The 69,112-nt window shown below is 41.7% G+C and overlaps 1 protein-coding gene across 1 annotated transcript; it reads right to left on the bottom strand.

Moving 5' to 3' along the window:
- Positions 1-8,460: 8,460 nt before the first annotated feature.
- Positions 8,461-56,817, bottom strand: LOC121149977 (zinc finger protein 2 homolog). Its single transcript, XM_040970608.1, is given in 8 exon segments — positions 8,461-8,862; positions 8,865-9,065; positions 9,067-10,615; positions 12,310-12,370; positions 12,927-13,019; positions 13,262-13,388; positions 16,730-16,787; positions 56,490-56,817. Coding segments are annotated over 7 exon segments (2,412 nt in total). The 5' UTR covers positions 16,766-16,787; positions 56,490-56,817; the 3' UTR covers positions 8,461-8,517.
- Between the last annotated feature and the right edge of the window lie 12,295 nt (positions 56,818-69,112).

The following is a 69,112-nucleotide window of genomic DNA, read 5'->3' as shown; positions in this document are numbered from 1 at the left end:
AAAATCCATGAGATACAGTTTCTGCTGATCTTTATTTGGTGCATAAACATTAATGATGGTGATTGCTTCTTGATGGATCATTCCTTTCACCAGTATAAAATGGCCTTCCCTGTCTCTTTTGATGTTAGTTAGATTGAAATCTATCTAGTCTGAAATTAGGACAGCTACCCCAGCTTTTTTTTTCCTCGTCCATTGGCATGAAATATCTTTTTCCATCCCTTCACTTTCAGTTTCTTTGCATCCTTTCTGGTTAGATGTGTTTCTTGTAGGCAACAGATGGTTGGGTCTTGTTTGATGATCCATTCTATTAAACTTTGTCTTTTGTTTGGTGAATTTAGACCATTTGTGTTGAGAGTTAAAATTGAGAGGTTGCGATTTTGCCCTGCCATGCGATTGTGTTTTGTGTGTGTTGCTATCTGTGTAATTGCCTTCTTTGTGTGGGCTTTTAGTTTGGAGACCTTCTTATTTGCTAACTTTGTTTGTGGTTTGCCTCCTTTTTTTCTGGGATTAGCGCATTTCTAAGGAGACTTTGCAGGGCTGGTTTTGTGTAAACATATTCTTCTAGTTTTTCTTTGCTGTGGAAGCATCTGATTTCGTTCTCATATACAAATGAGATCTTTGCTGGGTAGATTATTTTTGGTTGACAGTTGTTTTGTTTCAGGACTTGGAAGATCTTTGTCCATTCTCTCCTTGCTTGTAGGGTCTCTTCGGAGAAGTCAGCAGTGATTCTGATGGGTTTTCCCCTGTATGTGATCTTTTCTCTACTTCGTACTTGTCTCAGGATTCCTTCTTTGTCTTCATTGGAGTAGAACTTGAGCACCGTGTGTCTGGGTGAAGATCTCTTTGGATCATGTCTGTTGGGAGTTCTCTGTCCATCCTGTATGCGGGGTGGATTCGTGTTCCAAGTGTTTTGGAAGTTTTCCTGTATAATTTCATCAAGCACTACTTGCATCCCAGATTCTCTTTCTACTCCCTCGGGGAGGCCGATGATCCAAATATTCAATTTTCTAAGGTAATCCTTCATCTCTTGCATCATTTTATTAGTTTTGCTGAGGTTTGTCTCCAGCTGTTTAATTCGATGACTATGCGGGTCCTGAAGTCTTTCTGCTTCTTCTCCTCGTCTCTGACAAATTTTAGCATTATTTTTTTAAATTCCTTTTCTGGTAACTCTTCCATGTCTTCATCTCACATCTCTGATATTGATAATGGCTTTTGGCCCTTATTTGGTGGGGTGTTGGCTCTTTCATCTGGAGCACAATTTTTTCTTTTGGTTTTTCCAATTGCGTTGATGTATTTTTGGAGAGGCCAATGAACCCATGTGCTGAGGGGTCGTTAGGCGCTTTCCTGTAGAGATTGGAGCCTGCAGGTGTGGTGTTGCCGGGCGTGGGAATTTTCAAGGCACCTTTGGTGCTTCCTCAGTGCCCGGGACTGTAGGGCACCACCTTGGGGGCCCTGTGGATTCCAGGCACACTCTGGGCACCTCTTCTACAGGTGTGGCACCCCAGGGCGTGGAGGGATGAAGGCGCTCTCTGGGTGTGCCCCTGCATGGGAATCCACAGGACGTGGAAGGTTTTATGTGCTTTCTCCCTGCTTTCTCCGTGTCAGGGACTGCAGGGTTTTTCAGAGCCCACCTGGTGCGTCTCCCACACACGGGACTGTGGGTGAGGCACTTTCTGGGCGTGGCTCTTGTGCAATGATTCCACCACGTGTGGTGTGTGGGTGTTCAGAGCCCTCCTGGTGTGTCTCCCTCACACAGGACTGCAGTGGAGGAGTGACCCAGGCGCCCTGTTAAAGTGACTTCTCGGCGGGTTCGCACAGTGCCAGTGTGGCGCAAGAGTTTTCAGAGCTCTCCTGGTGGGTCGCCCACGCTCAGAACTGCGGGGTGAGAGGCGAGGAGTGGGCAAGTCACTCTATGGGAGTGGCTCCTGTGTGCCAGGGTCACACAGCACTGCATGTCCCAGTGCTCAGAGCCCTCCTGGTGTAGCCCCTGCGCTGTGGAGGCAGCTTCTACAGGCGGGACCGCCCAGCCTTGCGTGGTGTTCAGAGCCCTCCTGGTGTGTCACCCACCCACAGGGTATCAGGGTGTGGAGGATTCTAGACCCTCTCTGGTAGTTTCTGTGCACTGAGATGCAATGGCCCACACAGCGCGGGAATATTTGGGGTGCTTTCTTTGTGTCTTCTGAGCACCCAGGACTACTGTGTGCCACTTCCAAGGCACAGATTCGGCAGTTTCTCAGCACTTGCCCTGTGTTCTCAGAAGCTGGAACCTCTGCAGGAAGGAAGGGTAAAAGGAGCACCCCAGAGGCTTGGGCTTTGTCCCTGTCCCTGGAAGGCGGGCTCGAGAAGCTGTTAACCCTTCCCTGGCTCACCCGAACCTCAGGCTGTTGCAGTCTGCCTCTGGTACTGTTGAAGACCTCCGCTGGTGACGATCCCTCCAGGTTTCCTTGTCTCTGGGTTGGCTGTGTCTCCTGCCGGCTGCCCCCAAAGGCGACTCAGCAGGTCTGGAGCGGGATGCCGTCCTCCCTGCCTCTTGTTTTGTTCTCGTTGTTCTTCCGAGTTGTGTGGATCTTTTTGGCTCCACACTGTCCAGGGAAATTCACGCACTTCTCTGCTGTTCCTCTTTGCTGCTTCTGTAGCGTTCTATCCCTCTCTCACTGGGCTCTCCCTCATAGCCTTCCTCCTATGTTGGCCATCTTCCCGCCCCTCTCAATATCCCACTTTAGACATGAAGGAAACAATATGGAAATAATAGTATTACTCACTTTCCTATAGCCCTTGAACCTTTTTACCCTAATTAACTATGTAAAGGTTGTCAAAAATATAATTAAAAAAAGATTCAGGATGAGTAGAGTGGGAAAATCAAGATTGAATGAAAATGAACTTAACAACCCAAGAAAAGGCTGCACTTCCCAGACCGTTCTTTAACGTTTGTTAATTTTTTCTATTTTCCACAATAATAATAATTCCAGATAGTGGTTGTTCCAATTAGTTGTTCTAAACAAAGGACTCAGTCTCAAGCAAAACTCCTAGTGATGGGAGATCTAACTGGGGCCTGCAACTCCTCCCACTCCAGCAAAGGTTTTATTTCTAGAGGTGTTGGCTTGGCTGAAAAGACAATTAAAAGATATTTTTAGTTTGCAGAACTTTGGAAAACATAACAAGAACCTTCGTTTATATCTCAGACTTTATTAAGTAGCCAGAGTACATCTATGGTCAGCTTATTTCACACTAGAAATGAGGTTTAGAGATATTTTTTGAAGGATCCACATAACTAGTAACAAAAACTAAATGATTCATAATAATTATTAATAATTTAAGGTCTCACGTTCTATTCTGAAATATTGTCCCTTAAGTAAAACTTTATGAACATAAACTGAGAACAAGAAAGCATAATAGGACCCAATTCCTCCATTGGAGCTCAATTAACACATCTCTCTCTTTCATGAACTCTTCACTAATTTTAAATTGCCAATATAGAAATTTAATCATCTATATAGAGTTCCTATTCTTCAATATTGAAGTATCAGTTAGAAGCTACACAAAAAATGATGCACAGAGATCTTGGAAAACAAATCTTCCTTAAAAAGAAGGCACAACTTTGCTGAAGTCCAAAGAAATAATCAAACCATTTGTAACAACTCATGCATTAATTTCGAAACAGCAAACCCATAATTACTGTATATTTAGACTCAAACTCTGCTTTGGGAAAAGGCCATGCTTTCTAAAACATTACCTGAAATTTTCAGCTTAATTTAGTCAACAAATAAATACCGATTAAATAAAATTCAATAAGTGGTAGAATTTGTTTTTGTTTTATTTATGAGTGGTCTTTATCTCACTGTGACAGTTGATACTTACTGTTAGTATGTGTAATAGGGTTCTTACCCTTTAGTAAGATTGACAGCATTGTTTAAAGTAAGCAAAATAACTAAAATAATCTTATTTGTTAATATTAATTATACTTTAGAAGAATATTTAAGCATGATTTATCCTGCCACTTTAAAGAAAATTTATTTTCTGTTTGCAATGTAGTTTTTCTGCTTATGTGTGCAACTTTAACAGTTATAATTATCATCAAACCACAATAGATGGTCATATTCAAGAACCACACAGTTTCAGTGAGTGTGGGGCTCAGGGGCAAAGAGGTCACTAAGTCAATAAGATGGTGATTAACTGTTCAGTTCACAGGTGGGCAAGATGGTGGCCAAGAAGAGAGCCCTACGCGTGAACCAGGGCAGGAGTCACATAGCTCCAAGGAAATACTGATAAACCAGGGACATCTCGCTCACATACCCCTGGTCTATGGGAGGTGGCTTCTGCAGACATTCTCCTAGTAATTGGCTCCTAGCTTCTCCCCTCCTGGAATTCCCCAAATTCCCAGCCTGAGGCTATCCCTTACACTATGTAAGAAATTGAATTTCCCCAATAAATGGGAACTACTTAGACAGAACCCCTATCTGTCTGTTTATTTCTCGCAGGCTGGGAGGCTGGGTGGCAGGCAGCAGGTTCTTCCCCACCGGCAATGAGGTACTAAAGGAATCTGTGGGGGAGACCCTGCAAATGAGGCTCATGAGAATTTTCATTAAATATAGGGATACCACATTGGTTAAATTTGAGTTAAAATTATTTTTGTCCATATTCTTAAAATAGACATGTAGAGAATTACCGATGAAAGGTATGTCTTTAATGTACTTTTTTTGATACTCCAAAGCTAATATACAGCAATATAGCTGTTCACCTCTAAATAATGTTATGATTCTTTTATTGTTTCAGGACAGAATATACATACATAAAGACAGGACACAAAAGCAGTTTACAAGCTTAAAGAAAATACCATGTTGTCCAAAAAAAAAAAAAAATTAAAAGAATAACACAGAAGGATATGTCTGAATATCACATATTATCAATATATAACATGCTGCTCTTAATGGCATATTACAGGAAGCATTCATTTTACAACCAACATGCTGGGGGATTTTATTCATAACAGCAGTAGTATTTAAGGCTCCTTTTTACTATTTATTTATTTATCTATTTTTAATGAATATTGCAAGATAAATTGCCAACACTCCACATGGCATGCGGTGCTGAAGTACATACCCTCTCTTCTTGTAGCAAAGTCACCTATGGTTTCTGAATTAGTTCACTCTAAACCATGGGTTTAGGGTCTTCAAATTTTAGGGGTTTGACCTAATTGGTAAAAAGACTCTCTTAATATGATGTTGTTTTTAAATTGGAAAATGAATTATGTAAAAAATGTTAACAAAGCCCCATACAGAAAAGTTACATCTCAGAAGCATAAATATCAGTTTGTGAAACATAAAAGAAAAACAATATATATCTACCACATGATATCTTCTCTATACTTGGGAGACTTTAAATGTATTAGGAGATACCAGAGGTAAGGAACTAGGTAAGAATTGATTACAAGTTGAACAGGTGTAATTAAATTCAACACAAAACAAAAATGCCTTAAAAATGGTTTGAAAATTTTAAAAACAAAATGATTCTGAAAGTAATCAAAACTTTTTATAAACTATTAACATAAAAACTTGTTTAACTTTATGGTATTAAATTCTAGCTTCATTGGAGTGTGCCTTTTTTATTTATGATCAATTATTAGATATTAAGAATGCTCTTTTTCTAACTTGAATAAATTTAATTCCATGTAATATTCATCTTCCATAAACCTTAAAAAGCACTCTAATATTCCTTCAGCTGTTTGTTCTATACTTATCCTATTTTATTTGCCCTATAGTGTACCTCCTTTATCAAGTTACTACAAATTACAATTCAGATAGAACATATCACTCATTCCACAGTCTTCAATATTCATGACATTCCCATGCATGTGGTTTCAATTACCTTTCTCTCTCCACTATTTTTGGATTTTTCATTTTACATTTCAAAAAAATTAGGACTGTCAATGATGGTCTCGCACGCTAATCCTCCAGTGCTGTGCCAGCATTTTATGACAACTGGAATACAAGCTGCTACATTTTATGTTTAACTCCCTACTTATAACCTGGGGGAAAATGCAGATGGCTGCAATTTTTAGGCTTCTACACAACATGGGAAAACAGGTATGGCCACAGCAGCCATTTGGAGAGTGAACTGATGAAAGGAATGATCTTTCTGCCCCTACTGTCAATCAATCTTTCAAATAAAAACTTTAAAATAAGCCACTATATCTAAATCAAGAAGCAAACATTTAAAAGAGTCAGAGTTTTATCTGAAATTATTTTAAACAATTTTTGAAGTTTGGATGAATTAAGTGAGAAAATAAAAAAGAAAATATTTTACCCATATGGGATCACAGTATGAAATTATTTTCATGATGAAATAAAATACTTGGATCCCATATGGGTGCCAGTTTGTATCCCTGCTGCTCTTCAATACCAACTTCCTACTTGTGGCCTGGGAAAACAGTCAAGATGGCTCAGGACCTTGGGACCCTGCTCCTGGCTTTGGATCGGCTCCTGCCTCCTGGCTTTGGATCAGCTCAGCCATAGCCAGCTGTAGTGGCTACTTGGGGAGTGAAGCTGCAAATGGAAGATCTGTCTCTATGTATATCTCACTTTCCAGTAAAAGAAAATAAAATTAATTTTGCGTTACATAATACCTTCTTAAATGTTGTTACCCTCAAGTACAGAACAAACAGTTTTAAGACACAGATACACAACAGTTTGAAAAATTATTAGAAAACAATAGCAACTGCACATAAGAAAAGACACAATAGGGAGATTTAGAGTAAGCTCCTATTGCTCATATACAGGAGGCGGAAAGATACAGAAAGTGGTTCCAATACTCTTGAAACTTTCTCCAACCCATGGTTACTGAAGCAGGATCTATAACCTGAATACATAAATACTATTTTATCTCAACCCACACAAAACCCTTCATTTCCCATATTCTACCTTCCTGGGAGGCAATGAGAAGAATCAAAGCACATTAGAATGCTGTCAGAGGGACTGGGAATGTTTGTGAAGGAAAACTGGAAAACATTAAATAAATCTCACTGCAAAGAAGTCTCTCTGCAGTGTGTTCTCAAGGTGGACCTTGGCAAGGATCTCTTCACCACAAATATCAGAGAGATCACAGCTAGGGGTTCACATGAGAATGCTGGTGGAAATCAGTTAGACATGCACATACTTCATTCTGCAGTTTAAGGCATGGATTATATGATGCATGACACATTCTTCAGAAAAAAAGATGCCTCTCTTGTACTTCATGCTCAACATTTTGGAGCTCGAAAGGCTCATGCCTCAAAATAGTAAACAATAGAACTAATCAAGGTTGTCACAGATGGAAACCATGTCAATGTGCTTAATACTAAAGATTTGACTTGCCTCAACTTCAGTCGTGATGCCCTCAATTAAAATAACATTTTTAACTTACTTCAACATGGAATTGCAATAAAGAGCCAGAGGCAGAGAGGCATCTTCATTCCACTGATTCAAATCTCAAATGAATGCAACGGCAGTAGCTAAGCTGGTGTAAAGCCAGAAGCCAGGAGCTAGATCAGAAGTGAATCAGCTGTGACATGAACCAATGGTGCACTAGGATACCATAGCAGGGTAACCTGAGGCTTACCCTGTTATGCCATAGTGGTGTATTTGCTGCTCATCCTCATAGTTCAAAAACTTTAGGAACAGGTTGGTATCCATTGGCAAGAAACTTGCTGTGGAAAGCTATGATGCATTAAATCAGTGTGAATGTGAGCAGTAATTATGACAACTGATATTTAAACTCCAATGGCCATGGCCACATACCAATATGTTGACAGGAAATTCTAATACTCCTTGCATATACCTCTAAAATTACACAATGAGACAAGTGCCAAAAGTGACCCACAGTTTGCCAGATGTCACAAATGAATAACTCCCTGATCTAAACAAAAGATCCATCCTCCAAAGCTGGGTGATTGGCATTACAATTGCAACATGAATCAGCTGATATTTGTGAGTCCCACATTAATCCTGTGGTTTAAACTGTAAAAATAGCTTTGCTGGATAACTGTATAATCTAAAACATGTGTTTTACAAAGAATATTTATTTTTAGGATTAAAATTAGAAAGCAGAACATATTTACAACAAAATGAGATCAAGAGGATTCCATCAAATATTTTAGAAACACACACCCTTGTTCTAAAATGACACTCCTCATGTTTGACTTGACATTTGTTGACACTTTCAAAGATTTTCTACATTCTACTGCAACTTAAAATATCTCCTATCCGTGATCTTACTAATGCTTGTATTGGACTTTATACGATTTGACTATGACAGTAGGTTTATAGTAGCTAGTTTTTCTGTTTTGAGCTTCATAGGATATGCAGAAGATTGATGTCAGAAAACTGATTGTTTTTAGTTAATGCACCATTTTTGTTTCTTGCTGGATACACTACTGAATTGTAAAGGCATGTCAGTATTTGCTTTCTATTGCAATCAACGTTTTTCGTATAAATTTTCAACACGTTTTCAGGCATTAGGATTTGCTTATGCAATAACTTTCTGCTAGCAAAAAGATTTTGCATATTCATAATACTGAAAAAGTTTCTCTCTTGTGTGAACTCTATGATGATTGATTATGTCTGATTCATGGCAAAATGCTTTCCCACATTCAAGACATTCATAAGGTTTTTTCCCTGTGTGGATTTTCTGATGTATGTTTAAGGATGACTTCTGACAAAAAGCTTTTCCACAATCATTACATTTATAAGGTTTTTCTCCTGTGTGGATTCTCTGATGTGTGATTAGGTATGACTTTCGACAGAAAGCTTTTCCACACTCACTACATTTATACGGTTTTTCCCCAGTGTGGCTCCTCTGATGTCTAATGAGAACTGACTGTGCGCAATAAACTTTTCCACATTCATTACATTTATACGATTTTTCCCCTGAGTGAATTTTTTGATGTCTAATGAGACCTGACTGCTGGCTAAAGGCTTTTCCACACTCATTACATTCATAAGCTTTTTCCCCTGTGTGGGTTCTCTGATGTACATTTAGGGATGTCTTATAACAAAAAGCTTTTCCACACTCACTACACTTATAAGGTTTTTCTCCTGTGTGAATTCTCTGATGTACAATGAGACCAGGCTGCCGACAAAAGGCTTTGCCACACTCATGGCATTCATAAGTTTTTTCCCCGGTGTGGATTCTCTGATGTATGACTAAATGTGACCTCCAACAAAAACCTTTTCCACACTCACTGCATGTATAAGGTTTTTCTCCTGTGTGGGTTCTCTGATGTATGATTAGAGATGACTTGTGACAAAAAGCTTTCCCACATTCGCTACAATTATAAGGTTTTTCCCCTGTGTGAATTCTCTGATGTTTAATGAGTCCTGAATTCTGGTAAAACTCTTTTCCACACTCATTACATTCATAACCTTTTTCCCCTGTGTGGATTTTCTGGTGTATAATTAAGTGTGACTTTTGACAAAAGGCTTTCCCACACTCACGACATGTATAAGGTTTTTCCCCTGTGTGGATCCTGTGATGTGTGATTAGGTGTGACTTTGTGCAAAACGCTTTTCCACAGTCACTACATTTGTACGGTTTTTTCCCTGTGTGAATTCTCTGATGTACAATGAGACCTGACTGCTGGCAAAAGGCTTTTCCACACTCACTGCATTCATAAGCTTTTTCCCCTGTGTGGATACTTTGATGCGCATTTAGAGATGGTTTGTAACAAAAAGCTTTTCCACACTCACTACACTTATAAGGTTTTTCTCCTGTGTGAATTCTCTGGTGTACAATGAGACCTGATTGCTGGCTAAAAGCTTTCCCACACTCACTACACTTATAAGGTTTTTCTCCTGTGTGAATTCTCTGATGTATGATTAGGGATGACTTTTGACAAAAAGATTTCCCACATTCATTACAATCAAAAGGTTTTTCTCCTGTGTGGATTCTCTGATGTTTAATGAGAATTGATGTCTTGGAAAAGGTTTTTCCACATTCATTACATTTATAAGGTTTTCCCCCTGAGTAAATTCTCTGATGTCTAATGAGATCTGATTCAGTGCAAAAGGATTTCACAAGTTCATTACATTCATATGATTTATCCTCAGTGGGAAGTATCTTATCTTTAGCGAATTCCATCCTCTGGTTAATGTTTTTTTTACATTCATTGCATACACAGAAATTTTCTATCTCACTTCTCTGTTTGGTGGTAAAGCAAGAGGTACAGCTAAAAGACTCTTTGCAGTAGAGACATATATAGTGACTTTTCGCTGTTTGGATTATCTGATTTATTTTAAGATCTCTTTTAAAAATAGGACATTTCTCACTCTTGAAATGTTCATGGAGTTTCTTTCCTGAGTGTGTTTGTTGATGCTTGCCAAAATAAGGATTGCTAAGGAACATTTTCTTATTAACCTGAATTGTTTCTCCTACAATGATAGGGTCATTACATGGGTCTTTGATATAAATTTTCTCACACTTAAGGAACGTCTTCCTCTTGAAAGTTTTTTCTTTTCCATTGTGTTCAAAACACTGCTTGCAAGTGTATGCCTTGTCATGCTGACTGAGATTTTCCCCACATCGGAGTTTGTTCTCGGGTGCATTTGAGGCGTGATTTTTCCCAAGGGACATTTCATCAGGCTTCCTAGGAAAAATAACACATTTTGAAATAAAATATGGTGTGTTCCTCTCCTGTTTCAAGAGCCACCCCATCTTTGAGATCGTGCCTGGGACACGCTTTCGACCTCCTCTCTTCTTTCTAAGTTGACATGGTCACATAGGAAGCAAAACTTCTGTAAGCAACAGAGTCCGAGTTTCTGTTCCTATAGTAAGCTGAGGAAAGAGCTATGAGATTTCCTGGTAACATTTTCTCTGGTGCCCAACACAGAGCATCAAAAAAGCTTCTTACACCAGAGTCATGTGGCTTGACTCAGCACAGAGAAGAATTCACAGTGTTGCTATGCTTTCCCTCAAGTGGGACTGAACTGTGAAAATACCGCATGGCTTGGCATAAACATGGACCCCTCAACCCCATCTGCTGGCCACCATCTAGCTCTGGATGAAACTGTAGATGTTTTTTTTTTTTTTTTAAGGGGGGTGAAGATAGGAAACATGGCTGTTTAGTACTTAAGAGTCTCTAATTCCTTGAATCTGGCGTGATAGCGTAGTGGTTAAGCTCCTCGCCTTGCATACACCAGGATCCCATATGGGTGCCGGTTCTAATCCTGGCTGCCCCACTTCCCATTCAGCTCCCTACTTATGCCCTGGGAAAGCAGTCGAGGACAGCCCAAAGCCTTGGGATCCTGCACCCATATGGGAGACCCGGAAGAGCTCCTGGTTCCTGGCTTCGGATTGGCTCAGCTCCAACTGTAGCGGCCACTTGGAAAGTGAACCATTGAACTTAAGATTTTACTCTATGTCTCTCCTTTTCTCTGCATATCTGGCTTTCCAATAAAAATAAATAAATCTAAAAAAAAAAAGTCTCTAATACCCCAAATATCTATTTGCTCTTTTCCTGTCACCTCAAATTCCCCTCTGTGAGTAAGGCTCTGGATGTGCTTTGAAAAAAATCTGGTGCAGGACTGACAGCCCTTGTCAGAGGCTACTTTTCAGAATGATTTGAAACTCCCGAGGGGGATTCTGAATGCTGCCCAACTGGCATGGGACCCAAGTGCCAAACTCCTTTCTCTTGTTTCATGTTGGTTTATCCTTAGTGAAGGAGGGGTAAGACTCATGGCATCCCCACAGATATTCTGCTTGGGTTTGATCATTTGAAATGACTTATATTGATCTCTGATGACCACCTCTACACTCCTGAGATGAAGTTAGAGAAGACCAGTTCCTTTATTTTGTCTCCTGTCTCAATTCTATCACCCATGTGGCTTCCCACATCTGAGACCTGAACAACCATAGAACAGGAGGGGAACTAACTACACAGTAGGAGCTATTTTCTGATTGAGAGATATCCAATGGTAAATGTCTTCCTACAGGTTCCTGCTCAGAAAAGGAAGCAGCATGGAACACTTAAAAACCCAAGACCCTTCATTGGGCATCTCGGTCTCTCCATTCAACAGGTACCCCATCTTCTGCTCTTTCCCACATGGTCCTTTTCTATCCCCTCTGCTTTCTACATTCACTTGGTAACTCTGCAAAAAAAAAAAAAAACAAAAAAAAAACACTTCTCTGTCTGCAAATTAAACAATAAATTAGATTTCAAGTTTTTTTTTTTTTTAAAGAATTTCCATTTCATATCATGCTTCAATTATGGCCAGAGCTTAAAATAATCTTTGACAATGCAACTCTTTTTGAAGTTATACACCATTTGTGATTACAACTTGCCTGAAAGTGGTTTCCTGATTTTCCTGATTAGTTCCAAGCAGCTCATTCTTTCTGTAAGGATCTGAAATGAGGAAAAGGAGTAATCATATCTGTGAATCACATCTAAGTATTTATTTTCAAATGCTCAAGTGAGACAATGATGTTTCTTGCCATTCTAGATATAGCAGACTTTAACATTAGGCCAATGCACATATTTATGATCATTACACTTTTTAAATTAATATATTAATATAATAAATAGAGTTTCTTTTTCCATTTTCAATTACTTGGAATTTTGTATTTTAAGTTGATGGGGGTAGGAAAGAAAATATGGTACAGAAATTCAAACTAATATTTGGGATGTATTACATCACATAACAGTTCCAGTTTGTCTTGTCTGCTGGGATCATGTCAAAGATCAATATTAAGTTCTACATTTTTGGTTTTAGCTTGACAAATTTTAACATTTGAAGGCATTGTCAGAATAGATATGTACATGGAGACTGTAGAGTGCCTTTGTCTCATGTATGACATAAGCTTATTTTTGAAAATAAACATTAAAAAATAATAAGCACAAATTACAGTGAATATTTACTGAGCTATGTATCAACCTCTCTGCTCAGTATGTACTGACGTACCTGGAAGCTGCTGGTTTACAGATTTTGCCATTGTCCATGGTACTGATTCTTGTTCCAACTTGAAGATCACATCAGGTTTTGTTATGTAGTACCCTGTTAGTTGGAAATAATAGAGACTTTGTAAAATTACTATCTTGGAGCTTAAAGAAGAAAAGATTGGAACCAGAATCTATGTCACAAAATGGCTAATATGAATCATTATCTGAAGAGTAGATATTAAGATGTATTATAGTCTTAAATACTAATCCTATTTGGTACTAAACTTTATAAACTCTTCTTTAATTTGTCAAGCATACAGAAAGTATTCTGCATGGGTATGACAGAATTTCACTCACCCACGGACAGCAGATTGCTATAGGTCTCAAGCATGACATCCCTATACAGGGTCCTCTGAGATTTGTCCATGTTCTGCCATTCCTCCTGAGTAATGTCCACAGCCACATCTTCAAATGACACCAACACCTGCAACAGCACATGTCTCCTCAGTTCTGCACCACGAAATAGAAAGACCAACAGTACATTCTTCTACGTATGTTTGATTTGAAACATCTATGGATGCAGCTTAATTTATAATCTATATGGCATTATAGAGTAAAACCAAAATAAAAATATTCATTCTGCATTACTTTTGCAATTTCAAAACTACAATAGGGTATCCCTTATTATTCTGTAGCAGATTCTTTTCTCTAATGACTCTGATTCTGAAGAAATGTTGCAGGCATTGTTAGAATAAACTGGTAAGTAGAAGATACCACTCTGTTTATCCTTCTGCTATTGCCACTCTGCTTTTCAATTAAATTAAGATAAATAAGCCTTTTAACATTGAGCAAAATATTAACTCAGTGCCTGTAATAGTGAGTGTTTTCCAACTGGCATGTTCCCCCATATTCTCTTTCAGTAGAATTTCTTCTTATTAGAGTGCAACATTGGGGGCTTCTCTGCTGATTTCTCAGTTTTGAAAGGGAAAGTTGTCTGGATCACTCACGGTATAAGATTAGGAAGTGAGTCTGTTCTCTGTTGAAAATCATACGTTAAGAACATAATCTGATCCATGGATGTCTTATGTTCAGTCTTCTGAAGGATATGACTAAAACTTCAGCTCAAGATAACTAAATAGAAAGATGACAAGGCATTGTTCTTTGAATATTTAATTTACATATTCTAAGGACACAGATTAATTTATAATCTATTTAGCAACATAGGGTAAAAACAAAATAAAAACATCTTGTCCTACATTGTATTTGCAATTCTGAAGTTACAATGGAATTCCTTCATAATTCTGTTAGATTATTTTCTGTAATAATTATAAAATGAGTTCACTGTATAATCTGTAGATATAAATATGAACATTGAGCTAAATAACATGCTAGATTAGATAACAAAGACATGTTTAATACTAGATAGGACAGTGAGAAAAATTTTGAATAATTTATGATATGTTTCTCAAACAAGCTATTTAAAAAATCTTATAAAGTGACATTAATAAAATTAAATTTTATTATTTCAGCTTGAAAACTGAAGTATTGGAAAAAATTTTTTTTAATTAAACTTGCACAAATGAGTGAATAGTTCCTACACCTTACTCTGGATGTATATACATATGTGATTTTTTTTTTAACTTTGGAGAATGTATATATTAAAATCTTTTCTGCTTTCTATTTGTCTTACTTTTTATGAAAATACATTTCAATTAAGCTAAAATTTTAATTACAGTGAACTTCAAACTTAGTAGGGAAACAAATTACAACTTATAAGTCTCAGCCAGTGATAGGCTGTCAATTGTACAGAAAATATACATACAAGGCAAATGCCATGCTGTTACGAATCAACTTGCCTCTGTGCTTTGGAAGCCCCTTACAATTAACCAGCTATCTCTTTTGTTTTCTAGCTATTTATTTGTTTATTTTAATATCATGCTTCACCATTTGTTTGAGAAGATTGCATTTGCACCAATACTGATAAACACAGGTGTTTTGTTCCTTTTGTTTTTGTTGCTTTTGATTTTTCAAGTTAATCTACGTAATAGAATATTTGATATTTATATATCTGTGATTAGCATATTTTACTTAACCCTTTACCCTCTAGTTACACTAATTTTCACATAATCCACAAAATTTTGTCTTCATGGCTGAATAATAGTCTATTGTACATATGCACATTTCCTTTATTCCTTCCTCTAATGATGGACACCTCAGATCATTCCACATATATTCTGTATTATAGACACTGCTACAATAAACAAGATGGCTACAGATATCTCTTTTATACAATATGTTCATGCTTTTAGAGCATACAACTAATAGATGGCTCAATCATACAGCATAACCATTTCAGAAATTTTATACAGTGACTAATTTATAACCCCATCAACATTGTATAAAAGTTCTCATTCTCCAACATATTCACAAACATTTATTACCCTTTCTTCCAAATAATAATAATCATTTGGACAGGGTTGGGGTGATATTTCACTGTGATTTTGATTTACATTTTCCTAATGGCAACTTTTTAAGAATGACCCACTGAGATCTCTAGCTCACTCATTCTCTTTCATCTTTTCTCTGCAACTCTGCATTTTAAATAAAAACCAAAGCATATGTAGCAGGAGTCAGCCTTTTGCTCTAGCAGATAAAGAAACTGACATACCACATGGGCATTGGTTCATTTGCTGGGTGCTCCACTTCTGACCAACTCCCTGATAACAGGCTTAGAAAGGAAGTGGAGGATGGCTCAAACACTTGGTTCCTGTAAGCATGTTGGAGACCTGGACAAAACTCCTGGCCCATGATTTAAGACTTGCTCATCTCTGGATAATCTGGTTATTTGAGGAGTGAACCAGCAGATGGGAGATCTCTCTCCACCTCTCTCTCTTTCTTAGTAGCTCTGCTTTTCAAAGAAATAAATCTGAATGATAGAAAGACAGACAGAAACACAGAAAAAGAAAGAAAGAAAGAAAGAAAGAAAGGAAGGAAGGAAGGAAGGAAGGAAGGAAGAAAGGAAGGAAGGAAGGAAGGAAGGAAGGAAGGAAGGAAGGAAGGAAGAAAGAAAGAAAGAAAGAAAGAAAGAAAGAAAGAAAGAAAGAAAGAAAGAAAGAAAGAAAGAAAGACAGACAGACCTTGCAAAAGGAAATGGCATTATGGCATATCAGGTTAAACTACCACCTTCCCCATTTCCAATCTAGCTTTAAGCTAGATTTTGCAGAGGAACCAGTAGAAGAGGGCTCAAGCATTGGGGTGAAAGATTCATCTAGCAGACACAGTTGGACCTCCTGGTTCTTCTCTTTGACACAATCCAGCCCTGATTATTGTGATCATTTGGAAAATGAAACAGCAGATAGCAGACATGTTTTAAATCAGTTTTTAAAATAAATAAAAACCTATAAATTTTACTAGGCACCATACCATTTCAGAAATTCAAAAAAAGCAAAATTGAAAACTTGATAACTATTTTTATATTTGGAAACTCTTACTACTTCCAAAGGTTGAGTGGTTATTTTCAGGTTGGTACTGAATGATTTTCATTATATCATCTGTAAGATCAATAAACACCATTTCAAACTTGATATTTCACAAAAATTAACAAATTCTTAGTTTCAATTTGAATCATGTAATAAATTTGTCTTAGTTATATCACCAGAAAACTTAGAGGGAAAGTTTGAATCAGATTTAAGTGTTCCAATGTCAAGTTATGCCAATCTTACCTTCTTTCTTGCATATTTATTTCTTTGTTTCAGTTTCAGAAAACCATCATAAAGCTCCTACAACACAATGTAACACAAGCTGAGAAATAAACATATAACTTACTGAAAGTGTGGTTGTGTTCTCTAGACTTGGAAGCATGTAGTGGGTTTTAGAGATACACCTGGAAGAAAAGGTGGATAGAGGGAGTTATGAATTGGTTTTGCTTTCCCATGTTTCCTTATTATTTCCTATTGAGTCAGTAATGTGCAGACAGGAACCAGACACAAAGGCTACAGAAGCAAAGACAATCAACTTCCCTGGGCAAGAATAGTGCATTACAGATGACAAGTGTCACAAACGCTTCCTAGAAACAGCATAAACACGTTCAATAATTGGCAGTGATTAAACTCAAGTTATTATTAGGGTTAAAGCAAACATGCTATACTTAAAAATAAAAAATATTACTGCTAAGCACTAACTTATTTTTTTCAACAACTATTGTTCAAATTACAACATACCATAAAAAAATATTGCCACTAAAATTTATGCTACTCAAAAATAATTTGCGGTATTAAGTATTTATCTATTTCTACAGATGAGCTGCACAGGACTCCATATAAGGACTTCCATTAGAACATTTATTGCTGTTAGTACTAAAAACTCTGCTGAAGGCAGACATTTTTCAATTAGAGTAATTTTATCTGCACTTATATAGGAAAAATTGATATAATACATATTTATTCTATACAGCTTTCTAGTAACTGCTCCAACTGAAGCTTCCTAAGACTTCAATGATATTTCAAAGTTCTTAAATCTTCAGTGACACTTTGCCATTTTATTTGCCTTAGCCCACAGGACATCCATAAATATGACATCAACATAATTTGGAATGTATTTTTACTTTACCTCAGTCAATATTTATATTATAGCAACAGCCAGAGAAAACAATCAGACTTAGAGGATTGAATGTCATGATACAGGAGGTTGGGCTGCTGCTTGGGATGAATCACATCTGATACCCAACTGCCTTGTTTATGCCGACTAGCTATTCAACACTTTCAATACAGTGTCCTGCTTTGTGCCTGGAACACAGTGGGTGGGATACTAAATGTAGTATTGGCATATCTAAATGGATTTCTGTTGCTGGACTAAGCATTGCATAACCCTCAACCATCTGATGGACTATTTCTCTCCTCTCTGCAATCAACCTTTGAAATAAATATTGTATTAATAAATGTGTTTAAAAAGAAATATACTGCATCTAAAACTACACATTTTATGTTGATTTGCAGATATATCTTGTGAAGAATAAGGAATTAAATTTCAAGTTCAATTAAACAGAACTTCACAAAGACATTTGTATAACTTAAGGAGTTTATCATAAGTAGTAAAATGGTTTATATATTTTTAAACACTTGAAAATGAGACTGGTGTGGTAGTCTAGTGGCTAAAGTCCTCACCTTAACATGCTCTGGGATCCCATACTGCAGCTGGTTTGTCTATTGTCCAGTTAGTTCCTGTCCCATCCAGTTTCCTGCTTGTGGCCTCAGGATGGCCTAAAACCTCAGGACCCTGTACCTACATGGGGGAATCAGAAGAAACTCCTGTATCCTGCCTTTAAATGGGTTCAGCTCCTACCACTGAGGCCACTTGGGGAGTGAACTAATGGATGGAAGATCTTCCCTGTGTCTCTCCTTTTCTCTTTATATCTGACTTTTGAATAAAATTAAATTTTTAAATTCTTGAAACCTGATTCATGCTAAAATCTGAAGCACATTTGCCTTTCGGTAGTGGATAACATACTAAGAAAAACTGCATTCTAAATCTATTGTATTCACACAATCCAAAATATTGAGAAAAAGGATTTGCAGATCAGAGACCAAGAGAAAGGTCTGGATCCCTGCTCATTCACTCTTCAAGTGGCTGCAATGGCTGGAGCTGAGCCGATCTGAAGCCAGTAGCCAGGAGCTTCTTTCTGGTCTCTCACACAGTTGCATGTTCCCAAGGCTTTGGCCATTCACTACTCCTTTCCCAGTCCACAAACAGGGAGCTGGATGGGAAGAGGAGCATTTGGAACATTAATTGGTACCCACATGTGATTCAGGTGCATCCAAGGGTTTAGCCACTAGGCTATAGCACCAAGCCCACTAGAACTCCACTGGCAGATCTGAGAACCTGCATGCAGGAGGAGCTGGCGCTGTCCACAACCAACTGTAAAAGGGAGAGTTTTTCTTAGAAGGATTGTAGTAGGCTTCGCACATGATCTTAATCCGCCCTGTATGTGCTGGCAGGCTTCTTCTCCTTCAGGCACCTGGTGAGTGCCAGGAGAACAAAGTCTGGATGTTTTTAGAAATAGATAAGACACCCGGGTCCTTGGCCTGGACCCAGGAGAGGTCACACCAAACGCTGAGGTATGTAAACTTTGGGCATTAAGCCACCTATGTCCGAATTAGCCTAAAAACCCCTCAACTATGCAGTAGGAGAGGTCTCTCCTCTCTCCCAGGAGGCTAGAATGACTGAAACAACCCCGTGATGTCCAAGGGGATGATGTGCTGAGTTTCCCCCTTCATTCCAGTGATGTATAGAATGCCTAGGAATCTTTGCTCTTGATTCTTTACAATTTTCCTGTTATGCAGAAGGGATGATGTACTGAGTTCTCCCCTTCACTCCGGTGATGTATGGTATGCTTGACAATCTTTGCTCTGGCTTCTTTACATTTACTATTTGCCATTCTTTTGTGCTTAATGTTTAATAAACATTTAAGTTTATAAGTATTGGAATGGCTCGTTGACATTTCTCCTCTAACGAAGCTGACCCTCAAAATATTAAAGACCGTGCATGGCTCCAGCCTAAATTATATTGCTGGGACAACAACTCAGATCCAGCACCAACCAACAGAAGCTGGAAATGTGGGCAGGCTGGACTGACCCAGGCTGAAGCACCCACTGGTTGATGATGAGGTGAGGCAAACCATGCCAGTCTGGGGTGGAAAGGCAGTGACTGTGAGGCTTGGGAGTGGTGATCTGACAGGGTCCTTGGGCCCATCTGTGTTTGGATGCTGGGTTTGTGAGCCCCGGAAAATGGGGTTTCGGTGGGACCAGCATCACATGACCAGGGTCCTTGGGCTCACCTGTGTGGTGGGTACCTGGTCCAGTGATATTGAAGTAACCTGGTTGAGGTGCTTGAGCCTTACTACTCAGTGGGTCCTGGGTCCTTGAAAATCAGGGACAGGAGGTTAGTGGGTCCAGGCAGTCTACCCCAGCCCTTCCTTAAGCCCACATGCAGGTGGATGCTGCGTTCATGAGTCCTGGGGAGGGGAGGTCTGGTGAGATCTAGATCATCTTGGACCCACCTGCATGGTGAGTGCCAGGGTTGTGAGCTCTAGGGGGAGGGGGTCCAGTGGTGTCAGGGTTGAATAGCCCAGGTCCTTGGGCCTTCCAGCAAAATGGGTGTAGGGTCAGGCAGAGGCCAGGTCATGTGTTCTAGGTCCTTGAATTTACTTGTACACTGGGTACCAGGTTTTGGGCCTCAGGGGCAGGGGGTCCTTTGGAGCCTAGATCACATGGTTCAGCTCTTGGGCCCACCTTCATGGCGGATGCTGCTCATGTGAGCCTCCTGGGGTATGAGCCTACATGCCACATCTCCTAGCCTGGATCCTTGAAACTGACTCATACATTCTTTTTTTAGAAATAAGTAAACTTTATTGGCCTATTTCAGTAGCCTAGTGACTAAAATCCTCATCTTGCACATGCCGGGATCAAATATGGGTGCTAGTTTGTGTCCTGGCAGCCCTGATTCCCACCTGGCTCCTTGCTTGCAGCCTGGAAAAGCAGTAGAGAATGGCCCAGGACCTTGGGAACCTACACCTGTGTGGGAGACCCAAAGAAGCTCCTGGATCCTGGCTTCAGATCAGTTCAACTCTGGCCACTGCAGCCAGTTGGAGAGTAATCAGTGGATCATAGACCTTCCTCTCTGTCTTTCCTCCTCTCTGTATATCTGAATTTCCAATAAAAATAAATTAAATGATAAATAAATCTTATTTTTGATGATGTTTATATACTTGAGAGGGATGTATGCCCATGAGGACAACCAATTAGAGTGGGGAGGTTGAGGAAGGGAAGAAAGTAGATGAGACGGATCTTTGCATGACACTGGGTGGCCTTGCCCCATTCCTGGGTAGCTATTAATGGATTGCCACAATAGCTGATGTTCAGTATACTCAAACACTGGAGGCTATAAATGAACTCATTATAAATGAACACAGAACTCCATCTACTGTGCCAGTTTATCTGGCATGCTCTGCATTCTTTCTTGTGTTTCAGAAACCTATACTAATAAGTCTCGTCTGTCTCCTTCTGTATCCAGCCCTATGTGCCTCTGGCTATGCCTGCTTTTATGTATCTCAGATCTTGCTCATGGCACTGTACGTTATCTACAGTTTGAACACGTCACATGACTGGGACCCATGTCCATCCTTGCATTTACCCATTTTAAAAATCTCATTTAAACCAGATCATTAAAGTCAATAGTTCTTGTGCCTACAGCATAAGCCAGCTGCTTGTAAAGCAACATTATTCACTCTGTTCAATAAGCAATATTTTTAGATATTCTACAGCTTTGGAAAAATCTCTACCTGTTCATTACTTTACTGTAAGGACTGGCTGGAATAGTGGCCACTAAGACAGATGTGCCACCTTAAATACCTGCCTCTCCTAAGTCTTGAACACCTTAGGGCCTCACAAGTGTAAGCTCCATGCCCTTTAGGTTTAAACTGCATTCTCTGCCAATCCTCTGTATTTATGACATGGTACCCAACAGCTCTATTCACCAATGCCCTGTGGTGCTTATCCCCATTGTCCACTTACATCTCCATCTGCCAAGCCTGCGTCCCTGCACTCCCAATACTCACGTCTATACTATAAAGTTACCTTTCCTTTATTCTGCTCTCACTCACTGCTTTCTTGGTCTGTCCCTCATTACACTCCCATTCCCTATCTCTTATCTTTGTCTCTTTCCCACCTATCATGCACTCACTCGGGTAGGAGATAAGATAAAAATAATTAAAAAATTAATATTTACACATTCGTTCAGTAACTTGCTATAACAGAGACCTCCAAAAGCAATGAATATTCAACTAAAGATTTTTAGAGTTTAAATTTTATTTTTAGGTTTCTTTATTTATCGGAAAATCAGATATACAGAGAGGAGGAGAGACAGAGAGGAAGATCTTCCGTCTGAAGATTCACTCCCCAAATGAGCGCAACGGCCAATGCTATGCCGATCCAAAGCCAGGATCCTGGAACTGCTTCCGGGTATCACATGTGGGTGCAGGGTCCCAAAGCTTTGGCCCGACCTCAACTGCTTTCCCAGCCCATAAGCAGGGAGCTAGAAGGGAAGTGGAGCTTCCGGGATTAGAACAGGTGCCCATATGGAATCCCAGCGCATTCAAGGTGAGCACTTTAGCTGCTAGGCCACAGCGCCGGGCCCACAGAGTTTAAACTTTAAGATTTTTTTTTCAATTCATTTTTATTGGAAAGTAAGATATACAGAGAGAGACAGAGAGTGAGATCTTCTGTCCAATGATTCACTCCCCAAGTGACCGCGATGGCCAGAGCTGAGTTGATCTGAAGCCAGGAAACAAGAGCCTCCTTCTGGGTATCCCACACAGGTGCAGGGACCCAAGGCTTTTGCTGTCCTCCACTGCTTTCCAGTCCACAAGCAGGGAGCTGGATGGGAAGCAGGGATGCCAGGATTAGAACCTGTATGACATCCTGGCGCATTTCAAGTGAAAATTTTAGCTGCTAGCCCATCACACCAGACTCAGAGATAAATATTTTCTGAATATAAACTTAATACCTAGCCTCTTGTACACTATGAACAATATTTGTGCATAACTAAATATAACACTAAAAGCATTCTCTAAAAAGTACAACGTTTATATCAAGGATAAACTGGTATAGAATTAAAATCTAATCAACTCTTAAACTGTTTCAATGTATGAGATGAATTCATTCTGATAGTTAATATATTAAGATGCAAAATAGTTACAAACATGGAAATGTGTTCTTGATGAGGAAGATTATAAAGGAAAAATGTATGTGATATAATTGATTATAGTTTTTTACCATATGCAACATTTTCTAAACATTTGTCATTGATACATGTGACAGAAGTCTGATCCTCTATTAAAGCAAGTTTTAAAATACATATGTTATTGCAACATCTTTTAAATGGCTAAAAGGCTTTTACCACAATTAATAACAAAACTTTCCACCTAGCTCCAATAAAATCTAGCTCTGTTGAATTGTCTCAAAATATAAGACATGTGAATGTACCACCACTTATATCCAAGTGCTTTTTTTATATAAAAGTAATATTTGTGTTTCTGCCTTTCAATAGGTTTTCATTGCTTAAGATTAGCAAATGGCATGACATGGTAACCTAGTGGTTAAAGTCCTCACTTTGCCCACACTGGGATTTCCTATGGGCGCTGGTTCTAATCCCAGATGCTCTACTTCCCATTCAGTTCCCTGCTTGAGGCCTACTGTGGTCCAATGCATCTTGAAAAAAAGAATTTATTTCCTAAATTAATCATGTACACCCACTTAGCACACCATCATAAAAATCTACTCCTTGAGGGCCCAGCGGCATAAATTACGGGCTAAAGTCCTCACCTTGAGCGCCCGGGATCCCATATGGGCGCTGGTTCTAATCCCGGAAGCTCCACTTCCCATCCAGCTCCCTGCTTGTGGGCTGGGAAAGCAGTCTAGGACAGCCCAATGCTTTGGGACCCTGCACCCACGTGGGAGACCCGGAAGATGTTCCTGGATCCTGGCTTCGGATCGGCATAGCACTGACCGTTGTCCTCACTTGGGGAGTGAATCATCGGACGGAAGATTTTCCTCTATGTCTCTCCTCCTCTCTGTATAACTGACTTTCCGATAAATAAATAAATCTTTAAAAAACAAAAATCTACTCCTTGAAAGACTTTATTTCAGAAAAGTGATGTGAACATTGGCCCTGAAGAACCCAGCCATTTTGGAATCAACACAATTTTTAAATTTCAGCATCCTCTAAATGTCAACTTCCTTAAGATTCATATGCCCTGGGCCTGGTGGCATGGCCTAGCGCCTAAAGTCCTCACCTTGAATGCGCTGGGATCCCATATGGGCGCTGGTTCTAATCCCGGAAGCTCCACTTCCCTTCCAGCTCCCTGCTTGTGGGCTGGGAAAGCAGTTGAGGACGGCCCAAAGCTTTGGGACCCTGAACTCGTGTGGGATACCAGGAAGTAGTTCCTGGATCCTGGCTTCGGATCGGCATAGCATTGGCCGTTATGCTCACTTGGGGAGTGAATTCATATGCCCTTCAAGTTCAAATTTTGTTGTCTCCTAATGCACTATAATTTCATAACCTTATTCCCACCAATCCACTGCAACCTCACCATTCTGGAATGTCCTATCTGTCAAACCAATGCTGTTCCTCCCCTCAGTCCTTGCTCACCATTGTACCTACCAATTCCCTGTGGCCCCAACAGTTCTATCCACCAAGCCCTTGTGGCCTACTCACGGCCCTAGGTAGCAATCCTTCATGGCCCCCTGACATCTGCCCTCAGCCCTAATGGCACATTCCCACATGCTTGCCATGCTTCTTCTTGCTCTCCCCATCTAAGCTACTTCCCTTGGAGGTCTGCCACTATGGCAGATTTCTTAGTTCCCTCTTTCTGCCTCTGCACTTGTCCCAATGGTCATTTACCCTGTTTGAATAAAACCTGCCTGGCGTGCTACACCTGGTGTTTTGGCTTGTGGCAACAAACTGAAAGGAGCTTATACTGAATGAAATAATATTGGAAAGGGTTAATAATATTTCTTTTCATATTTGGAACTTGACACAGTAGATCCTCAAAGAGGTATTTGTTGAAGGATCACTGAACACAAAACAAAGCAAGGATCTGTGCCTCCAACAATTAGAACCCACTGTTCATCAGTTGAGCATCTTGCATTGTGTAGCAATGAGGTCCATCCCATAAATCATTCATTGACAGGACAATCTAACACATCACAAATGGTTTGGATACACTTCAATTAATGCATCTGAAGGCTCTTGTATCTATTTCTAACCTTGGGTTCTATGATGAAACTGACAAAAATTAGGAAGAGGAAAGACAGAAGGAAAAGAGAGTTACACAAATGAGTGAAATTCCAATACTCAATGATTTCAGGAAAAAAAAAAAGGCATTGCAAGTGTAAGTGCTTTGTTTTATTATTGGACAAGAGGTTCTTTTTTTCACAGATTTATTTTTATTAATTACACTGCATTATGTGACACAGTTTTATAGGTACTGGGATTTCCACCAACCCCTACCTGTCCCCAAACCCTCTCCCCATAGCGGATTCCTCCACCTTGCTGCATTGCCACAGTTCAAGTTCTGTTTTCCAGCATGTAGTAGACATGGGAGGCTCTGAATTACATATGTGGTGGATCAAAAGGGATGTCAGATCTGTAACGTTAACCAACTGTTTGATCTCTACTGTTTCTTGCTGAGCCTGGTCTTATTTCTAAGTTGAGATTCAGCTCAGAAGAGATTCAGACTGAAGAGGCAACCAGAAAATTGTGCTAGTCATTTTGACTGTTTTCTAAGCTGCTTCCTAAGAAAACAAATTTAACACTTTCTCAACCTCATTCCTGAATAATAAAAGCAATGTCACTTTCTCCCAAAGCAAGACAAAAGGTGAGTTTGGCACTTGTCAATGCAGAATGGAGTTTAGGATGATGGAAGGCTGACAGTTTCCTTTACAGTCTTTCCACATGGTCACATCAAGAAACTAAATGAGTTGCCCACGCCTGTACTTGGGGCACTCCAATAGAGGATCCCTCCAGGAAACCTCTCTCCAGATCTCTCAACACTTGTCTTTTCACTTTGCCAGACTTCTTGCCTTGAGTCATAAATAATTCATTTGTAGAATATAAGAATGACTGCGATGGAAATACAGATGAAGAGAGGAATTGTAAAATTAGAACTACATAGCACATGTTAACAGGGAACCACAAGACAGTTTGTATTTCTCTGACCATTTAAAATTCCAGCTTTATTTTGTATATTAGTAAACATGATGAGGTTATACATTACAGAGTATGCTATCACATACCATATTCTTTACACACATGGATTCCCTGGTTTTCACTCATCGTAGAAGTTATGCACTATCATCCCTACTTAACAGCTTAGGAATTCATTCTCAGATAAATTAAACATCTTACCCGAAGTATTATATTCCATAAGCATTAAAGCCAGGATTCAAACACAGATTTTTTTTTTCCTCTGACTCCACATCCAGATCTAATTATCACTCCAGCACAGTCTCAAAGAGTCAGGGACTTCCTACTAATAAAGACCTTGTAAGCTTAACTTAACCAGGCAATCTTGCTACAAGGAGACCATTTCAAAATATCCAGACATTTTAACATTTTAAGCTGTCACAAATGTGCAGGTGCACTGTTATCTATTGGGTGAAGGCCAGCCATGTCCCAAACATCGTGTAATCCACAGAAGAGACTGCACAAAGAAAGATTAGCAACTCTAAAGCATTAATAATGCCAAAGTTAGGAATCTTTGCATCAGAAGTTCCCATCATCATGTAAAACAGAATCTCTGGGGCCTGGCGCGGTGGTGCAAGTGGTTAAGGTCCTCACCTTGCATGCCCGGGATCCCATATGGGAGCCGGTTCTAATCTCGGAAGCCCCACTTCCCATCCAGCTCCGTGCCTGTAGCCTGGGAAAGCAGTCGAGGACAGCCCAAAGCTTTGGGACCCTGCACCCACGTGGGAGACCCAGAAGAGGCTCCTGGCTTCGGATTGGCATAACATTGGCCGTCGCGCTCACTTGGGGAGTGAATCATCAGATGGAAGATCTTCCTCTCTGTCTCTCCTCTCTGTATATCTGCCTTTCCAATAAAAAACAAACAAACAAAAAAACAAAAAACAGAGTCTCTGCTCTTGTAACCTTCTATACAGAAGAGAGAAATATCCTAACTTATTTGGGGGGGGGGGTGTCAAACTTTATTATAAAACCAAATGGAAAATCTCTACATAAGCATATGTCAATCTTTGTTTCCATGTTGTTGTCCAAACACGAACAAAATTGAAAAATATCCTTTTGCTGCATCTGTAGCATTTGACTACAGGAGCAGCCAAACCAACTCACCTGGTTATGGAATTGTACCATAAACTTAAAAATAAAATAGAGGGAAAAATACTAAATTTACAAAAAATGAGAGAATATAGAGAATATATTCATCAGATTTAATAAAATGTAGAATGTTTGAAGATATTTTTTCTTACTGTCAATTATTTTCCTATTTTCATCTTTTAGTCTAATAAAATAGATAAAACTATTACTTTATTAAAATGTATTATATTTTTTAAAATAAAAGAAAATAATAAATCTCTACAAAATTTTTTTTTGTCAAAACACTGCCTTCAACTGCCTACTTCCAGTAGTCCAGACCAGGCAAGTTTACACTGCCTGCCAGCATACATGTAGGTTAGGTCTGAGGGTAAGCCAGGCTGGCCAGTTTGTAACACCCACTGGCAGATCTGAGAGTCCGAAGAGTACAGAACAGGTCAATTCAGGCCACAGGACCAGCCAGTTTACATTAGGACAAGGCCTGGGGGCTGGCTGGGCTGGGCTGGGCATATGTAGCATCTACCAGCACGAGCTGGAACTGGGGGCAGGCCAGGCCAGGCTAGGCTATAGCATACACTGACAATGCCAGGTTAGAAGGGTTATGCCAGAAGGGGCTACAGTACCACAAGCACATGTGAGATGCATGAGGGTGCGGGACAGGCGTGAGCCTACTAGGAGAGCTGTCCTGGGCCAGTATTCCTGTGAGAGCTGAGACTGGGGGCAGACAAAGCCGTGCAAGGCTACAACTAGTGTTGGCCTGCACATGAACTGGGTTAGAGAGCCAGGCTATGCTAACTGCATCCACTCGTGCATAGTAAGTATAGGTTAGTTTGGCTGTGCCATAGCATGAACTGGCAAGTGCTGGGACTGAAGGCAAGTCCTGTCAAGCTATAGTGCAGAACCACCTGGAGAATTCAAGATCCAAGGTCAGGAGAGGGTCCAGTAGGGAAGATGTGGGAACTTTTCTGACAGGCTGCAACTGTCACAGGTAAGCATGACAACCCAGACTGGGTGTGGACCTGGCTAGACAGGTGGTGGCACTTGCTGGTATTAGTGAAACATGGAGGATAGAGTCAGTAGGGTTGAGTTAGGCTTCAATGCCAAATGATGTGTATGAGAGCTGAATGAGATGTGGCACAGACTAGACCAATCCACTGTACATATTGGCAGGCACAGGAACCAGGGTTGGGAGACATCCAAGGCGGGGCTCTTGGACGTTGTTACAACTGAGCCACAGCTTCCATTATGTACATGACAGCCAAGAGTGTAATGGGCAGGGTTGAGCTGGGCCACAGCATCCACTGGTTTGCATGAGAGAAGAGGCTGTAAATGGATCTGACCTAGCATTTGCAACTATCAGTGAGTGTGTGTGGAGGCTGATGTGGATGACAGAATGAGCTTGACCCTGTACTGGAAGGCACACATGAGATCACCTTAGATAAGATTTCTTTGAGATCCCCACAACTTAATCATTGGACTCATAACTCCAACTATGGAAGAATGGCAGGACCTCTGATCTGACACTGGAGTGCATTTGACAGAAATGGGTTTCCCCAGTTCTGCATATGGAGGATGTGCTATTCTATTACAGCCTGCAAGGACATCTGGAGACATATGGAATCTGTAAGCCATAGCAGAGGAAGAAGGGTGGAACAAATTGCTTAACTACCCCATTGAAGCTTCATAGCAAATTTCTAGGTAATTGGAGACTAAGAGAGACTATGACAGCCGATGGACCTTGAAAATATTTCTTCATCTTTGAATCCATGAGATTGACAGCAAGTCAGAACTACTGAAACAATTTAAAAAGAACCCTCAGAACATGCTCCACATCAGAGACCCTAAGATGATGTTGGTGGATGTTCCTCTTCCCTGAGTACTGAGGTGGCTAGAAAGCTGGGTGTGGCTTCTCCCCTTATTTTCCCCTTTCTTTCAGAATCAGGAAGAAAAAAGAAAATGGTCTCAACTACTTTCCCCTAATCATTAGCATAATAAACTATGTATACATTAAACATTTTTTAAATGAATTATGTAAGCATTAAAAAATATATATAGATAAACATATATATCTAATTTTTTGTAATTTTATTTATATATATGTGTGTGTGTGTGTACACATATTTGGGAAACACAGAAATTAGATGAAAAGTATTAAATTAAAATCCCAAGTAATTAACTATGTAAGCATTATAAAAAAATTAAATTATGCATATACACATATATATGTGAAAGTACTCAGAAAATACAGAAATTAGATGAAAAAGATTAAATAATATCATTCACCACCTAAAAAATTGAAAAAGAAAAAAGCACTTTCAAGTGTAGGAAGAGTGCTGTACAAGCTAATTCTCCAGCTGAGGCACAGGAATCTCATATGAATTCCAGCTCTGCTCCTGCCTACTTCCTGCTCATGGCCTGGCAAAGCAGCAGCAAACGACCACGTTCTCAGGCCCCTTTATCCAAGTGAGAGATCCAAGAAATTCCAGGCTTTGGCTGGCCCAGCTCTGGCCTTTACAACCAGCTGGTTAATGAACCAGTGGATGGAAGATCTCTCTGATTCTCCTTCTTTTTCTGTAATTCTTTCAAGTAAAAACTAATCTCAAAACAATAAAGGATTTTGACATATTACCAGTGCGTGGTGTTTGTCCACTTTGGTTCATTCTGGCACAGTAATATCTACTTACCACTCAACATTTGTCCATAGAAAATTTCTTAAAATACACTTCTTTGCATCTTTTTTTGTACAAAAAGCTTAACAACTGCTGAGCCTTGACAGAGCTATCAAGACACATGAGGCATTAACATTATCTCCAAATATAAAAGATGATGATAGACAAAGTCTCAAGGAGAACCATTTCTGGAAATAATGAGGGTAGCATAAAGTAATGGAAATGCGCTAGGGAGTGATGCAGACTCTGATCTGAAAGCTAATCCCTTCACTGAGGATAACATCATGAAGAAATTTTCAATTATTTTTCCAGGTGCGTGTTTATCCTGCTCAATGGACTCATATATTTAAAAAAAATCATTTCACTTTTGATGCTATTTACATACTTGAGAGGGTTGTATGCCCATGTATACCAATTAGGGTGAGGAGGTTCATGGAATGGGAGAAACGGGATGAAAGAACTGCTTTCAACCTCCTTTTCTTCATTGTTCCAAGCTTGAGGAAATCCTTCCAAGGTCCGTTAGCTCACATAGCTCACATAGTTCATCTTAGAGTTTTGATCCTCTCAGATCTTGGTCCAGGAGAACTGTCCAATTTGTTCTACCCCCAATGATACTAGATGTCCTCTCGACTCATACATTGTTACAAAATTTCTAATACTGTCAGGTCATTAGAAGCCTACAGATGAGGAGATGTAGCATTGCTCTAATCTGATCAGACTGAAAGAAAAAAAAAGGTGGTGGGATTGTTCAGGCAAAGCAAGCAATGGTCCTTACCTCTTCAGGTCTCCTTTGCCTCCACTCTGAAGCACTAGACAGTTTCTACTGTGAAGCGCTATTTAAAGTGAATTCCATTTCATAAAACTTATTGTTTCCTTTGGCATGTTAATTGTTAGGAAGGAAACAGGATTTGTGTTATTGCTGTGGATAAGCAGAAAAAAGCTCTGCCTGTAATGCCAGGATTCAATATTGGTGCCAGTTGAAGTCCTTAGCTTCTCCAGTTCTAGTCCAGCTCCCTGTTCGTGCATGTGGGAAAGCAGCCCAGAACTTGAAGCCTGCACCTGAGTGGGAGAGGGAGAACAGGACAAATTCCTATTCCTGGCAATGGCCTGACTCAGCTCTGAACATTATAGCCATTTGGGAACTAAACCAGTTGACAGAAGATTGATCACTCTCTCTCTAACTCTGAATTTCAGATGTACAAATATTTTTAAAAAGGAAGGAAGGAAGAAAGATCTTTATCCATATTCTAACAGCCATCATAAACCCCTTACTTCTTGTGAAGTGGGTTTTATATAAAGCTCTATAAACTCAAAGAAAGAAACTGAGAAGGTATACAACACAGCAATGTAAAAAACACTTCATTTGGGCCTGGCGTGGTGGCACAGTGGTTAAGGTCCTCACCTTGCATGCCCGGGATCCTATATGGGCGCCGGTTCTAATCCCGGAAGCCCCACTTCTCATCCAGCTCCCTGCCTGTGGCCCGGAAAAGCAGCTGAGGATGGCCCAAAGCTTTGGGACCCTGCACCTGCACGGGAGACCCAGAAGAGACTCCTGGCTTCGGATCGGCATAGCATCGGCCGTTGTGTTCACTTGGGGAGTGAAACATCGGACAGAAGATCTTCCTCTTTGTGTCTCCTCTCTGTATATTCGCCTTTCCAATAAAAATAAAATAAATCTTAAAAAAACAAACCAAAAAAAAAAACACTTCATTTCCTGAGAAGACATAAATTCACCTGTCCAATACTGGAAAAACAAAGATCCAAGGATCTTGCTGGATATCTGGAGATTTATTTTACCAACATTTTGAAACCAAAGAGATAAACCAAGGCCTTATAGTTGAGTAGCAACCCTTCAGTGGCTGAGTTTGAATCAAACCCATACTGTATACTTTCTCTCTCATTTAGTTTAAACACTCCCTTTGTCTAAAAAATTACAGAAGCATAATTCAATTCTGTATATTTTCAAGAATTTCAAAACAGATGAAGCCTATTAGTAAAATGTAGAGCAAAAGGTCAGAAAAAGATGAATGTCTACAGTTTTGTAAATGTATTTGGGTTGTTCAATGCATATCTCTTAGGACAATTTGCATTAGTGCGAGACATAAACTATAGGTCTTATGTTGAATGGTTGTATTTCAAAGTAATAACCATTTTTTCATCTCAGGGTCAATTCAAACTGAATTATCATGGTGTCTTTTTACTTACTAATTTCTCGTGGTTACTGCCATTGCTAAGCTTGGTTAATAAAGACTTCTTAGTGTATTCTATACTCATCTGAAATGATCTCTCTTACACACCTTGCGTTTCGGAGACCCTAGTCAGAAGGTAGTGGTCATCCTGAGCTCCAAAAACAGGCTTTGTGGTTGGGGCACCATGAAGATTAACACAGCCTTAACACTTGCTCCCAGCTTCCTGGCTCACAGAATTTGCACTGACCTTTAACCATAAACATGTATCTCACCACCTGATCTGTTTCTGTTCTGAGTACTCATCTTGCACTCGGGAAGGCTGCATGCCTTACAGCTTTATAGGTCAGGCTCCATAGGAGATGCGGTTACAGGCCATCAGGTTGCTGAATAACTTGAGTGTGGTGGTCACTTGTGTATCTTGATGTTTATGTTTCTTTACTGTTGAATTCTACAGGTGGAAAGATAACGACTGTTTAACAAAACTCTATTCTTATAGTCCTCTATCATGTATTTTACAAAACAAAAAAGGGTGTTGCTTTACAGTAACACTACTTGCCCTCTATACTACTTAAGATCAAATAAAAAATGGCTTCATAATAAATTTTAGTTTTATGCTACTCTTTTCCAGTCAGAGTAATTTCAGAAATATTTTAAATTGTTAACACACATTATGATGTGTTTAATGGTCAAAAAATATTATACCTTTCCAAAAAAATTATACGTTTCACCTGTTGTGAACCAATTTTAGGAGTTTTCTATAACAAAAAAAAAAATAAAGAAAAAGATGTTATATGTTTCCTGAGTCATCTTGGTACAGATAAGTATAAACTGGACAAAGCTAGGAGAAGTAACAGCTGTCTTACTCATTAATGAGTTTTATGGCTCCAGCCACAACTGTTTAAAATCTGTTTCTACCTATATTTTTAAGTCACCTTAAAAAAATTATTCATGTTACTAAAAACAAACATAACTGAAGATCTTAAACTGATGCTAACATTAATTTATTGTTCTGCCCTAAATAAAAATCACAAAGTCAACATAAATTATCTCTGGTTCATATAATTTAAATTTTTAATAAAAACTGCTTTTAAAATATTTTAAGTCATTAATACATTTATGATCAAGTTTGCCAGTCTAACACATTATTCATTTTATTTTCTGATTAGTGTCTATAAAGCACAATTCAGTTTAATTATTAACTTGTACTCTTAAATTTATAGCAAATATCAAATCTTTGGGTAAATGTTTTCTAAAACTGTTATTTAATAGTTTTCACTTAATATTGTTCCTTAGAGTAAGCATCCTGGTGACTCAGACTTTCTTCATTTTTCCTCTACGCTCTCTTAAAACTCAAAACAAAAGCCTCTCGGGATCTCCATACCCTATAGAAATAATAAACAATTCTTTCTGTAGTAATGCCTGAACACGTATAAAAGAACAGGTAACAGTCATCTCCTCATGCACATTACCTTACAGCATCTGTAAATTCCTCTAGACAAAACCTATGAGTTATAAATACACTTTAACTATTAAATCTTTCCTTTTCACCTATTTTCCTATCACAAAAACTCCCCAAACACTTAATACAAACAATAAACCTATATACATTAAGCAAACATTTCAAACTGTCTTAGAGTAATCCATCCTATACATTACAAGCATTCTTTATAACATTCCAAAACAAACTATTATTAAATGTACATATCACATCACAAGCTAAAAAAATTCAACTGGCAAAAAATAACTTAAAAATAAAAGGGGTCATACCCCCCAGAGACACCCTATGACTAGCATTTTTAACATTTAATTTTTAAAATTTCACTCAAGAAGACTGTAATACTCTTGTCAACAAATATTCTCTTACATGGCCTTATAAATCACTGCCTTGGTAAGACAACTAACTAACTAGAACACTGGGCAGAGGTTCTGTCCCTGGGCAGAGGTTCTGCTCTTGTCCCCACAGGATTTCCTGGTTGATCCTCTGAAGAACTGCAGGTTTCTCTGTTGCTCATCTGCCTTCAGAAGTGCAGCAGTTCTCATGGAAACATCCCTGTCCTTGAAGAAAACGGATCTTCCTTAAAACACAGGAATTTCACAGGATGTAGCTGACAGCCAAGGCACCATTTATCACAGTGATAACTGCCAAACTGCTGCCATGGGGTCAACTTCAGAAGCTCTCACGTGAAGCTATCAACATGGTGCAATGTAAGGGGAAAATGTCTGTCTGCAGAGACATTGTTTCTAGCCATGGCTGCCATCACACTCTGCCCTCTGCTTCAGTTGTAAGCGGGGGTAATCACACTAACTGGACATACATTCCTCATCCCTTGCTAAATTGCTCTGTGACATGGTGGGATTCGAGTGTTCTGGCATATGTCACTGATTCGATGTGGATTCCTGAGCCTTTTGATGACAAGGGACCTCTAATAAAGGAAAAAGGGATACAGTTAAATATAACCAGGAGTTAGGGTCAGAAGGGATTCCCATTTGCATAGGGTCACATTCTCACTGATTGTAACCAGAGCACAGAGCTGAACTTTCTCTACTAAAAAATAAAATCAACAAGGTCATAGGGAAACAACTGTTTTTTTTTTTTTTCTTAATTATTATCTGGTATAGCTTTTCTTGAGTCCATAGTAAATGCACAGGAGTATCAGGTATAACTGTCACACTCCAGTTTATGCTTCCATTGTATCATGGCTACTTTGGGTATTGTATGTGGGAATAGAAATAATATTTTAATATTATTTAATATTAATATTTCCTATGAAAATGTCACAGATCAAAGCCCTGTGGGCTCTGCCCATAGCCAGTCCAATGGAAGTTTATGGTGATTGAATCAGATTAATGAAACCATAGATTCATGTTAGTTCATCTGATTCTATTGTTTGGCATGGAGTTGGCATGGCTGTTCCTTCCCCTTATATTCCTGGATACTCCGATCAGGACCACATTTGGAAATCAGTCAATTCTGAGAGCTGAATGTTCGGACTAAGCAAACCTTAGTGCAAACAGGGTGCAACATAGGACATGCCCAGCTTGGTTTTGGCTCCAACGGTCCACATTAAGCACAGAGTTGAGCCACAGTGTCTAAGGCAGGGGTCATGACAGGTGGATGGGGCTGCGGCCGGGTCAGGATACAGCTGTCGTCTCCCCTGGCACAAATGTGGATTGGAAAAAGATGTACCGGGCCGGGCCAGACAGTAACACCTTCTGGTGCTTTGGAGTACCAGGGTGGATGTGGGACGGACTAGGCTAGGTCCCAACCTCAACTGAGCCATATACAAGCTATATGGGGGCATGGGCAACCGTGGCTGGGCTGAAACACTCTACAGCAAGAACCAGAACGGGATGATGGCCAGTTAGGAAAGGCCACTGTTCCTGCTAGGACAAGAGGCGAACTGGCACATGGACCCACTGGTATGCGCGAAACCTGGCACATGGAGGAGTTCTGATGGAGGAGCTCAGGCGGCTCCTCTGGCAGGACACAGACCCTGCAGGTCAGCGCAAGGAACATGGAAGGCAACAGCCAAGAGGTCATAGAAAGTATCCCACTGGCATGAATTTGGCATGGGTCGGGGGTAGACCAGGCTGAATCTGTTCATGTCATCCACTGGTAAATCTGAACGCCAGAACAGAGTGTGGGTTGAACCAGGTCTGGTTGTGACAAAAGCAACACACAATTTGGAATGCCAAGGTGAGGTAGCCTGAGCCGATGCAGCCGTAGCACCCAACCAACACACGTGAGAACCAGGAAAGGAGGAGGCAGAGCTGACAGGAGAATAAGGGGAGGTTCCCGAGCTGAACAGCAACTTACACTGAGGAGCGTGAGCTGGGTGGGGGGTAGACCAGACCCGGCAGGGACACAGCGCCTGTGCACCTCATGTGGACCAGATTGGGTGAAAACCAGGCTGGGCTGACTATTCCCACTGGTACAAGCTACAATCAGAGTTGGTGAGGGTTGTTGGGGCTTAGTTGTAGCACCAGCTGGCGGAAGCTGGTACAAAGGGTTAGGCACGTTGAGTTGAACCACAGGGCCAACTGGAGAGGGCACAACTGGAATGGGAGCGACCTGGGAGGGAAATAGTGGGCTCCTCCCTCTTGGGTCATCACCTTCCACGGGAGGGCATGGAAACTAGGACAGGGGCTGGGGTGGCTAGACAGACACCCAACAATATTCTTTAGGGACGGTAGGAGGAGATGGTTGGATGGAAGTAGGTTGTAACACCTGTTGGCAAGTATATGAACAGAAGGGTATTTGGGTCAGACTGGGCTAGTATGCCATATATACTGGCAAGCCAGGGTAGGAGGTGGGCCTGGTTGAGGTTACTGTGGGCCGCCCTGACTGGGCTGCAACTCCTACTGGTACGTGCGAGGGACAAGTGCATCCAGGGCGGAACCAGGCGGGACTGCAAGAGGACACAGGTGGAGACAGAACCGACCCAGCAACTGCAACCACCAGCTGATCGGGGCAATGGACTGTGCCGGGCCCTATGCTACTAGAACATGCAGGAATCTGGACTGGGAATACCTCAAAATTTCTTTGAGGATCTCCCCAGTTGAGACACTGGACTCAGAGTCCTAACCAAGGAAAGACAGGACAAGTCAAGCAACAACCTCAGCTATCTGTTGGCAGCGAAAAGCTGGGCAAATGGAGACTCTAGAAGGGACTGTGTCAATCAATGGACTCTTCAATGACCGCATCGTGCTTGGAGTGGCGAGACTGGCAGCGACCCATGAATGGTGAACTATTGGAACCACTTGATCGAGTATCTCAGAGCATGCCCCACATCCGGGACTTAGGGTGGGCGGGAAACTGGGTGGGGCTTCTTCCTCTATATCCCCCTTTAGGCCTTGAACCTTTTTTACCCCAATTAAATTTGTAAGGATTGTCAAAATTAAATAAAAAATAAATAAATAAATAAATAAAAGGAAATCAGTCAATGCTATGGAACCCATGGAGACTTGGATAGAGACGGTCTCCAACCAAACTGGACACCTATCAGTGTCATTTACAAAAATTTTAGCTGTTTATACTCAAGCTTGTGTTAGACTACCCTTTGTGTTGATGGTGGGGTCTGTACATTGGAATAAATCTGTGAATTCTCTGTCATGCATGAACTGTTCTTTGTATTCATGCTTATCTACAAATAATACTGCAGATTTCCTCCTGCGAAACTGTACTTTCTAGGGCTCATGTGGGGTTGAGGATACTTGTTAGACTAGAAAGAAAATGGGAAGAGTCAGCATCTGTGTTCATTCTTCATACACTGATTCAAGAGCTTAAAAAAAAAGGCTACTTGGTTTATACGAATGTTAATTATGGCCATACTGCGGGTCATTGCGATCAATGTGGCTGCAGCTGTGTCTGGAGTAGCCTTGCATCAGGGAGTTCAGACTGTATGTTTTGTGCAAAAATGGCAAAAGATTCAGAAGATTTATGGGTTTACCCAGAGACAAATTGATAGTCAATTATATGCTGAGACAGCCAGTTTGAAATCAACCGTTAGGCTGGGAGACCAAATAAAATTCATTAACCAGAAACTCCCTAAGACGTGACTAGAATTATTCTGTATGCATCACTCCTGTGCCTTGCAGTAGTACACAATTTGACTGGGAAAGGGTTAAAAGACATACGACTGATCATGGTGATGTATCATCTGAAATAAAGGAGCTTCAATCTACTATTATGACAGCTTTTCAAACCTAATTAAGTCTCATATCTGGAAATCAGTTAATGAAAGATAGAGATAAGATTTTCTGAACTCTTTGTCTCTTTAATAACACTGTTTTGAGGAAGAGGATTACTTTAATCACTTTTTTGTATGTTTTTGCTCTCTTTATGTAGTCAGGAAAGTGTCTCAACATTCAAGCTAACTGCGCACTATCACAGGGTGGTTCAACATATTATGCTTCAAATGACCAGCTAGAAGAGATAACAACAACAGGACCAACCATGAATTCAGCAAAGGTGCCAGTTCAGGTGAGGCTCTTGGAAGAGCCTCTGGCTTATGTAATAACTTTGCTGTTTTGTTTGTTTTTAAAGATTTATTTCTTTTTATTGGAAAGTCAGATTTACAGAGAGAAGGTGAGACAGAGGAAATATCTTCCATCCACTGATCCACTCACTAAGTGGCCACAACGTCCAGAGCTGAGCTGACCTGAAGCCGGGAGACAGGAGCTTCCTCCAAATCTCCCACAAGGGTGATAAGGTCCCAAGATTTTGGGCCATCCTCAACTACTTTCCCAGGCCACAAGCAGGGAGCTGGATGGGAAGTGGAGCTGCCAGGATGATAACTGGAGCACATATGAGATCCCAGCATATACAGGACAAGGACTTTAGCCAGCAGGTTACCATGCCAGGCCCAGCTTATACAATGTAATTGTCTGTTTGAGGGCCTGCTGACTTCAGTAACTTTCACTTTGCTTGAGATGTTATTGCAATAAAATTAACAGATTGCTACCAGTGACTACCCTGGTGTTGTTCACGTAACATGACTGTATATTCACTTTGACTATAAAAACTCTGTTTTGCCTTCTGTTTGGTGCGCTATCCTGCAAGATAGTTGCCACACTGCTCCATAACAAACTCATTTTTTTTTTCGCTGAAAGGTTGCAAACTCTGCTTTCTGATTTACAACAACTCACCACATCAACAGATTGAAGAGTGAAGACCATATTGCCATCTCAATCAGTGCGGAGAAGGCATCTGATAAAATCCAACACAACCTCATGCTAAAACCTTAAGCAAGATATTGCCTGGAAAGAACATTCTATAACACAATCAAAACAATAAATGAAAGCCCAATGTCAGCATCACACTACATGGAGAAAGGCCGAAAGTTTTTCTGCTAAGATATGGATCTAGACCAGGATGGCCATTTTCATTACTTCTATTCCATATAGTATTAGAGATCCTTGCCAGTGCTATTAGGCAAGAAAAAACAAATAAAAGGAATTCAAACAGGAAACAAAAAAGTCAAATTATCAGTGTACACAGATGACAGCAGTCTATACATAGCCGAAATATAAGACTATAGACAGTATTAAAATTCATGACAGAATTTGGCATGGTAACAGGATACAATACTAATGATCATAAGTGAATTATCCTAGTATATAAAAATAACCCCATGGCTGAGAGTGAACTTGTAAGTACAGTCCCCTTTAAAATAGTGGAGAGGAACCTCAAATACCTTGGAATTGATTAACCTAACTAAAGATGTGGAAGATCTCTACAATGAAAATTACAAAACACTTAAAGAAGAAATAGAGGAAGACATTAAAAGATGGAGAAATTTATCTTTTCCTTGATCTGCAAGATCAAGATCATTATGATACCCATAGTACTGGGCCGGATAGAGTAGACTCGTGGCTAAAGTCCTTGTCTTGTACATGCCAGGATCCCATATGGGCACCGTTTCTAATCCCTATGGCCCACTTTCAATCCAGCTCTCTGCTTGTGGCCAGGGAAAGCAGTGGAGGATGGCCCAAAGCCTTTGGAACCTGCACCCTTGTGGGAGATGCAGCAGAGGCTCCAGGCTCCTGGTTTCAGATAAGCTCAGTTCTGGCTATTGCAGCTACTTGGGGATTGAATCATCAGACAGATCTTCCTTTCTGTCTGTCCTCCTCTCTATATATCAAGCTTTCCAATAAATGAGAAAGAAATTTTAAGGAGTATGACCGTGGAACCTGGGTAGAGAGAACTTCAGCTGCTGGGAGCACCAGGCCGGGTTGGACTCCAAGCTTGGGGCCCTGGATACAGTCACCTCAACCCTGTAGTGAGCCAAACCCGGGCAGCCAGTGTGCCATTTCGCACCAGGCCCCACCTGCTGGCTGTGTAGCGGTGAGCTCTGGGGTCTTGGGGGTGCGGAATTGCTGCCTAGGTACGTCCATGAATAAGGCCACTGTGCATCTGGGTGAGGAATCATTCCTCATGAAATCCCAATGAAAGAGTAACTTTTCCTTGAAGGTCAGCAAGGGTACTGAGACCTGGTGGTTTAGAGGGAAGAGATGAGTTAATCTGTATGGTTCAGACTGATACACCAGCCTACTTGTGAGTCCTGTGTAGAACTTGCTATCACTGAACAATGATGACCACCACATGCCAGTTCATGTGAAAGCCAAGGCTGGAGGCCTGTCTATTAGGACTAGATACTACTATCTGACAGAATGTTGGATCAGGGGATAGGTCACATTTGGCAGGGCCATGACACTAACCAGCACATGAGAGAAACAGGTCCGGGGGTAGATTCTGTGGGGGATCTGTGGGCTAAACCCTGTGGAAATACAAGTCCCGCTGGTTAGCTCAAGAGTTGGGGTGGTGATGGATTGAGCTAGGTGTGACCATGGAACCTGTAATCACTCACAGGTAAAGGATCTAACAACAGTGTGAGCAGGCCAATGGAGCAGCAGCCAAATGTGCATCCTAAAATGGGATGTGGGGTGGACCGGGCTACAATGTTAACTAGCTCACGCAAGACCAAGATTGAAGGGCAGACTATGCCAGGCACTGGCCTAACACCCACGGCCATGTAAGATCTGGTGGGAATGAGTCAAGTGGGAGAACTTGGGAAACTCCCCTAGTGCATCGCAACTCTCATTGATGATTACATGGGCCAGGCCTGGGGGTCAAGATAGCTGGGTAAAGGTAACTCCAACAGATGGCTAATGTGTGGGTTGGTTATGGAAGGGGGCAGACTAGGCAAGGACGAGCAAACCTTAGCTCACAAGCAAGATCAGAAATCAGGATGGAGCAGAGGTCATGCCAAGCTAGGCTCTTACACCTACTGCTTTGCATGAATCAGGAATGCTAGGCCACAGCATCGAAAGAAAAAGACAAGACATGTGAGGGGCTATGCCAAGCTGGGTCAGAACAATCATTGGCATGCATGTGATCTATGGCTGGGAACAAGTCTGGTTGGGGAGCTAAGTAGACACATTGGCTGGGCTGTGGCTCCCACTGTTGAGTACAGGGACCAGAGTGGGGACTGCATTCTGATCTGGATATGGCTGCAGTGTCCAATAGCACAAGTGTGGCCTGGGTCTGGGGTACACTGAGCCAGGCTAGACTCCAGCACCATCTGGTGCTCGTAAGAACCAGGGTAGGGGTAGGAAGGACTAGGCTAGGTCTCTGTCCCTACTGAGCCATTTAGGAGCTGTGTCTGGTCATGGATGAGCCTTGGCTGGACTGAAACATCCAACAGTAAGAACCAGAATGGGTTGAAGGCCACTCAGATAAGGCCACTGTTCCTGCCAGGACACGAGGTGAACTAGGTAAGGCTGGCCTACGGAATCACCACTATGTGCAAGATCTGGCACTGGGAGAGGTTCTGATGGAGAAGCTTGGGAAACTTCTCTGTCAGGACACAGTCCCTGCAGGTGAGTGCAACAACCACAATAGGGAGCAAACCAGACCAAGCCAGGGAAATGTATCCACTGACATACACTTGACATAGGTCGGAGGCAGACCAGGTTAACCAGTTCACATCACCCACTGGCGAATCAGCACCAGAAGAAAGTGTGGGTAGGGCCAGGTTCAGCCGTAACATATAACAGTATACATTACAGCTGGGATTGGGTGCTGGCAGGGCTGGGCTAAGCTGTAACCCTCACCAGCATCAGCTGAAATTGGGGGTGGGCTGGACGGGCCAAGCTACAATACCCACTGGCAAATGTCAAGGGGAGGGGGCAGCTACGCAGACTGGACCGGAGCACCCATCCAGCACACATGAGAACCAGGGAGGGAGGTGGCAAAGCCGGTAGGGGCAATGTGTAGGGCTCCCCTCCAGGATAGCCAATCCCACTGGAGTATGTGAGTTGGAATGGTGCAGACTAGACCAAGCTGGGCTACAACATATGTGGACCACAAGTCAGCTAGATCAGGGAAAAGCCAGGCCAGGCTGACTGTTCCTATTGGGGCAAGCATAAATCAGAGTGGGTGAGGGTTGGCTGGACTTTGCCACAGTATCAACTGACAGAGGATGGCAGTGGGGGCAAACTCTATTAATCTCAGCTGCAGTACCACCTGGAGAGTGCATGATCCAGGAGTAGGAGTGGCCCAGTAGGGAAATAATAGGCACCTCCCTCTGGGGTTATCACTCCCATTGGAGAGCATGAAAACCAGGACTGGCGCAGTGGTTGCTAGACAGAATGGCACCTGCCAGTATGTGTGTGGGCTGGATAGTGAGCCTTGTTTGGTTGAACTAGGCTTCAATGTCCATTATCATGTAGGAAGCTGAGCGGGATGTGGGACAGACGGGACAAGTCAGTGGTACATATGGGCAAGCATGAGATACAGAACAATGGGCAGGCCTGGTGGGTGTTATTGTGGGTTGCTCCAACGAGGCTGCAGCTCCCACTGGTTAATGTGAGGACAGAGTGTATGCTGGATAGAATCAGTCTGGACTGCAACACCCATTGGTTTGAGTGAAAAACAGGGCTGGAAACAGAACTGATCCAGCAATTGCAACCACTAGCATATGCATAAGCTGATTGGGGCGAAAGACTGTGCCAAACCCTGTATTGACATGCACATACAAGAATCTGATCTGGGATCACCTAGGATGAAGTTTCTTTGGGAATCCCCTGTACTGAATTGCGGGTCTCAGAATCCCAAGCATGAAGGGAAGTGCAGATTACATGGGCTGACCATGGAGTGCATGTGTCAAAGCCCTCCTCAGAGGCTCAGATGGAGCAGGGGACAGCATATCCAAGTACATAGGGAGGATATGGCAGTTCATTGGAACCTGCAGAGGATACCTAGTACCACAACAGAGGACAGAACTAATTGATCTACTATTCCAGCCATGTGTTGGCAGTGAAATCTGGGCAAACGGAGACTCTAAAGTGAACTATGTAAGCCAGAGCATTCTGGAGAGATTTCATTGTGCTTAGAATGGCGAGATTGGCACCAATTCTGAACTAGTGATCTATCAAAATCACTTGAGTAGGACCCTCAGAGCATGTCCCACATCGGGAACCAGTAATGGCTGGGAGGCTGGGTGGGGTTTTTCCCTTTAATTACCCCAGATACAGAAAAAATATTGTAGAAACAATGGTCTTACCAACTTTTCTGCGGGCCCTGACCCTTTGTTCCCTAGTCAACTACGTAAAGATTATAAAAATAAATATATAAACATATATATATTAAATAAATAAATAAATCTTTAAAAAATCCATACTACTGAAAGTAAAGTACAAATTGAGGGTGATATGAATAAAAATCCTGAAAACATTCTTCTCAGAGATAGGAAAGATCATACAAAATCCATCTGGAAACAGAGAAGACCACAAATAGTCAAACCTATCCAGAATAACAAAATGAAGCTGGAATCACAATTCAGATGAAGACATACTACCAGGCAGTGGAATCAATAATGCCTGGTACTCGTACTAGTACTGGTACTGGTACAGAAGCAGAGACATGATCAATGGAAAAGGAAGCAGTAGCAATTAATTCTATCTACATCCACATGGAGGGCAAGGATCCAAATCACTGGACCAAATTCTACTCCCTTCCCAGGCACATTAGCAGGAATCTGAATAAGGAGTAGCCATGAATCAATCTGGCACTGCAGTATTCTATGCAGTATGACCATCACTGATCTAACACACTCTACCACAATGCCAGGCTCAAAGATTAGTCTTTTTGATTCATTACTACTAAAAATCATTTAACTTAAATTATTTAATTTAATTAATTTTAAAAATTAATTCATTTTATAATCCCATTCTTAAAAGGACAGGCACATTAATGTCACCTTTCTCCAAAAGCTCTTAGCTCTGAAACAATCACTGTAATTCAAACAATTTATGTGTGATCACCCCTTACTGTTACATTTATACTCACATCAACATATAAATATGCAGCATAGCTTATAAAGGAAATCATATTTAATGTCAATTGGAGTTAGAGATATTAAAATATAAACTATCACTTGAAATTTTTGAAATAATCCATTGCATCCTTTTATAATGTCAAAAATGATATAAGTAGAACTCATCAGAAAATTTGTAAATTTAACTTATTTTTTTCAGTTCTGATCACCACCACCATCAATTTTCAAATACTTTTAACTTCAAAAAACTGTTGCCATAGTGATTTAGTTTTTGTTTTGCATAAACACAACCCAGAGTGCCTGGCTGAGATGCAGCCATCATGCCAAATTCATTTATAGCTGACTGCACAAGTCCACTTGGAACATCACTGAAATATGAAGATCAAGCAGACGAGTTCAGCTATGTTGGATAGTTAGATTAAGACATAGCTTCCAATTATTAACAATTATTTCACTTATTTACAATGCAAAAAGAACTTATATCTAGTGGTTCATGCTCCTCACACACTTAGAAGAGCCAAGCTAAGCCAAGTCAAAGCTAGAAATGAGGAATGGTATCCTTGCTTGCTCCCAAATGGAAAATTAAAAATAGGGGGCCAAGCACAATGGTTTAGTGGCTAATGTCCTCGCTTTGAACATGCCAGGATTCCATATAGGCACTGGTTCTAATCCCGGCAGCTCCACTTCCCATCCAGCTCTCTGCTTGTGGCCTGGGAAAGCAGTTGAGGACAGTCCAAAGCCTAGGGATCCTGCACTCATGTGAGAGACCTGGAGGAGGTTCCTGGCTCCTAGCTTCGGATCAGCACAGCACCAGCCATTGTAGTCACTTGGGGAGTGAATCATCAGATGGAAGATCTTCCTCACTGTCCCTCCTCCTCTCTGTATATCTGACTTTGCAATAAAAATAAATAAATCTTTAAAAAAAATTCAAGTAAGTTTTTGCTGTCTATCCAGAAACATCAGCAGGTAGCTGCTAATTAGAAGCAGCCAAATCCTGATCTAGCACTCTTTACAGAAAATACTGGTATCCAAATCATTTGCTAACCTGCTGTGCTGCCACACTTGCCTCATTAGCTGCCAGGATTAACTTAGTCCATTATGTTACAAGAATTTGGGTAGTGAACCAGCTTATGAATACTCTCTCTCCATGCTCTTTGTCCTTGCCTCTAAAACAGAAACACAAAAAGATAGCACCAGCAGTCAGTAGCTAAGCACCTGTATTGCTGGCATCCCACATGGGCGCTGGCTCTTGTCCCAGCTGCTCCACTTACAATCCAGCTCCCTAAAGGCCTAGGAAAGCAGTAAAGGATGGTCTAAGTCCTGGGGCCCCGCTACCCATGTAGGAGGACCAGCAGAAGCTCCACAGTCCTAACTAGGGCCAGCCCACCCTCAGCTAATGAGGACATTTGGGAGTAAACCAGCAGTCATTTTGTCTTTTCTTGTAATGCTGTCTTATAGGAAATCAATTTTTAAAAATGTTTATTGTGAACTTCTCCCTAATAACTTTAATACTTCCAATGTACAGTCACTGCAAAAGTGCTGCTTCCATACAAAGTCACCCACAGCTGAACTGCAGATGGACAAGATGAAATCCACGTGATCTGATGCTCATAAAGAGCCTCATCACCCTTGCAGGCCCCAGGCCCATACTTCCACTCCACTCAGCCAGAGCGTGGTTCTGGCCACAGGAAACTGAGGACAGAAAAAGCAGTGATGTCACCTTCTGCTGGCCGTCAGCAGGAGGTGGAGTCCTATGTTCTCACTTGCAATTGCCGAGATTACAGTTTTCCTTTGACCTGGTCATGCCCGGGGACACAGAAACCAGTTCTAAGTTCAAATAACACTGAGTCTCCCTGCCTTTAGTGAATCTTGAATTTTCTTCCAATATGTCTCTATTTGCTCTCTCTTTGACACCATTTTGAGAAGCTTCATGAGAATTTTTTCTTTAAAATATTTTTAATCAGGGTTGTCAGAGACGAAAAAGCTTGAGCCACCACTTGTAATGCTGTCATCCTGTTAACAGAGCACCAGTTTCTACACCAGTCACTCTGCTTCTGATCAACTTCCTGATGAGACCCCTGAAATGGCAGTTATTGATGTCAGAGATTGAACCCATTACCTACTTGGGAGCCCCAATGGGATTTCTTGCTCCTGGATTGGACCTGGCCAACCCTTGAACTGGAGACACTGGGTTCATGGTGGGAGTGACCTGTGAATAGAGGGTCTCACTGTCCTTTCCACTCTCTCATGTGTGTTTGCATATTCTGCAAATGTACACGTCTCTAACTGCCACACAAGTAGAACACACTAGATAAAAGAAAATCAAATTCAATGATATGTCTCCAATTAATGACCTACATAATCTGTGTGTGGGAGCCAGAGATGGTCTGGATCATCCAAGCTGCTGTGGCAGAAGTTGGTCATCACACAGGTTCCATATCTGGGGCCATCTAAACTCAGAAACCCCTTTGAGGCATGCAGATAAGGAGGGCAGGGCTCCTCTGGGAGAGATGAGCAGGGATGGAGTCCCTTGTGAAGTTTTCTCTTGTTTGAGTCAGACCAAGCTTTGAAAATATTAAAAATCTAAATTTTTTTAAATCTAATAACTAGAATATAAATTTTCTTTTTAAAATTTTTAAAGATTTATTTTTATTATTATTTTTTTTATTGGAAAGGCGGATATACAGAGAGGAGAGACAGAGAGGAAGATCTTCCATCCAATGATTCACTCCCCAAGTGGCCACAACTGCCAATTATGTGCATATCTGAAGCCAGGAGCCAGAAACTTCCTCCAGGTCTCCAATGCGGATGCAGGGTCCCAAGGCTTTGGGCTGTCCTCAACTGCTTTCCCAGGCATCAAACAGGGAGTTGGATGGAATGCGGGGCCACCAGAATTAGAACTGGCATCCACATGGGATCCCAGAGTGTATGAGGTGAGGACTTTAGCCACTAGGTTACCATGCTGTGTCCCAATTCTTTTTAATCTTATAAATATCACCCCTAGTTCACTAAACTGGCAAATATCATTGTGTGTGTTGACAAACATACCTATGATAAGTTTGAAGATCTAAGTATAATAGTAACTTGTCAAACAGCAGAAAACCTTCATTGATTTATCATTGGGCCAATTTAGTAGATTATGCAGGAAAATAAGCAGCATTAGCTAATATTGTGTTACAATGGTATTAGGTTTCTGTTTTTGGAAATGCATCATTCCATGTTTCATTTAGTCCCAAGTGCTACTTCCCAGTGTGAGTGATTTAAAATATGTGATGTGGATGCCTGGCGGACATTCCAGAGAGCCATAAAGCAGAAGATTGCCCTGCCCCCATTTACATGCAAGAGCCTTGCATTGGGCTGGAGTTTTGGTCAGAGCTGGATGTTTTATAATCCCTTGGAATGTTGCCTAATCCTATACTCCCCACAGTAAGGCTCATAAATGGCTGGCGCTCTGAACCTCTGTGGGTAAGCCTGACACCGTATAAACTTAGTCATTACCCTGCACTTAGCTAATCTCTACTCTGCACAATGGTGTTTTCTCCAAATAAGTCAAAAATAATCATAACATTAATCCACCTCAGTGATGTCTTTGTTTGGGGAAGATCACTGGTTCCCGTCTAACTACTATGGACATAAATGTGTCTCCCTAAATTTTATATCATGAAGGGTAGACCACGAATGTGATTCTGAAAATAATATGAAAACTGTAAAGCTCTGTTTAAAAAAGATTGTACAAGGATAGGGGAAACACCATGTGAGGGTGTAAAAAGCTGGAGCCTGTGAATTAGCCAAGGAGGAGAGACCAGGAGAAACCAAGCCTATCATCATAGTGCTCTTAAATTTTCAATCAGTGGGTCTGGCACGGTAGCCGAGTATCTGAAGTTCTCTCCTTGCTCACACCAGGATCCCACATAGATGCCCGATCTATCTCGGCTGCTCCACTTCCCTTCTAGCTCCCTGTTTGTGCGCTGAGAAAGCATATAGGATGACCCAAAGCCTTGGAATCCTGAACCTGCATGGAAGACCTAGAAGAAGCTCCTGGCTCCTGGCTTTGGATCGGCTCAGCTCCAGCCACTGCGGCTCCTTGGGGAGTGCACCAGTGGATGGAATATATTTCTGTATCTCCTCTCTGTACATCTACCTTTCCAATAAAAATAAGCACAATTTTTTTTCATGATTTGAGAGTAACACAAAGGATCACTAGGGACTGCTAACAGCAATTATAAATGAACAAGTTGTTAGAAATGGTTGAATTCTGGAGCCTACTAAACTGAATTGCAGACATTAAAAATCTGACAAGGGGGCAGTGTAGTAGCCTAGTGGCTCAAGTCCTCACCTTGAATGCATTGGGATCCCATATGGATCCCATTTCAAATCCCAGCTGCTCCATTTCCCTTCCAGCTCCCTGCTTGTGGCCTGGGAAAGCAGCTGAAGACAGCCCAAAGACTCGGATCCCACATCCAAGTGGAGACCCAAAAGAAGCTCCGGGCTCCTGGCTTCAGATGGACTCAGTTCTGGCCATTGTGGATCAGTGGACGGATGATTTTCTGTCTCTTCTCCTCTCTATAAATCTTACTTTTCAATAAAAATACATAAATCTTAAAAAAAAACAAAAGCCTGACAAAATCAAAAGTAACAACATTGAATCAGGAATAAAAACTGCAAAAAAAATCAATAGTAGATGTCTTCACTACTAAATTCTATCAAATTCACACTAAAAATGCTAGAGCTAATGTAAAAATATGAAAGGAAAAAACAGTTTCAAATTTATTATGCACCAACAACACTTAGATTCCAAAACTAGACTCAATCAGCTTTTGGGAGATTTTAACCTACATCTGACTGTATTTTAAATTAAAAACACAATGGAATACTTCTTAATGCTTCTTCTGAAATAACTTTTCATACCTTGGAATAGCTAAAAAAATCATAAAGTATGCCTGATAAAAAGATAGAAAATTATTAACATAATATACATAAAATGAATCCAATAACACATCAATAAACACACAAAATATTTAAGGTGCATCTAACTTCAGAATGTAGAAAATGGGCCAATAAATGAAAATCAAAAAGCCAACTATTTCACATAAGTAGGATGGAAGATAAGCACCATTGAAATAATCCTATAGAAAACTATCAATAAAATTCAATATTCTGTAATACTTACATATATGTAAGTTGTACAAATCTACAAATATTTATAGAGATACCCCAATACACCTCAATTGATGTATAAATATACATCAATAAAGTATCTACAGATGACAAACCTATAGCCATCATACAACTGAATGCCAAAAAATCAAAAGCTCTAAAATACGCACCAAAATAAGAATGCCAACATTTCACTGTTACTCAATTTAATATTTTCCCAAAGGAGGTAGGCAAGGGAAGGAAATCAAAGGCACAGAAACAGAAATGAAGAGACTCAAACCTTTTTGTTTTTAGATATTGTTTCTCCTGAAGGTATTAGTAGTGAAACCTAATGACTGCCAAGATGGCATTCAGCCATTAAAAAGAATAAAATATTGTTATTTGCTGCAAAATAGATGCACCTGAATATAATAGGGCTCAGTGTGGTAGCCTAGGGTCTGAAGTCCTAATCTTGCATGCACCAGGATCCCATTTAGGTATCGGCTCGTGTCCCAGCTGCCCCACTTCTCATCGAGCTACTTGCTTGTGTGCTCAGAAAGCAGCTGAGGATAGCCCACTGCCTTGGGACCCTGCACCCACCTGGGAGAATCAGAAGAAGTTCCTGGCTCCTGGCTGCTGGCTTTGGATCAGCACAGCCTGGCAGTTGTAGCCACCTGGACACTGAAGTAGCAGATGAAAGATCTTTCTCTCTCCTTCTCTCTCAAAATTCAACTTTTCAATAAAAATAAGTAAATCTTAAAAAGAAAAAGAAACTGGATATTATAAAATGAAATAAGGTGAATGTAGAAATAAATCTAGCATATTATCATACATACAAATGTCAAAACATAATGGCTGCAAAATTAGAATGGTGATTATTACAGGTTAAGAAGAATGAGGATTGGGGATAGGAAGGAGATGGAACAGGTGGCAAAAGAACGTGTGACAGAAGGAACAAGATCCAGTGTTCCATCACAGTGCGCGGCGATTACAGTTTACAATATGACAAACTTACGCAAGTGGAATGAAGGACCTGGTATGCCTAACAGTAGAGATAAACGGAAAGTCTGGCTACCCAGCTTGCTCAGCTTACACTGTATATGTATATATATGAATGCTGTATACTGTATATACATATACAGTATATGTATATTTATGAATGCTGCCATTAGGTAGTGTACCTAAATAGTGCACTGTACCTAATGGCAGCATTCATAAACAAGTTGATCAAAATTTACTAGAATTTTCAAAATTAGAAATCACCCCTTCACACCAACAATGGACTATCTAAGAGAAATTTAACAGTTCCCATCTACAAAGTATAAAATATGATTAGTGTGCTTTTAACTCTTTATTGCTTTTTTCTTTTTTTTTATATATATTCATGCAAGGCAAGGATTTTAGCCACTAGACTATCACTGCAGGCATTTTTAATTTTTTAAAAAAACAATTCATTTATTTGCTTAAAAGTGAGCATTAGAGCAAGAATCAAAGCCAGACAGACCGAGAGTTTCCCTCCATTTGCTCACTCCCCATGGGGCCACAAGAGGCAGCAAGGTGCAGGCCCAAACCAGGGACCTGGAACTCCACTCAGATCCTCCACAGGGGTGCAGGTGTCCAAGGAATTGGGACAGTTTCTGCTATCTTCCAAGCACATTAGCAGGGAACTGGATCAGAAAATGAATGTAAGACCATGACCAGTCCTTCCATGGACTGCTGGCATTGCTTGCAGCAATGTAACATGTGACCTCACAACACCTGTCACAAAATCTGCTAATCAAAACTCAGGGTTGCTTTTCCCATTGAACCTCTTGCTCATGCCATATTTGATTTACAAAGGTGTTACCTGACATCTTGTAAATGTCACTGTTGGAAAACTAACCTTGAACTTAGGTGGAAAGATAGTTACAATGTCTCTATTCACTTGAAAGGAAAAATGACAGAAAAACAGATGTTTCGTTCACTGGTTTATTTCTGAAAGGCTTTAACAGCTGTGGCTGTGTCATACTGACTCCAGGTCCCCTCTCACATCTCACATGTGGGTGGGAAATATGCAAGCACTTATGCCACCACCAGATGCTTCTCAGATGCATCAGTAGGAGGCTGGAATGAAAGGGTGGAGTAGCCAGGACTTGAATTATGTGCGTTGAAATGAGATACATTCATTCCAGCATACACATACTGTCTTACCCTGTTTTATTCATTTTTATATTGGTGTCAATTACAGATACAGTATTCAAAATTTAGTTAATGTATCTCAGTTAACAACAGTAATGACAAAAAAAAAAAAAAAAAAAAAAACCACAACTGAGTGTCAAGCCCAGCAGTTAAGAAACTTCTAGCTTACATTAGAGTACCTGGGTGACATTCCTAGTTCTGATCTTGATTCCAGCTTCCTATTAAAGCAGACCAAGGGAAGCAGTGATGGCCTTAGGCATTGGGTTTCTGCTACCCACAGGAAGCACCTGCACTTAGTTCTCAGCTCCCAGCCAAAGCCCTGAGACATACTTGGCAGTTGTGGACACTTAAGAAGCAAACCAGTGAAGTGAAATTCTGATTTTCTCTCACATTCTCTTAAACAAATAATAGAGAAATTAATCAGGTAAAAAGCTCAACATGATTTTAGATGTCAGGTCATTCAAAACGAATGTTTGACATCAAATGAGGGTACAGACATTCACTTTCTGTATTCACATATCATTTTTTTTAAGTTTGTTTTTTTTAAGATTTACTTATTTTTATTGGAAAGGTGTATATTCAGAGAGGAGGACAGACAGAGAGGAAGATCTTCTGTGCAAAGATTCACTCCCCAAGCAGCGGCAAAGGCTGGAGCTGAGCCAATCCAAAGCCAGGAGCCAGGACCTTCCTCCCACTTGGTCTCCCATGTGGGTGCAGGGTCCCAAAGCTTTAGGTTGTCCTTGACTGCATTTCTAGGCCACAAGCACGGAGCTGGATGGGAAGTGGGGCTACCAGGATTAGAACTGGCGCCCATATGGGATCCCAGCACATTCAATGTGAGGACCTTAACCTATGTTGTTGCGCCAGGCTCCACATATCATTTAATAGATACATCTTTATTCAAAGTGATATTACCAAAAACGAACATTGTTTCAATTACACTAACTAAAAGGAATGACAGAAATTGTATACAGACTAGGTGAAAAAACTGGGACCATAACATACCTGAACTTTTATAGGAATAGTACAGTGTTATTTAAAATTGGGTTTAGATTATAGGCAAGGAACATTGCAGACTCTACGTAAACTATACAAATAAAAATTTAGGAGACACATATCCTTTATATCTCAATAAATGACAGAAAACAGTACCTATAAAACTGTGTCACATAATACAATGTAATTGATAATAAGAAACAAGCTCTAGGAATCACAGAAAGAAAGAAAGAAAGAAAGAAAGAAAGAAAGAAAGAAAGAGAAAGAAAAGAAAAGAAAAGAAAAGAAAAGAAAAGAAAAGAAAAGAAAAGAAAGGAAAAGAAAAGAAAAGAAAAGAAAGAGAAAAGAAAAGAAAAGAAAAGAAAAGAAAAGAAAAGAAAAGAAAGAAAACCAAGGCTCTGGTATCAGCCACAGCATAAGTACATGTTAGCTATAGGGACAGAAATCAGCACGTGAAAAAGCTTCTACTCAACACGAATGGGCAGAGTGGTTCTTGTGTGAGACCAACTCCATTCAGGTCACTGACTTCACGCACCTTCACAATTACACCCAGCTATCACGGAAACCATGTTTTCTCACACTGTGCATAATGGGTTTGCATTAGGGTTAGAGTTAGGGTTAGCGAAAGGTTTAGGTTTAAGTTTAGGGCTAAAGAAAAAATAAATAACTAAATAACAGAAAACAGAATCCTGTAAGATGCTCAATTAAAATGAGGTGTGAGAATCTGCTGGAGGGGTTGAGAAAATGCTCAGCAGACACTCATTCTACACTGGAATTGCTGTGCTTGCCCTATGACTCCACAACAAATTCCATCTTGCTGCCAACGCACTCCCTGGGAGCAATCAGGGAATTTCACAAGTGAGTCTTTGCAACTGCTCTCATCGACACGGACGGAGTTCCTGGCTCCTATTTTTGGACAGGCATTGGCACAGTTTTGCAAGAATTTAAGGAGTTAACCAGAAAATGACAGATCACTCTGTTTCCATGACTTCTATAACTAAAATACCTGAATAAAAAATATTTTTAAAAACTATGAGAAAAAGAAACAATTTGAACACAAGAATTGGCATGGATGTTTGGTGCAGCTTTTCACACATAATTGTAATGGACCACAGGCTTCTCCCCAGTGATCCTAAACAAAGCAGAATATTATGTAGAGGAAAATCTTACAAAACACAAGTGACATGCTCACCAACTTGCAGTGCACAGTACAAGTTCATGCTTACAGTGTAAGTTAGTGGCAACCACTATTTAGCAAAGTTATCACACAGAGAATTCAATTAATACTAGACAAAAAAAAATGAAATCAAACCAACTCCTAGAGAATCACAAAATAAATAAATGTACATGAAGAAACTGTTAAACTCCAATCCTTCTACCTTACCAATGCTTTATACAGCATCAGAATGTATCCACGATTTGTAATGTGAGAATACTGTCCCATATGTAAAACACTTGCTATGACTCAGCATATGAGAAATAAAAAGCAAGAAAAATATTGTCATCAGTATAAAACAATAAAGCCAAGGCCAGCATTGTGGTGTAATATGTAAAGCTATCAATTACAACACCGTATCCTATATGGAATCATCTGTTTCATTTCCAGCCCAGCTCTCTGTTAATCAGCTGGGAAAACCAGCAGTAGATCATCCAAGTGCCTGGGCCCCTATAACCCACATGGAAGACCAGGAGGAAGCTACCGGCTCCTGGATTCAGCTTGGTCCAGCACTGGTCATTTTGGTCACTGGGGGAGTGAAGCACTGGATAGATGATTTTTGTCTCTTCTAATTTGCAACTTGCCCTGAAAAATAAATGTATATATTAAGGTTTATTTATTTATTTGAAATGCAGAAAAAAATATTCCATCTGCTGGTTCACTCCATATATAACAGCATATATGGCTGACTCATGCCAAAGCAAGGAAATTAGAGCTTCTTGTGGGTGTCCCGCAAGTGACAGAGACTCAAGCACTTGGAACCCACTAGGTTGCCTTCCTAGATTTATTAGTGAGGAGCACAATTGTAAGCAGCAGCCACATCTTGAACTGGCACCCATAGGCAGGTAGCAGCTTGATTTGCTGTGCTACCACAATAATGAAGAAATAAATGTTAGGCAATCAAACACATCAGATAGAACCAGGACTTAGTCACCTTTGCAGACGTAGGTAAAAAAGACCAAGACTTGAACTCACAAATGCTTTTTTCCTCACCCAGTCATTAGGTTTACATTGCCAAGAACTGCCTTTTCTTTCTCTGAGATTACTGAATAAATTCATGTTCCATGCAAGAGAAAGAAGATGTAACATTCAAATCAGGGCACATAAATCCTACATAAATGGGCCAACTGTAAATCAAGGCACCTGGACATGACAGAGAATGAGCTCTAGGAAGCAGCATGCTTAACTTCACAAGGAGTTCCAATCAGAAACTTACCCAAGTTCCCAGGCCTTGGGGATCACTCTCACTGAGGACACAGTGCCCAGGGGGGATCACTGCACTGATTGATCCAATTCTAAGCAGCCAGAAAATGTGACAATCTGGTCCTGGAAACCTCACAGCCTGGAGTGTCCAGCATCTTAGTTCTCTGCTGCAACCACACATTCAAAACCAAGTGATGGTTGTGACCGCTGAGATTTTTTTTATTACCAGATGTGCTATGTTTGCTTAATACCAACTTACCACCAATTACAAAACAAGTCAATTATTTCATCTAGTGTTATTAGGGGCCACGGAGTCAAGGCTCATCCTCTATACACAGGTGCAGGATAATATTAGTGGATAGCAGGTGTTAGCTCCTTCTGGTTTTTGTCACCTTTAAGAATTCAACAGGGACCCCACCCAGAGCTATCTCCTTGGCTTATCTAGGGTCTGGTAGGTCCAAGTTCCATGGATCAGGTGACTCTTGTCTCAGTAAACCTGCATGGTCTTCAGATCCTTGTACCAGACATTGAGCACAAAAGATACTTTTTATTAAACCAGGCAAATACATTCACAAATTTATAAGTACTCCAGGCCATCACAATTTCACTTTAACAAAAATCCTTTGTTGGTACAAACTGCCTCTGACTGAATCAACTTGTGGATGTAAAATGAAGCTGCTGTGTATCCCAAGCACATCGTCCTAGGATTCACCAGGGTCTTTGCAAAGGTTTCACTCCTAGGCAAGGCTGAATGAATCCAGAGTGCATCAATCATTCCTACATTGTCCCTTAAGTATCAGCTTCTAATTAGCTGATACCAATATGTCTGCAAGCAATGGAACTGAGGATGGGTAAAGAAAGCATTAATGCTGCAGGGGTTAACTATACAAAACAGAGGGAACACAATGGATGCCCTCCAGCTTTAGGGCAGCATCATACCATTCTACTGCTATCTTTCAGGGGGAATGAGTGAGCCAAAATAAGTTGGTCCTGTTTGTTACAAAGGTTTTTCAAACTCAGCAAAAGGAAAAAAGAAGGGTATATCAAGAAGCATGCAAATTTTCCAAGGGGAAATCACAAAGTGAGGACATTCTGATAAAGGGCCTGCACTTCAGTTAGGTAAAAGGGAAATGTACTAAGACGTTTAAGTTTCATCTAATTTTAGTTACTGTGCAGAGAGATAAAGGCAGACTTTTTCATCCAATGTCTCGCTTTCCTCACGCCTGCAACAGTCAAGCCTGGGACAAAGGTGAAGCAACAAGACTGGAAATAAATCAGATTTTTCAAAACCCAAGCCACTATGTGCATTAACTTCACACTGCATTTGAACAGAACTGGAACCTACACATTCTGATAAAACCACCTGAGTCCCGCATGTCATCTTAAGCACTGTCACACTCACCCAGACAGGGCGATGATATCTTACTGTGTGTCTCAGGTGGGCAGCCACTGCTTTTCTCTCATGCCTAGTGTTCACAGAAAACAGTCCTTTTACAGAGTTAATGGTAATTTTGTGGGAGGAAAACAAAGATAAATTACTAAAGTTGAATGAATTGTGTCTTGGGGGAAACGGTGGAGTGTGTTGCGAGTTTTCAAGGCAAAAGTCAGCTCTTGGCATTATGACCAGTTCTGGACATTTGGGGATTTATTCCCTGCCTTAATGCTCTCTGGAGAATCTGACTTAACCCCCTCCAAAATTCACGGGGACATTTATTCCCAAGTATGAGAACGTAAGCAGTGGGGACAGGTGGCACCATATCAAAAGCCATCAGGATAAATGGAACCAGGCAACTTGTACCTTAACGGTTTATTCCTAAGTTCTTCTATAGAAGCCCCTTTGGGGTAGTCCCTGCTGTACCCCTTTATTTGTTTGTAAGGTCTTTGTGCCACCCCTGGCTTCTGCCAACCAGAAGGCCATCACCAGATGCTGCCCCCCAACATTGAAGCAAAGCTGTGAGGTAAATTGCTGGGGTCTGTGCGGTCTGACATTGGAACAAGGTGACTGTGAGCCCCTTAGGAGGAGCTACACTGAGGACTTAGCTGTGGGCTCCAGACGCTGTTTCGCAACAAAATTAGGACCAATTTTTAAAAAAGAAAATCCGGCCCAACATGAAGTTCGAACTGTCCCTGGACACTCTCCCTCCCCACTGCACGACTTGGAAAAATGTGAGTCCTGAAGGTTCAAGGTCAATACTGCAGAGTGAGGCCACCAAGGTCTCGCTACTGGACCCCCTCCCGCCCTGGGGACCTTAGGAGATGCTCTCACACACTCACCACTTCCCAGCATCTAAGGAATCCGGCGTCCTTCCGAGGACTCCTGAGCTGGAGGACAGTCACGAGCAGCAGGGGCTACAGATCCTGGAGCCTCTTTCACGAGCAGAGCAGGTCACGGGCAGCAGGAGCTGCAGAGCCTGGAGCCTCTCACGAGCAGAGCAGGTCTCGGGGCGGCAGGGGCTGCACTGCCCGGGCCTCTCACGAGCAGAGGACGGCCATGGTCACGGCAGCAGCGTCTGCACGGGCCGGAGCCTCTTTCAGCAGCAGAGCAGGTCTCGGGGGTCAGCGGCTGCACTGCCCCAGGATTCTCTCGCAGCAGAACTAGGAAGGCCAGTGTGGCGAGCCAGGAAACAACATCCAGTGTGCTTCTGCAGGGCTTCCTTGGGCGCGCGCGATTGGATCGTTCGCACAGACCTTGAGTACGTGCTGCGTCAGAGGACGCGCAGCCAATCAGAACCACACAGGTGTGAGGGCGGGAGGGGCAGTGAGGCTTGGCCTCCCGGTCTGCAGCTTGAGCCTCCCCGCAGCAGGGGGCGCTGTCGGCTCAGAGACGTCCGCCTACTGGCCGCTCTCCTGCCCTCTCTGTTCGCGAACTCCGGGAAGTGTGCCAACCTTCACCAGCTACAATTCATTGCGGGAAATGCCAAATGCCGACTAGATGACTGAAATAAAGATGTTGAAATGCAGACTTCCTGTGTGCTTGAGTCACATTAGGTACTGCAGGTTCTGGTTAGAGCCCTGCGCCCCAGGGAGACGCTGCGGCGCCGAGGCGGCCTGGGAGACGGGAGGGCCCAGGGCCGCTGCCTGGGAGACGGGAGGCCCCCGGTGCTGCCAGCGCCACTCAGGGTCGCTGTGAGAACGGACAGTGATGGCGCGGGAAGGCAGCGACCACAGGCGGGCGGATTTCCTCTCTCACTTTGCTGCGGGAAATGCACAGCAAGAAAGGGCGGACCGACAAGCAGCTGTGCGCCTGCGCGGGGCGGGCCTGGGAAGGAGGTGGGACGGGGGATGGAGGGATGCTAGGCCGGTGCGGGGAGAGGGATGGGGAGAGGCGGGAGCGGGGAGAGGGGTGGGGAGGAGGATGGGAGGGGACGAGGGGAATAGCTGGGGAGCTGGGGAGGGAGGAGCGGCGGGGAGAGCCGGGGAGAGCCGCGGGGAGCGGGGAGGCGGCCTCGCCCTCTGGGAAGGCTGGGCCTGGGAGCGGCGGCGGCTCCGCCCTCGGCCCGGCGCTCGGCTGCGTCCCTTCCCCCGCCCCCGGCCGCATCTCTCCCTCCTTCTGCTGTCACGCCTCTTCCCCCACCGCCTGTCCCCGGCAGGCCACTGCCCGCTGCCGGTTGAGGACAGCCTGGAGCCCCCGTCCCTCAGGACTCGGGGCGGGGACGAGCGGCGAATTCCTGCGGGCCTCGGGGCTGCCACCTTCATCCGGGCATTCGCCGGATACCGCCGCCATCTTCATTGTGACGCCAGCGTAAGGGCGGAGGGAAGGGCCGAGATGGCGTCCCCGGGGAGGCTCCGCGCTTGCTCCTGGCTGTGGATGGCCTGGCCGAGGGAAGGGCCGAGATGGCGGCCCCGGGGAGGCTGCGGGCGCTCCGAGCTGTGGATGGCCTGGCCGAGGGAAGGGCCCAGATGGTGGCCCCGGGGAAGCTGCTGACGGCCTGGCAGAGTGAAAGACCCCGTGGAAGCTGCAGGCGCGCTCGGGCTGCAGACGGTGAGCTGTGCCCTCGGACCCCTCTCCGCTTTGGCTTCATCCAGCGTGCTGTGGCTCCAGCCTCCGTGCTGCCTGGCTGGCTTTGTAAAATACAGAACTAAAGAACATTTGAAAATACAGTGTACATTTATCTTTTTAATCTCATCTTACTGGTGTTAATTTCCTGCATTTTGTATTTTAATGTTATTCCATATTTGTTTCTTATTAGTACATAGTAATGTGCTTGAGTATCTCATCATTTTTGGTTTTGATTTCTGTTGGATTACCTCCATACATAAAAGGTCTGTTAATATAAATTGATAGTTCTTAAAACTTGACCACTATGCATACAATTTCCTTACTGTGTTTAATTTTTTGTGTGAGACTAAGGAACTAAAATAAGACTTAAGTAGTACTGAAGTGTGCTGATAAATGAATTAAGAGAATAGTGTGCTAAGCAATAGGTAAATAGTACTAGGATGATACTAATGAGGAGTAGTATTGCGGAGCAATATTAAGAAATAGTTAAATAAATGAATGTCTAGCAATAAAAATCAAGTTGATGGCAAAAATACGCAAGTGTTAGAAGAAAACATTAGGGATAGCATTAAATGAGTAACTAGTAATAAGGTAATTAAAGCATATATGTGTTAAGAGATAGCAGTTAGCAGAGGGTTGGATAAGTAATGGTAATTAGAATATAGGATAAGTGATGTTAAAGTGATGCTGATTGATTAATGGCTAAGCTAACCACTAATTCTGGCTGCTGTAATGAGAGCTTCGCTTGCTGTAAGGAGAACCAAGGTAAAGTCATGACAGGTCTTGAGCAGGCCTCAGACAGGTTAGGCCTAAGTTTCAGTCCCTAGAATTGAGGCAGCCGATTCCACCCAGTGGGCCACCACACACGATAAGCAGAGCTGACTAATCAGAGGAGACTTGAAAGGTCTCTGCCATTAAGTGGCCATGGCCATAGAGGGTGAACACTGGGGTGGACACAGATAAGAGAGACCGACCACCAGAGTGGTCATGGGTGATAGAAACTGACCAATTACAATCTTGCCAATGTCTTTATAGAATCAATGGCGCATTCCTAGGATTGCAGCCAAAACCCTATATGAACTATGTGAAACGTATGGTTAGGATCCTTGTCAAGACTCCACTGTGTCAGATGAGACTTGGACCCTAGCGTGCTAACAATAAAGTTCCTGTGCCTTTGTATTATCTCATGTGGAACTCCTCTGTTTAGGGTGTTGCGATAAATTCCAACCCAACACCTGATTATGCATTCACAGTAAGAGACAAAGTGAGAAGACATCTTGTCTAGGGTTCTATATTAGCAATACTGGTCATTATAGATGCATTGTATCCTATCTTAATTATAAGGAAATTGCTGTTTTCTATTTTGCTAACACTTTCCTTCATTAGAAGCTTAATTTCACTAAAACCTTTTTAACATTTAAAGTTAATCTTCTATAGTGAGGTATGCAGCTAGTTCAGGGTCGCAAACTTGGAAACCACTCCCCCATCACCACCTAGGTGTTCCCTTCTGCCCAGCTGTGATGCTCAGCTATCACCACCTGGAACCTGAGAGGGAGCAGTATTCCATGGTTGTATAACCACCTCCCACACAAGCCCCTATAAAGCCCCTCTCATGATAGGGAGGGGCTCACTCTCTTGGTTGTGTGTCTGGTCACTCTGGCACTCCCCAGTACCTGCTTGCTCTCTGGCTTCCCACGGACAGTCTCTGAGGACAGGTAGCGCCTAAGCGTGGGCCCTGTATGTCTACAGTCCTCACCCTCTGCTTGGGCAGAACAGTGAAGATGTTAATTCTAAGATGCTTTGTATTTTTAATGTGTGTACTTTCGAGAGTTCCAGGAGAGGTGAGACCTGACAATATTGAAATGTGGACAGAGAAGCCAGGGAAAGGTGAATGTCTGCAGATTTGTAAGTGTGCCCAGGTTATTTGTTGTAGGTCTCTTAGGACAACATATTGTTGGGGAGGCTGAGATACAGGTCTTCAGCTTAACGGATGGACTTCAGGGTAATGACCATTTGTTCCTCTTGCGGTTACGGTTGCCTGGATTGCTGTGTCTGACTTTTCAATAAAACTAAATCAATCTTTTAAAAAAAATTGTACTTCTGGCACTTTCAGTGTTGGATTTTCTGTCAAGGTTGAAAGAATAAAATCAAAATGCTAGAACTGCAGTCAGAACAGGATGAGAGCTGAGCACCCTGTCCCAAGCTCTGGGGCTGAAGCCCCCAGAAGCCTCCAGGCAGTTAGCTTCATGTCTGACCAAAAGTAAAATCTTGAAACTGAAGCCTCCAAGAACCTCTGACAATGCCCATTTGACTACCAATGAACCCATCTCTAGAAAATGCAACTTGGCAAAGGATCTGAGCTTGATTTTTTTTTTTTTAAAGAAAAAGACCACTTGCTTAAATATAACGTGAAAATATGAGATTAAATTCAAAAGTCTAAGTCATTGCAAAAATTGTAATTTTGAATATTTAAATAGAAAAATGGTTCCAAAGTTTCAAACCGAACATGAGAGTAGATTTTATCCATGCCTGATAACGCTTCACAGGTGAGCACATGCTGTTCTTGGGATCTAGCATCACCATCACACAGACTGACATGCACAGTGATGGTTGTGGGCCCAGCCACTGGCTCACCTGCTGGCACTGCTCTGGGTCTCCATGGACACCAAGGCCATTGGGCAGGCTAGGGTACAGGGATTGGCAGAACCACTCTCTGCTCAGGCTTGTAGGCAGGCTATCATTTGTGTGTAGGTGTCTGGGTTTTTTTCTCCACATGTACTGGTGTGTCCCCAGTTGCCCACAGGGGACCCCCTACCTCTGCTGCCCACAACTTCTAAATAGCCATGAGAACTTTTCATGGATAATTTCATGCTGTTATGCCACTTACAATACAGATGCACACTGGACCGCAGAGTGGAGGAAGTGGAGGAGATGATGAGTGATTGACATTCAATGAGGCAGCCCCTTTGACAGCAGATTATCTACAAGCAGCTGCAGCCACTGCAAGAGTGAGCAGATGTATGGTGAACCTGGTCTCGTGTTTGGTTACCACAATCATCATTCTGGAAGGCATGTGCTGAGGTTTGCTATGGGATGTCAGCTAGACAGTGGTTAATTTGGCCATCGGAGAAGTCGATGCTTGTTTACCGAATTAATAAGCACTAGATGTGGTAAAAGGTAGCATGTCTGAATCAATGTTGTTTCCAGAGAGAGACAACATAAAAGGTGCAGAGGAGTTGAAGAGAGAAGCCGGGTTGGACAGATTAGAGTCAGGCACCTGTGTGGAGGGTGACCTTGCTTCCAGTTCTGGGCCTTGACCCACCTGTGGTAGATGATCACTTCCTTGGTGACTCATGTTCCTTCCTAAAATACTTTCTAAATAGGCAGGGGTGGGATCTCGTAAGTGATGGGGTGACATGACATGACCGAGAACTGTGGTGATACACGCCTGGGGTGCCCTCTTCATGGGAGGAGTTATAGGAGGCTACCGCACAACAGGTAGTTGATACCCTAGGTTCTGGTCTTATTCTCCTGTTTCTAGATGCTCCTGGTGGAACTAGTACTTCAGCAGGGAGCCAGTGCATACAGGATCCACTGGGAACACCATTGGCAAAATGAAGAAAGCACTGCTGTGCCTGCTGGTGTATTCAGTGCCACAAATTGAGGCAGAAGTAGGACGTGAAGCCGGAGCCACCATAGCCCATGCCATGTGAATTCTCCCAGATTGATATCTACAGGACATTGAACCACCCTTTCTGCTATGCAGGATCCATGCTAGGTGTGGAGCCATCCACACCAGCCCACATCCTCAGCGGTGCCCCCACTTTGTGTGTGGCCAGGGGGACACAAAGAATTGAGCGTCTGACTGGTACAGGTGCTCAGGTTCCTGCTCACTCTAACTTTCATCAGGCCATGACTGCCACTCAGGTATTTGGTGCCCATCTGGCTGCAGGCATCTCCAGGTTCCGCTTCAAGGGAAGCTGGGTGGAGACATTTCATTCTGATGCAGGAGAGATCATTGGAGAGGGATGAGCACTGGGGCCAAGAGTCGGGCAGGGTACCACATGGCTGCCTCCAGCACAGGCTGCCTCATTCAGAGGAAGGGAGAAGGGGAGATATATATATATATATTCATGTGTGTGTATATATATATGACTTTGCAATAAAAATGAATCTTTAAAAATGTCTATTTTTTTATATTTACTTGAATGTCAGATATATAGAGAGGAGGAGAGACAGAGAGGAAGATCCTCTATCCACTGATTCACTCCCCGAGTGGCCAGCAAGCCATTCTAAAGCCAGAAGCCTCCTCTGGGTCGCCAGAGTGCAGAGTCCCAAGGCCCTGGGTCTTCCTCAACTGCCTTCACAGGCCACAAGCAGGTAGCCAAATGGGATGCTGGGCAGCAGGGCTTGAACCCAAACCCTGTATGGGATCTTGACACATGCAAGACTAGAACCCTAGCTGCTAGGCTACCACACTGGGCCCAAACAAATGGACTGATTAAAATATTTGAATTGGAGCCTTCATTGTTCAACCATCAATAATCAGTCCACTGTTTGCAATGCTGGACAACCATGGGAGCTCCAGTTCATGTTATAAGCAGTGGCTTCATTTCTAATACACTTTCCTGCTGGTAAGCCTGGGTGACCAATATGTACTACCCCTTGGTTTGTTGTCCCTGCCACTCACATGTGTGTTCGAGATGAAGCTCTTGATTTCCACCTTCAGCATGGCCAAACCCTGACTATTACAGCCATTGGCAAGCCAACCTGCAGATTGAATGCCTGTCTCTTTCTCCTACTCTTACTTGGTCTCCAATTCTGCTTTAAACAAAATGAATACATCCTTGAAAAATGCCTGAATTTTTAATGTGTTATACAGGAAGTTTGGTAACATACTCAGTAAGACCTAAATAAATTCTGATTTGTAAAAATGATATCTTAAGTAAGTTTAATATATCTTTTCAGTCTGCTGTAGTAGTGGTTGGAAATACTGTTTTACAGTTTTTAACATGATAATGTCTTAGTTACAGCTAAAGTGTTGGGTTTCAGGGAAGATGCAAAGCCTAACCTTCCCATGCATGTTTAAGACTGTTTTCCCATCACCTCATCCTGCCTCATGGCTTGCGGGTCTCTAACCTTGACTGCTAAGATCTGTTCATTATTTTTTTTTTCCACAGTAAAGAACTGGTTCTTTATGTTCAGTAATTTTTCCCATTGGAAAATGTAGCCTGAGTGGGTATTTGACACAGCAGGTAAGCTGTAGAGTGAGATACCTGCATCTCATAACTGAGTATCTGCCTGAGTCCCAGCTACTCCACCTCCATCCAGTTTCCTGCTAATGTATGTCCTGGGAACAGCACGTGATGGTTCAAGTACCTGGATACTTTCCACCTACATGGAAACCCACTTGGAATTCAAGGTTCCTGCATTCACCTGTCACAGCAGTAGTCACGGGCAATTATTGAGTGATCCAGCAAATGGAAGATCTCTCTGCTTGCCTGCCTTTCAAATTAAACAAAATTTTTTACAAATTTGTTTCATATGATTTTTAAAAATTTCAATTTTCCCTTGGTGGTGGTTCATATCTGAATGTTACTGCTCAAAAATATACTAAATCCTATGTCATCTTTTAAGGGATGTATGTTTTTTTTATTGTTATTAACATTGTATTATGTGATGCAGTTTTATAGGCACTGGGGATCTGTTCATTATTTTATCAGCTCACACTGACACTGCACTGAGGAAGAAATGCAGCACACAGAAGTCCAGAGAAGAGCAGAAATGCACTTGAGTGTATAAGTACATCTTCCAATCAGTGTTGACCTTAGTGACTGGGTACGCAGGTGCTTGTAAATATCTTATTCATTTTTATTTTATTTGGCAGGCAGAGACAGATCTACCTGATGTCCATCCATTCATCTCCTACATGCTGCTGTGATTGGGTTGCTGGGAGCAGCCCTCTCTCCTTCTCTCTCCACTTTCCCAAGATACAGGAGAAAAACGAAGATTGAAGGCAGTTATCTCATCCACTTGCCCCCATTTCTTGACCCTCTCCACCCTAATGGTGGTCCACATGGGCAAGCATCCCTCTCCACTATGTAAACATCATGAATAAGAAGACAAATTTATTATTTTAGTAGCATCATTTCCTTTAAGAAGGTTGATTTTCATTTCTTCAGTGACACGTTAGTCATTCAGTAACATGTTATTTAACATCTGCTATTAATTTATTTTTTCTTCCTGTTGTTGATTTTGCTTTGTGGCTTTTCATTTAACAGGATGTACAGTAACTGTGTAATGGAGACTGTCATATCTAGATGTGAGGATATAACGCAGTATGCATCTCTACTTCCAGACAAAGATGGGCTCCAATGATACTGTTAAGTATATCTTGACAATAGAGTCTTGGACTCTGCCATTTTTCATGCTCACAATGATGGGCATATGACTGTGTATAAAGAACTATACTATAGTAATGATATAGGGTGGTTCAATAGGAGGAGGGTACAAGGGGAGGAGTTATGAATATACCAGGGCCTATACATAACTGTATCATAAATGATAATAATTATAATGAAACTAAATAAGTAAATAAAATTTAGCAAATCAAAAAATTATACAATAACATAATAAAAAAGAACAATATACTATGTATGTAAATTCAAAACAAGAAGAGAGAGGGAGAGAAAGTGTGGCAGACGGCTGTTTTGCAAAACACAATGAGTGAAATTTGGAGTTTGACGAATTCAAAGAAGGAAGTACATGTACAACCATGAGGAACCTCAATAATTTTCAATTATTATAAACTCAAGACACATGACCACAAAAGCATTCCAAGTCACAATGTCCTGAGATTGGCAAGGGAAAAGTGGCAAGGGAGATTGGCAAAGGAGAGTCCTGAGATGGGCAAGGGAGAGTGGCAAGGGAAAACTTACACATCACACACCACTAAGTTCCTCAAAACTGTCAACAGTTTTTTCAGTATAATCCTAGGCTGCCATGAAAACTCTCATCTCACATAAGGCAGCCTTCATGCACCTACAAGGATAAACAGCCCTTTCAATGCCGTTTGTGCTACATCTCAGGTTGTTTGAGATTTTTGTTTTCGTTTACATTCATTCAAAAAAAGTTTTTATTTTCCTGTGAATTTCCTCAGTGACTCACAGGTCAGATAGCAGCATCATGTACTTGAAGGAATTTTCTTTTTCACTTCTTCAACAACATGTTAGGCATTTGGTAGCCTGTTATTTAACTTCATGTTAACTTCATGTTGTTCATGCTTTTACAACAACACATCGGTCATTCAGTAGCATATTGTTAACTTCAAGTTGTTGCAAATTTTCTATTTTTCCTTCCTGTTGTTGATTTTGTTTTATGGTTTTTCATTTAAGAGGATGTCTAATAACTGTGTAATAGGGACTATCATATCCAGATGTGAAGTACAATGCAGTGTGCATCTCTACTTCCAAATCAAAGAGCTCTCAGTGAAATTTAAATATATATTAACAGTAGGACACTGAACTCTCTACCTCGGTGTATACAAACAATGTCAGGATACACTTAAGTAGCATAATGATGAACATATGACTGTGAAGGACTATACTGTTGCAATGACGTAGGGGAAATCAGCTGAGGGATAGTGATTTGGAGAGTGGAGAGGTAAAATCCAGAACCCAAGGGAATATATCACAAAATAATAAAATAAATGCATTTCAGTAAAGGGATTCTCACTTTAGGCAGCATCTCTAGTGTGAGATCCAGGCCTGAGAGTTGTGAAAGCTCCCTGGCACTTCCATAAAACGAACACTGATGCACATCCTCACAGACACTTGCAAAGACAAGTGGGACTGATGCATCAGGTGCATGGAAAGTAGAATCACGGAAAAGAAGTAACACTTACAGATATAAAATAAGAGTTGTTCATCTGTCCAAGATTCCTGGAGTGTGGAAAGCTCCATGGGTAAAGTGGGAACCATACATGCAGTGGACAACATACTCAAATAACCTAGAACATGCTCTGTTCATAGGAACAAAAGAAGCAACATGTGAATGCAAAATAGAGAGAGGCTCTTCCATTATTTAATAAGGGAGGATAGTTTGGAGGTCTGGATGCTTAGTTTGCTGCTTTCCCCACCTGCAGTCCAAATACATGGAACAGCAACCAAGATGACACTGTCTTGATTAAAAGTCTCTGCAGGGCCCTTTTGATGTCCCCATTCTTCAGGCTGTAGATAAAGGGGATAAGCGTAGGGGTAACCATAGCATACACCAAGGAAGCCACTGCACAACTGCTGGGAGAAAGTGACAAAGCTGAACTGTGCTCCAGCCAGCAGAGCCAGTAACATGGACACAGTGAGGGTCTGGGGGATGAAGCACAGACAGAAGACCAGTGATGGTGGAAGTCTCTCTCAAGCCTTTCTTTATTTCTCCTTATATACTCTTTCCCCTAGCCCTTTAACAGAACAGTAGAATGCTAATGAGTTTGATTAGACCAGGTGCTTTTAGCCCCAAGCACAATTCCTGAGTATTCAGCTAATCAGTGCTAATCAACTCCTTAGCCCACAACAGGTCCCCCTTTTTTGTTTTAAAGCAGGCTTGAATGCACCTGTCTTAGGTTGTGGACTCTCAGGTTATCAGCCATACTCATCATCAGGAATCTCCGTAGCATGACAGAGCCCCTGTTTTAGGTTGGTCAGTGCCTGGTCCATCTTACCTGTCACTGGCTGCCATTCAATGTGTTGTCTGTTGCAGCTGCACAAACCACACTTGGGGAGGAGGGGCTGGTAACCCTTTCCCATGGCTAGGAGTGTTTTTAGCTTGGTAGCAATGAGCAGACAGCAGTTCCCAGGCTTGGGAGATATAGCACTACAGAGGTGAAACATACATAAAGGCATAGTGGGGGAGAAAATGCCCTGACCATGGGAGTATCGTTAGCTCGGTAGCAATGAGCAGACAGCAGTTCCTGGGCTTGGGAAATATTTTGTACTTGCATAGGTGTTACACACAAAAAGGCACACAATGGGGTACAAGAGGCCTAGACCAAACCTCACAGCATCTGCTGTTCATCTGCCAACAAATCAACCTGCAGTTATAGTGTAAGCATGCCCTCCCATTCATGTTCATCAGTAATATCTTGTTGTTCCATAACTCTGGCAGTCTGTTCCTTGACCTTGTTCATTGTCACCAAGTAGCTGGTGGTGGCAGCTGCTGACATACTGGTTACGATGGTCGCCATTATGCCAAAGTCTCTTTTATGCCTTTTCAGGCCAACAGAGGCCTCTCCGTCAGTTCCAACAGTCACAGGCAGGATTCCAGGCAGCTGCAGGATAAGAGCAGAATTGCAATTGCCATTCCAGCATGCTGTCAGGATACACTGGAACTTGGTGTCATTCACTTTAGAGGCGTTTTTTGTACATAAGAGAGAAACATGGGGATAACACAGGTGGACACAAGCTTAAAATTCAAGGAGCTAAGGTTCATCCACGTGAGCAAGCCCTCAACTTCAGAAGAGTGATGGAACTAATAATTTCCATAAAAATAATTGCCTCCTTAAATAAAATAAGTGGGGGATGCAGTGCATGCCCATACCCCACAAAGCTGCCACATAGAAAAAGTGGGTATTTTCCACATGGTAGTAACAGGGGAATGATAAGAAAAAGCACTGGCAGAGACTGCACTATTTATAAAGGAGGGCCAAATCTACCATAGCTGGGGTCGCACACCAGACAGTCTGAAGTCTGGTTTAAGGAAAAACTGGCAGGAAATGTCAGGACCTAGGTGCTCATAGGAGAAAGAAAAGATAAAGAGAGGGATGCTTCACAAATACTAATATACTTATATAATATATAAAGGCCTAATATACTTGCTTGTCCCGATGACCTTCCAATTCAAATGCCATTATCTTGGCCAGTACCTGAGTTTTCACAAGACTCATCATCAGGAACTTGCCAGACAAGCCTCTCAGGAATCCACCTTGGGCCATTTTCATTTTCTGGAAAAACACAGACTGATCCTCGCCCCTAAATGAGGATGGGATCTGTGCCTTGCCATTGACCTGTCAAGGGATCCTTCCACATCACATAACCCTTCTGCTTCAGAGACAGATTCCAATGACAATCTGCAGCTGACCATCCTTCAGCATCTAATGTTATAAAATTTAAGATAAATAATACAAGCTTCAAATGATCTCGAGGAGTGCTATACTCCCCCTTTTTTGTTTTAACAAGATAATCCTTAATAGTATGGTTGGCATGTTCCACAATACTTTGTACTTGAGGATTATAAGGAATACCTGTAATTAGTTGTATATGGTGGGAGGCAGCAAAATCACAAAACTTACTGCTAATACAGCAAGGGCCATTATCAGTTTTGATAACTTTGAGAGTTCCCAAGATGGAAAAACATGCATAGCAATGGGCTAGAGTGTGTCTGACTTGTTCACCTGTCTGAGGAGTAGCTAAAATAAATGCAGAACAAGTAACATGCACATACTTTAGTGTCCCAAACTCTGGGTTGTGTGTCACATCCATTTGCCAGATATGATTGGGCAACAATCCTTGGGGATTTACATCATAATGGGAAACAGGCAAAAATTGAGGGCACACTGAGTATTGCTTCATGATGGTTCTGGCTTGTTCCTTGGTCAAGCTAAAGCACAAATGAAGGGTGTTAGAATTCAAGGGAAACCTAGCATGTGCCTTTTGTGTTTCTTTAAGGGCTGAGGCCACCAACTTGGTGGCTGAATCTGCAGCCACATTTCCTGATGTCAAGGGCCCAGGCAAACTTGAATGGGCTCAAATGTGAGTCACAAAGAATTTATCTTTGCGGGCCCAAATACAGGCTTGAATTTTTACAAATAGAGATGCCACTGCAGAGTGGGAAGAAATTTGGCCCA

Source organism: Ochotona curzoniae, unplaced genomic scaffold (assembly GCF_017591425.1).
Source record: "Ochotona curzoniae isolate NIBS_2020 unplaced genomic scaffold, NIBS_Ocur_1.0 scaffold_4921, whole genome shotgun sequence".
In the NCBI taxonomy this organism is placed as follows: Eukaryota; Metazoa; Chordata; class Mammalia; order Lagomorpha; family Ochotonidae; genus Ochotona; species Ochotona curzoniae.
This window is presented reverse-complemented; position numbering and strand designations above follow the sequence as displayed.